This window comes from Saccoglossus kowalevskii, chromosome 6 (genome assembly GCF_978046115.1).
Source record: "Saccoglossus kowalevskii chromosome 6, keSacKowa6.1, whole genome shotgun sequence".
In the NCBI taxonomy this organism is placed as follows: Eukaryota; Metazoa; Hemichordata; class Enteropneusta; family Harrimaniidae; genus Saccoglossus; species Saccoglossus kowalevskii.
Window position 1 is genome coordinate 11,683,380 of NC_140646.1, and position 72,089 is coordinate 11,755,468.

General features: G+C 39.0%; 3 protein-coding genes and 1 long non-coding RNA gene across 4 annotated transcripts; 1 reads left to right on the plus strand and 3 right to left on the minus strand.

Moving 5' to 3' along the window:
- Nucleotides 1-717: 717 nt before the first annotated feature.
- On the minus strand, nt 718-13,119 carry LOC100375513 (uncharacterized). The gene is made up of 8 exons (XM_078007623.2): nt 12,961-13,119; nt 9,400-9,798; nt 8,662-8,766; nt 8,378-8,535; nt 3,075-3,228; nt 2,614-2,985; nt 2,136-2,240; nt 718-1,409 (listed from the first exon to the last, which is right to left on the minus strand). The coding sequence occupies exons 1-8, from the start codon at nt 13,040-13,042 to the stop codon at nt 1,219-1,221; spliced, it is 1,566 nt and encodes a 521-aa protein (XP_077863749.2). The 5' UTR covers nt 13,043-13,119; the 3' UTR covers nt 718-1,218.
- Nucleotides 13,120-24,635: 11,516 nt separating this feature from the next.
- LOC144350905 (uncharacterized) lies at nt 24,636-26,081 on the minus strand. Its single transcript, XM_078008959.2, has 2 exons — nt 25,701-26,081; nt 24,636-25,328 (listed from the first exon to the last, which is right to left on the minus strand). Exons 1-2 carry the CDS (start codon nt 25,815-25,817, stop codon nt 24,636-24,638), a joined length of 810 nt encoding a protein of 269 aa, XP_077865085.2. The 5' UTR covers nt 25,818-26,081.
- Nucleotides 26,082-33,292: 7,211 nt separating this feature from the next.
- On the minus strand, nt 33,293-34,502 carry LOC146741513 (uncharacterized). Its single transcript, XR_014929682.1, has 2 exons — nt 34,432-34,502; nt 33,293-33,568 (listed from the first exon to the last, which is right to left on the minus strand). It is a non-coding gene; the product is annotated as an uncharacterized LOC146741513 (long non-coding RNA).
- A 33,197-nt stretch (nt 34,503-67,699) lies between these two features.
- Nucleotides 67,700-71,826, plus strand: LOC100375360 (cationic amino acid transporter 4-like). Its single transcript, XM_085500565.1, has 3 exons — nt 67,700-69,274; nt 70,596-70,704; nt 71,285-71,826. Exons 1-3 carry the CDS (start codon nt 67,700-67,702, stop codon nt 71,431-71,433), a joined length of 1,833 nt encoding a protein of 610 aa, XP_085356691.1. The 3' UTR covers nt 71,434-71,826.
- Nucleotides 71,827-72,089: the final 263 nt, after the last annotated feature.

A 72,089-nucleotide genomic window follows, 5' to 3' on the forward strand; every position in this document is an offset into this window, starting at 1 on the left:
ACGATTTGTTCCACCCTGACCGATTTCGATGTTTTACCCGTGCCATTGTTCTTCTCAACATCAATATCTATCCCTCTGCGGTGCTCCAAACTCAAGTTAGTGAGGCCTGATGCCGTTCTGCCGGCGAGGGTGCTACTCACGCCAACATTTCTGGCTACATCAATATCGGGATTAGCCTAAACTAATGGCACAGGAAAAAAACGGCTCACTAGTATTCTGTTAGTCGACCATTTTATATTATATAGTATATCAAGCACGGAATATGTGTTACCTTTACTAATAAGAGGTAGAGGAATATAGATGTACCGTACTTATCATGTACGTAAAAGAGTTATTAATACACGAAAAGATATATGCAGAGTTTGTCGTATGGAGAGTTGGAGATTGGATCGAAATTACAGGGAGAGTTGGTGTTGCTCGAAAGTCATATACATACAAACCTACGTGCAAGAAATATGATGACCCTCCCCAGACCAGACGTTGTTAATTATAACAATTGCCGGTATACAGATTATTATTAAAGGGACATAGAGTCCATGACAAAACATTAAAAATAACTCTATCGCAAAACACATAGATCCATACATCAACTCAGTAAACGCCATGTAAATGAACGTTTCCTGATAAAGGTGTCAATGCTGGAGAACTGAGGGTAGCATCCACTGTTTATCCACCCAGTTTACCCAACTGGAACTCAAGATATGTACTCGTTACAAATTATGTTGGTTTTCAATATTAATTGTAATATAAACAACATACAATACTAATATCAGTATTCACCAAGATTACACATACTGTTTGCCATGGGTTGGCACTATCAAGTTCAGTGTGGTAAATTACATATTGACTACTCTAGAATATGTGTTAACGTACTCGCCGTAGAGAGGTTTTCCGCTTCAATTCGGTATCTCTAGCTGACGCATAGTATAAGTAAAATATAGCGGGGAAGTGGCCACCTGCGCATGCGGCAGACGGCCGTAGCGTGAGGTGTTATCGTCGCTTGGGACTCGCGCGTGCGCAGGTGACGATTTCACACTCGCATCGGTACTACTAATTTCTTCCTGGACAACATTTCTAATACAACTACAGCGGTGCATTACGAGAAAAAAAACATCTTGTTATATTTATTTAATATAAACACAGTCCATCTAGAGGGACTATGTTATGAAGTAAGTTGAATAAAAAACTCGCGTTACGGTACTGCAGCCTCATTCACGTCTAATAAGCAGTCTGACCGTGTACCACGTGTACGGGGCGCTGATTACTGCAACTTTTCTTGCAGCACTTGACACAAGCACAGACACATACACAGATGCAGCAGATGACGAGCAAGACGCTAACTACTACAATGACAATAACCACGCCCATGCCGAGAGCCAGTATCCCTCCGACAATTTCTCCGAAATCCCCTGCAAAAGAGAACATAAAGTCAGTCAGTGCCACACCATTTGCACGTAATTGGCAGCTATAACCGACAGAAAGCTCGGCTCAAGCTGATTTAAAACAACGAATGCGTGGAAATTACACTCCTGAAGATTAAATCCAAAACTTGCCCAAATAGGGCGTACAGACGTGCCCATGTCACCTATGAGTAGGTGGCGTAGTCTTGATTCTAAATTTCAATGTGAATATATGAACATAAGTTGTAAACTAATGTAAGCTAACGCACCAGTCATTTATAAAACACCCCCATGCCCATGACTTTGTGGGAACAGAAAATCATGTACAAGAATGTGACAGTGGTCCGGGTGTTGGATAAGAACAATATGATGTAGCTGGCTATCGACCTTATTTCAATGTCCATTTCAGTTCAAACCCTGAAATGTTTGATAGTAAACATCGGAATGAAATGCCGAAGTTTTTAGGTGATGTGCAACTGTGTAGTATACAATTTTCCAGTACAGATTTACCCGAATCATAATTTCTATCTATTGGCTGTGTGGTACATAGCGAAATATCATAACAATACATATTATATGCCAACACATACGTTTGTTGTTTGAGCATGATTATGCACCGCCTTGGGGGCTGAGTCGCTATAATAGTAAGTGTTCTGAAAGGAGAAAAGACTGGTTCGATTGTTTGAGGAAATAATGGTAAACGGACTATACAGAACCGCTCAGAACCGTACTCACCTTCGTCACTGAAATCCCCGCAGTTGTTGATGAAGTCGTCCTGTAACGCCGAATCAATACACCGCTCGTTACTGCACTCAAATTCGCCGTCATCAGAGCATGGCGCTGAAACAAACACAGCTGATTTATTTCTATGGTAACTGATGTACTGTAAAATATGTAAAATTTAGCATAGAACACATTATCTAAATGATAAAACCGTGAATTTAAAACCCACTGAATACTATGCCTGAAATGGTAAATTAGCGAAATTTAAACCCAGTGAAAATTAGTCATTTTACAGTATTACATGTAACCATCGGGTACATTTTATCTCTCCGTTTCTAACTCGCCACATCTACTGGAAGACCTTTATGCGAAACTTTCAACCATGTTCGTCATGGACTTGACAGTCAATGAAATCTTATAAATCGAAATTTCACAGCGAGGAATATAGTACATTTGAAATACACCGTACATTGTGCAGTTATACACTTACCTAAACCGAAACTGGTAGCGTATAACCCAAACCCAAAGTTGTTATCAGTGTTGTCCGTCTTCAGTCTTAGCGTCACGTTGTTACCGGACGTGACCACGTCGGCGGGCAAGCTATTGCCGCACACACCGCTTACCATGTCATACTCGGTGGAGGGGCCGTCGTACACATACAGGTAGTCTGCCGTGCAACCTTCGCTGCTTTGAATCGAGAAAAACGTGAACGTTAACAAGATCTGTCTACCGGGGTTAGCGCTGATGGTAACTACGCAGTCCAGGTTATCGGTGTACATGGTAGCATCTTGTGACTGAAGCTCAATGGCGGAATTCTCGGTTTCCCAGATTACGGCGCCGCAAAATTCATCTAAATAAACCACTGCAAGTGATAACAGCAATTATTAAAAGGAATGAAACATATTAATTTCACTTCTGTGAGAAATTTCACGTGGTTTCCAATATACTTACGCGAGCAGGCTTGTGGTATCCATATGTAAATAAACACGAATTGCAAAAACGCACACAAATGTACACGGTTCATATTTGCTCTCCAGAAAAAAAAAAACTTTGAAGATAGTGTACAAGGCGAAGACTTCCGTCCAGTCGTCTCGATCGATGTGAACTATTATCGTTATGTTAAACCTGCCGTGGCTGTTAGTGTGTCACCAGGACAACGGTATTGGAACTTTGCCTTTAGCCATACTCAGCAAGCACGGGGATGATATGTTATGTTCTCCGGGACGGGCTTACGTGAACTCTAGTTCAAGTGTCCAGAGGGATGTGGTAGTATACAGTTTCCAAGTTTGTGTTCCCATCCCATTACCGACACAAATACACTGTTGTCTATTGTATCGATACTTACGTCATTGTCATCGTATTCTCTCATTCATTTTTTGACAGTTTCTCATTCTCATTTGCTTTCTAGTTTGTGTTTGCCTCCAAGTTGCCGACGAAACTTTGCTATGACGTCATATTATAATATCAGATAACATCGAACAAATTGACTACTGACTGTCGATTAAGCTACTCGTATTCACAACAACAATTTGCTTGCCCCGAACCGACCCCAATTCACGCTAACGGTGATAACCCCCGTAGTTTCTACACCGGAAGCATAAAATAAACATTATTTAACCTGTACATATGTTATTATTTACAACATAAGGCGAGCAAGGAGCTCGACAGTGACATAATGTCTCGGAGCCATTCTCCCAACAAATAGTATTAATATGTTATTGGTTAGAACATACCGACAACAAACGTTTTATCTCAGGATGAATTCCTAAATGACGTCATTATTATAGTGGGCTATACAATACTGAGACCCACCTTCAAAATGACTAATCTGCATGCATGTTTACTATGAACAGTTTTCAGGTCACTGGTAAGTGTTTTTTGAGTTGCAGATCGGTATCTACACATGGACCATCTTATTATTATTGTTCATCTCCCAGTAAGCCCTGCCCCACGTGTAGGTTGGAAGCTGGTGATATTGGTTACAGTTGCCATACCTGCTACACACAGTCAAGCTGTTACAATAAATAAAAGTTTTTTTTTTTAAAACAGTCGTTGATTTTTACATCTCACGCCATTCGCATTAAAACATTCCAAAATTGTATTTTGAAAATAAATGTGTGCTAGTGCATTTTAAAACAAATATACCCCAAATTGCAATTTCAAATTGCACCCCTAATTCAGGGAGGAGCAGGGCACGTTCATTTGTAGAAACAAAATACCCATCAATTAGCGAAATGAAATGTACGTGTCTGCTATTATCTGCCCACTTTGAATGAAATTGACCTATACATTGCGAGACACAAGACCATAAGTACGAATAGAGATGTGTATTCATTCTGAATCGAGTTGGACAAAGGTTTAAAATGACCCAAGATTAGTTGCCAGATTGTCTAATCATAATTAGTATAAGTGATTGTTTACATATTGTAGGTAGCGCCGTAGCGGTAACGTTGTATTGCAGGCACGAGACAGTTCAACACATTCTACAAGTATGCACCGAGTTTGTGGTTTTGCGAGAACGCCACCAACGGCAAACTTATGAATAATCGCCAAATAAGGAACACCCTGTTTCAGAAAAGGGCCCAGTCGTATATATGTATAAGTACACACTACACACTGTATGTCAATGCTAAATTGAAGCGTAAAGCTAAATGTTAACTGCCTTCCCACTGACGGGTAAGGCCAGTGACTTCTCACCGTGTCGAGGGACGGTGTCGTGACGCAGGGAAATATTAGTCACTGTACAGTATGGTTCAAGTATTCATTTACACGTCGTGCCACGCATGTCCAAGGTTTGTGTTGATCCGAAACAGGTCTCATGCCACTAATTAACCAATGGCTGTCAATTTAAATGCCTTGCAAGAACTAATGAATTTTTTTAAATATTTTTTTTTCAGGTGCTCCCTGTTTGAGGGCGTAATCACCTGGGTCAAAGGTGAGACCAACATGTGGTCTTTTGTTTACTACTTAGCGGCTGTGTACCTGTGGGTTTATTCTGTGTGTATTTGGATGTTCTAATCTTGGTGTTTTTCCAGTGATTTCTCTTGGTGCAATTCAAATACAGTGGGTGTGTCTTGTTTACCTTAGATTTGCAAGAGTTTGAGCCAACATGTTTTTTTCATATGGTTGATTACTGGCATGTCGATTTCCAATTTTTGAGCCATGTTTTCAACTTTCTTCATCATTTTCATATAGCAATCTCGTCAATCTCAACATTGTCGTCTATGGAAATTCAATTAGTGGTATGAGCCCGAAACAGTGACTCCCCAACAACTCAATGTGCGTTCCTAGTGTAAAGCAGGAATGGAAGTTAGGGTCAGGCCCCGGGGTCAGGCCGCGATGTGTTCATTACATGCCGACTTTGATTTTTTTGGCGCTCCAATCTAGTCTTAAAACAGGGACTTGTGGGTTAGTCTCCATGCGCACTTGCATGTGTGCGTGTGTGCGGTCGGAGCTGCCACAGTGTATCTCAGCTGTACATACCTAGTTCACAGTCCCTCAAACTTTATACTCAGACAATTCATATTAAACAATTTTAGTTGTTAAAACACTAAAACCAAGTGTTTTGACATGTACGAAACTAGATACCCGGACCGATTCTTTAAAATTTTACACATATCTAGTATCTTACTTACCTGGTACGTGCATCGATTTTGTGATCCCATTTATTTTTAATACACTAAAATGGACTTCTTCCGGACACACTTAGGCCTGTTTGTTTCAAACTTTGTGGGACGGTTTTACGTGTAGGGTGCCGGAGGTATTTTCAGTTTTCGTAGATTTCAATTAAAAATGATCGAGTGCGGTCATTTTTTAAAATGGACCGATTTTTTTTTTCAAATTTGGTATGATGGTTTTACATGTCCTGTATTTGTTCTGAATTTTGACTTAAAATGGCCGACTGGTGGCCACGGTGTTGCGGTGTTGCGTATCATTTTCAGAAAGGTCAACGGACATACCCCTGTTAACATTTTTTTTCTAATCGGATCATTGTTTCACCAAATTGCGGCCGTTTTCAAACTTGGTATGATGGTTATACATGTCCTGTTTTGTTTCTACATTTTGGCTTAAAATGGCCGACTTGTGACCACGGTGGTCCATATTATTCTCAGACAGGTCAAAGGACATACCCATGTTAACATTTTTTTTTTCTAATCGGGTCGTCAGGTTTTTTTGACCAAATTGCGTTTTAGTCATTAAAAATGTCGAAAAGTCTATTCTTTGCAATTTGGTATGCCGGTTGAACATACAGAGTTACTGACGTACATTCTGTTTTTGTATGTTTTGACTCGATTCTCAGACGTTTTTTTTCTAATCAGATTATTTTTGAAAAAAAATGGCTCAATTTATAATAACAAATAATCATAATTTCAGTGGGCCATCAAAAGTGTTTGGCATGATGTTTGAACATGTGTGGTTGTTTTTTACACGTTTCGATCAAAAATGACAAATTGGAGGCGATATGCACTTCCGTACATGTACATGTACGTGTATGCCAAGGCATAGATATAGACTAGTGCTGTCAGCTTGCGACCAATCAAAGCTCCCTGCTTTCACCATCCTAGTTTTCAAAATGCACAACAATCAGGATTGTTTAAATGTCTGGGACCGTATTTATCACATGTGCAATATCATTTTAAAATTCATGGAAGGTCGGAAATGTCAACACGAGAACTTTGCCATGCATGTTTTATTTTGGTTAAATCTTAGAAGTGTTTACTTGATCTGTGAACATACCATAAACTAGTTGGCGGAGTGCACGTACTTTTCAGTGTCCGAGGTGAATAGTACACTGATCAGTGTGTATATAAATGTGTACAGTAAATGTGTAAAAAAAAATTAAAACACAACAAACGGTGATGGGTTACGTAAATACAGTTTTCATTTTATTCTACGAAAAATATTACAAAATATTTTTTTTTAACAAAACACGTGACAAAATTAGCTGCTTCAAAAAGCCATCGGTGGAAGTGTCATACAAACTATAACGTGACATTTTCAGCGCCACGTTATGTCAATCGACTTCACCGATGTTATCTAATAGTTACGACAGTGTACGTGCGTAGTCAGTCAGGTAAAGTGTACCTTCGTGCGTGGATTTGGCGAAGTATAATGCTTTATTGTCAGTGGTACGGTCAAGTTATGGTACTACATTTGTAGTATATAAACACTGCCCTCAGCGACGACAATGTTGATTGGGCTCGTTTTTAGACACATTTCCAAAGTTGCAACAGGCAAACTAATTCCTCCAACCTTTCTAACCAAATCAAACTCATTTGGGAACATGTCAATACTGTGACGATGTTTTCATTATTTGTAAACTATAGTAATCACATGTTTCCGTTTTCAGTAATTTGAAGTTAGACGTCAATTGCATTGTGCAATTAGCCTTCAGGCGAGTCTAAAAGGTGACATTTTATTCACTGCGAGATCTCGCGTAATGCGTAGAAGATGCTGTTCGCATGTCTGCCGCAAAAATCGAATGATTTGATTTTGAACTCTAATTTCTCTTTTATTTATATAGTTCAATATAGCGTTGAGATATGTTTAAATATTGACGATCATCAAATGTGTATAGCACATTATTAAACGTGGAACCCAAATAATTGTTTTTCGTTTGTTAAATTCCACACGATGCTTTGACGCCTCTGCGACCTTTGTCCTGTCCCTTTACGGCGTCCGAATTCACGCATATCGCGGGATCTCATAGTTAACGAATAATGGTCTATTTGTGAGACCTAAATTATTCTACGTGACATTCAGAGTCGTTATTTGTCACAGGGCTTTTCGCACAACAACGAAGTGTATCGCAATGTCCCATGAGCCAAGGTACGAGACTACTTCACGTGGGTACACGTATCTATCATTATGCGTGTTGCGCCCCCACCGATAGTCGACTTTAAAGCGAGTCCAAGCAGCGCACACCGAGTATGACGCAATAAAACTGGATTGTGTGAATAGATTATTTTGAAGGTCTCACATCACGTATACATTCTCCATAAACGATCTTGGCATGTAGTCTCCGGGACTAACGGAAAGTGATGGTATATCTAACAAACAGTAGTACTATCTCCTCAGTATAATGGAAATAACATGTTCCCCTACATTGCATTTTAGTGATGAATTCGACGTTAATAATACAATTAAAATATACGATGTAAAGCGTTGGCAAAGATTGCTGCGTGGTATGGTAGCTATAAAGGTCACAGTCTCTGTCATGTGTCGTATCTCATGGTCGCTCTTGGTATTCACACGGGACTGACGGCTTTCTTGCAGCAACATTTGGCTATGAAGCACGCAAAGCACACGATGAATATAACGAATGCGATAGCAATGGCCACGACGATACATATCGCCGCTACCATTCCTAGTTCCATCAATTGGTCCCAGAAGTTCAATAATACTGCCGCATCTAAAAATAATAATACAAATTTGTAATTGAGTTGTTTACCATGGATGTATTGTTCTTATCATAATAAGTTTGCTCCAGAATATTGCGTAATTCACGCACAGTAAAAAAATGTTTATTTGTTCTCACCTTCGTCACTCTTATCACCGCAGTTGTCCCGTCCATTGTTTTTTAAACTGGCGTGTACGCATCTTTGATTGTTGCATTCAATTTCACTGTCGTCACACTCCCCTTCTGATTAAAAAAAACACATTTTGAAATAAAAGCTGAAAAGAAAACCTATTTCGATATCACTTCTATTTCTGGTGTATATTTGTTTACACTTTGTTTAAGGTAGAAGCTACGCAAATCGAAAAATATCCAATATTTATTTTGCAACAAATTGTACCCCTGGCCGATATAAGGATGTTCACCAGCCTGTTTTTAGAAAGAAAGAAACATGTTTTTTAGCGATAATTTTAGAAGGCCTTCACTGGTTGATTAATATGGGAAGCAACATTTCGATCTGCTCGCATGTTACACGGGCGTGCCACATTGTATCGTGACTGATGGTGATGTTTTTGTTGTAATGAATCATTTCAAAAGTCTGGGTTTAAAAAGTGATGAAAAATAGTGTTTTGTTTTAACACTGGGTTCTATAGAACTTTTCTAAAAATAGCAATGTTTGGATAATATTTGCCCAATTTTCTCAAAATACGGCACCGCAACACACTAAAGTTTCACTTATGAATGGCTACATATGATTGTATATAATGCACTAAATGAGCATTGTCATCATCCAATTCATGAAAAATTTTCTCAAAAAAAATATGAGATTAGGCTACCACCCAATGATTATACTATGTGTCTGCGATTAAAGCTGCTTACCGAGTTCTTTGTCTTTAACGCTAGTGGCACAAGCCGTGAAGCCTCCCCCGATATTGGTGAGCGCAGTGACGAACTCCATCGTCAGATCGGTCCCACTGCTCAAGTAACCATCAGACTCAGCATCCGTGTTTGTTCCACAAAGCCCAGCGTCGGTCAAATTGGTTCCCGACGTCTCGTCTCCGTCATATATGTTGATATAATCGTCACAGGTCCCGTCTTCATTTTTAGATATGTCTAAGATGGAAAAAGTGATGAGTACGTGCCGATTGTTTTCGGTGGTTAACGTGACGTAACACGGCGAACTTGGATTGTACGAGGCCCCACTTTGCAAATACAAAATGGAATCGGCTGTATCAGAGATAGTGATCGTCGTTGAACAGATGCTGCCTACGTAATATTCTGAAAAATAAAATAAAGATTCAAAATTAAAATTACATTTATCGCAACAACACATTCAATGTATATTTATAAATGTTATGACCACGAATATGGCCAGCGTCTGCGAGGCTATAATTGAATTTACGCGATAACTTACTATTTAGCGACTAATACCGGAGGAAAATGAACAAAATAGGTTTACGCTCTGACATTCGTTCATCGGTTTTCAGTGCCAAGTAACCACATATATTCAAAGGAGTTCTTTAATACGTGTATAGACGTTAATGCCTTACCCCGCAAAAACTCAAAAGTGGCTCTCTCCTTGTGAAGTATGTGATCGTATCTCATCCATTGCCGTGATTTTCAATACTCGAGGAAGAAGTGTCATGCCTCTCAAATTCAAACATTCTTAGCCCGAAACTCAAAAGTAGTAACTAAACTCCCAAATTATTCTATTTTGCGTAAAGTGCCGTTTATAAGATTCCTTTGCACAAAGCGTGCAATTCACGGTGAATGCGCATTGCATAGAGCAAAGAACCTAGTAAAAGTGAACTGTTAAAAACAAAGAGTACTTTCCCAATGAGTGTTGACAAACAATGCTGGACATAGAATGTTCTCTACAAAATAAAATATACACCATGTGTATAAATTCAGCACATAATTGTGGGAACGCAACTTTGCTGACGTCGATACGTAGATTTTTTTCGTTCACATAATATTTTCAAATTACTATCTTTTGTAGAAATAGGAACATAACGACAACGTGTTATGAGCGTTCATTTATATAAAATAATAAGCTGACCTACTACATTCCTGTTCATCACATGACAACAGTGTCGCATGGTGACGTCACGTCCCGCCCAGTGAAGGTGTTTATGCTCCACGATTGCCTAACTGACGCTACCATTAGTACTAGTATGCTTTTTACTGCGGCATTCTCAGCGAATGGGAATCCGTGTCAGGAAGAACGACATCACAAAAAGAAGATCAAACGACTCACACAAGACTGGTGAGAAAATGCTTTGTTGAACAAATATATCAAGACCGAAGCAAATTTATCCCAGTGGTACTTTTTTTGCTCAAAGACGTTTCACTCTTACACTACTATATGTCCATGGGTTGGAAAGAAGAATTACAAAAAAACGTTGTTTGCTAAATTTCGTTAAATATATATTCATATACGCAAAAAAAATGTTCTTCGTGGCGGATCAAAATATCTCGGATTTTGTTTACTGTAATGAGTATATACGTTTTTCACCCTAAGAAGAAACATTTGACATGCGTTTGTTGGAACTCGAATAATCTACGAATTTTTTCATCAATATACGGGTGTCAGGTACTGACTTGGAGACCATATTTCGCCTGCACAATCTCTAAACTTTGTGTGAATTTAAAAAGTAATTGAAGATATTCAACAACTTGTATAAAGATTTAGTAACAGAAATGGGAGTATTTGGGAACCCTGGGCGCTACATAGGGGAAACAACTTAGACAATGTTGCTCGGGTTTTTGCGATACAGACAGTACCTTTTAACGCAGCTTTGTTTGGGTCGTTATATACTTGTTTTTACAACACATATAAATAATTAAATTATTTCTTGATAATCTGTGATACTAGGTTTGCGAGAGAATCAAGACTCGCTATGATTTAAGCAAATTTTCTGTTCTGTAATCTTGCGAAATTACTAATATATATGATTTCTCTAAAATATTCCGTCTGGCTAGCCACGCGCATTCATTCACTACGACTGAGGACTTGTTTTCTGTGTGGCTTTCTGAGTTAGTTATGCCGTGCACTTTGTTTTCGTTTGTCGTGTTCTTTACGTGCAATTTACGTCAGACGGGTGCATACAGTGGATCCTAACTATAAATACAACAAGATTGTTAAATGGGTAGTGATATGGTGTATATTCTCAAGGGCAACCTCAGTTTTATGATGTTCTGGAATAAATCAGTTCATTTAAGATCTTAACATACACATAATATGCAAGCGTTCAACTTTGACATTTGAGCTTCCGTACACAATGTACTGTGATTTCCAAGCTCTAATGCAACTACCAAAGGTAATTTTGGTAAAAAACAAAACAAGTAACATGTGAGCTGATATAACTACGCAATATGTGTACCCGCCGTGGATTGAAAATAAACGTTGGGAAATTTTAAGGGTGTATTGTAAAAGTGAATGAAACATACTTAGTTGGCGGTTTATCCTAGAGCAAATTACGTTTGATCGATCATATAACCACCTCGACGATCGTATAATATTGCCGAATTTGTAGTTATGACCCAAAGTACAGGTGCATTGATTTGCCAGTCGGCGAATAGCTGCATGAACTTGTGACCTCGACACTGGCCACATGACAGCCAACACAAAGTGTACTTCGCTCGAGTGATGATGATACATAATGACTAACCGTCCAGTACGTGGCCCACAATGAATAGATCTGCTATTGACACAGCCAGGTATTATTTTGGATACGGGAACAAAGTCGCGGTAAACACTATTGCCTTTGGGTTTATTTCATGCTACAAGTTGGTTTATAAGATAAATATTTAATTTTCTACTTCCGAAATACTAGTAATTGTCTCCACACTGCCAAAATGATTTTTGTTGTTGCTGATTTTGTATTTTTTTTTATAAGTGAACCTATTTGAGGGTGTGAAAGTTAATACGATACAGTTTACGTGCATGAATGCGGTTGTCATGGCAACGTATTCTACACTGCAGCAGCTGGTTACATTATTGGAAGTGTATGGTGCGGTTAGGTTTATTAAATTAAAATAGAATACGATTAAAACAACTTTCATAAAGTAATAAATGTCACGCGTACACGTACATATACATGGCCTGAACACACTGTTCATATGTATTAATTATTATTTTTTAGTATTTAAATTCAGAAGTTGAATAAATACCGTTTCATTGTACTTAACCCAAGAGACTGATACGATGTCAGCTTAGCATACCATTACATAGTCAAACGGTCACCTATTTTTAGAGTAAACATACTACTGCTTTCTCGCAAATTCGACGACACACAGTTTAGAATTGGAACCCAAATGGTATTTTGCCGTAAAGACGTATGCGTTATCGAGCAAGGGGTACGCGTGCCTCCAACAAACGCCAGACGACATACACACTCAATTACGACATATATTATGTGATATGCCACAGATACTTACCGGACGTCGCACAAACCGTAGTGAAAAATAACACGCTGACTAGCGTGCACAAGACGGCGGCATAGGACTCTCTCAACATCATGATTGTGTGTTTTAGAATTTCTAATGTTATCGGTTATAAACAGCGACGTCGCGAACAGAACGAGAGTTATCGTGACGTCACCGGGCACGACTATAGAGTTATCAAGCAACAACAATGAAACAATTCTGAATCCCGTATTTTTAGTACTATTGACTATTGTCTGCGTTGTTATATGGTAGACAATCCGATTTTGAATTAGGAAAAGAATAATAGTATGCTATTACAATGGCGTACTATTTAAGGCACCGTACGTCATTGTCGCTATTGTCAGGCGTGTGGCGTGATTGCGAAGTTCCCAGTGACTGACAAATCAAAAGTGAACACCTTTTTTTAAAATTTAGGTTGAAGAAATATGGCAATATGCGGTGTATGGATTATTACTGATATGTTAAACCCGGGACATGGACTGCAACTGAACATGACCTGTGACATGACCATACGACGCCTCTCACATCAACCCACCACTGTAAGGGACGACGTCAAAAGATCGATGTCGGATAAAAAACTTAATTCCTTTAGTTTTTTTCCAAACCCCCCTACCCCCCACTGAAACTTAATTGATAAATATTGGTCATGGTGTTAGACTACATTAACCATTAAATACAAATTGATAATCGGACAGTAGTATTGCATAGCAGTTGGTTGTCGGGTGGGTGTAAAAAAATTTACAAATGCACCTCATTTGACGCAGAATTACCCTCGAACCAAACCATTTTTCTGTTTTTTTTCCCATTTCGGTTATTTCTGTCCATGATTGGATAGAAAAAAAACGAACTACAAATACTCCAAGATTTTTTTGACTTCATTAAAAAATAAAATCGTTTTTGTAGGATGGAAACTTTTTGAGGTCAAACCCCCCCCCACCCCCAAACTAAAGGAAATAAGTTTTTCATCCGACATTGATCTTTTGACGTCGTCCCTAAGGCAACTTGCCAGTTATATATATTAGAATACAACTACCTCTAGAGTAGTGACATATAGTTATGTACTATATTTTACAGAATATGGGGGGGGGGGTAACTGGTTGCTTGCATTCGAAATCTTGTCAGGCTGTCAACTATATTAGCCCAGTGTGTTATCTTTGTGGCAGTGCAACGCACATTGTATTGAGTGCCGACACGACATGCGCTCAAATAAACATCAACCAACCCAAAGCAATAATTTCAAATATATTTCCGGGAAAATCCGGAACACAATCTGGACAAAATTGATGAATAAAATCAGCCTAAAACTTGTCGACAAAATTATGCAATTTGTCACGCACGCGGACTGTACTACGTCACATCCTGCGACAGAGACGCACTTTATCGATATTTGGTGGTAGATTTTCACCTAATTCGTCGAAAGAGCAAGGGCAATGAATAAAATATCACCATTTGATGAAAAAATCAGTGTTTTAATGTGGCAGGCGAAACTCTAAATTAACAAAGAAGTCACCAATTGACAAAAGTTACCAAACATAAGAATGATTGTATACAAATACGTTATCATATAGTCATGGCGTCAAAATGTAATACTGAATAGCCACAAGTTTGTAAAGATAACAAGTTGACGTCATTCCAGTTGGCATTGTTATATGTACAGTTTGTTCAGGTCTCGTATAGTGCAGGTTCATATTTTTGGGAGAATTGTGAAATGGCCGGGTAAAACACAGTCACTTGGGGGCTGAAAATCAATAAATACTAATTAAAAAAAAACATCCGCTATACGTATATAAATAAACAAGTTGTGAAACATGGCACCTAGTATAATCGACATCTTGTCGGTTCAAATTTTGATTTCTTACCTTAAAATGCGAAACAAAAAGTTTAGAGGGGATCGGGTGTTACGTTAATAACCATTGTTCATAATCGCTAACTTTGTTATATTCAAAACTGCACAAATCCTGCGTTTTCTGATGATATCCGACGACTTCATGAACGAAAATCGCCAGCAGCCAGAATCAAGGGGGATTCGCACAGAGTTCTGGGTAAATCAAGTGCGCATACTCATTTTCAGCCAATCAGGCGTGCCGTAACAGCGAGTATTTAGTTTTTTCCCCAAACCCCCCACCCCCCACTGAAACTTAATTGATAAATATTGATCATGGCGTCAGACTACATTCACCATTAAATACAAATTGATAATCGGACAGTAGTATGGCATATCAGTTGGTTGTAATAATGAAGCGGAATATACGCATGCGCAAACTACTTTCTGGGTTCTGCGGATGCTCTAGGTCCGCCATGAAATTGACCTCATTTGACGCACATATTTACACTCGGGCCAAACCATTTTCTCGTCTTGGATGTTTTTTTTTTGCACTTTCTGTTATTTTTGTCTATGATTAGTAAAAAACGAACTACAAATACTCCAATTTTGTTTTGACTTCATTAAAAAATAAAATCGTTTTTGTAGGATGGAAACTTTTTGTAGCCAAACCCCCCACCCCCAAACTAAAGCAAATAAGTTTTTTTATTCGACATCGATCTTTTGACGTCGTCCCTAATAATCTCGATTATGAACATTTCCAGAGCCAAAACCATCTGTCTGCGAAATCTGGCCACAAAGATTGCTAGAGAAATAGGCCATACATACATTCAGTCAGTCAATCAATTCTCCACACCTCCAGCTAACAGTCAACAACAAATTTGTTGAAACTACAATAGAGGGCGCTGTACTGATTCATACCAAAATGGCCGCCTCTACCCTTTGTTTTTCCACTGATCATCCTGCGACAATTCATGAAACCCAGTACTACCAGTCCCCAGTGCCTTCGTGCAAAATTACAACCCAACCGCCCAGCAACGAAGATTTACAACACAGTTGTGAAACAAATAATGCAAAATGCAAACGATCACCACAGCAATTTTGAAAGAACTCAAAGCAGAACATGAGATAGTACCATTCAAGAAACCCTCCTTTCCAAATTTTGATTTTTTTTATTTCACCAATAATAACAGTTCTAGTAATCTAATAATAATAATTATTACTATACATCTGTCACCGTAACGGCATAAGTTACAGCGTGCCGTAATTTATCGGTATTTTACGGGGTATTTTCATACTACCATATTAGGAAATGCAAATTCCAAATATGGAATTACGCGCGTAAGCGTCCTCTAATAATAAAAACAAACGTGACTGCCACCAGGATTTGACCGGACTCCACACAAATAAGTTCGCTGATTCTGTTCTAAACTTTTTGGATTTCGGCATTCCCATGATGTATCCTTGGAAGGAAAAGATGTATAATAATAAGGTTATTACGAAGATACCTCAAAGTATGCACTCAGACAGTACGCTGTCGCATCGACCTCCGCTGCGCGTCGGTCCTGCCGCTGTACTGTCTTCGTGTATACTTTGAGGTATCTTCGTAATAACCTTATATTATTTTTTGGTGTGGACCACAGGTAGTTCATCCGAGCTAATCTAGTCTGTGGCCCAATCCTAACCAATATACATTTCTATGCCGGCTATATATATATATATATATATATATATATGGAGCTGTAAATGTGCTACTCTGCACATCATATTATTAGTGGAACAATCGGGGGCAAGTACAAATAAAGTTTAGCTGCAAATAATACTTGTATCATACATATTATTATTATACAACTGTCACCGTAACGCCATACGTCACAGCGTGCCGTAATTTTGCGGTATTTTACAGGGTATTTTCATCCTACTGTCGCCTGGTAAATTTGACACTATTGAGTTGTATTTTTTATTGTGTAATTAGAACATTTTATAGATTGTCAGACGGACATGACATGCAGCGATTTGTGTGGATGTGCTTTTTGCATACACTATACTAACAGGGATAGCCGTAACGGGGCAATGAAACTTATTTTGCTCCTGAGTGAATGCATTTGACATGCGAGTATCACGTGATCACTTCGTGGAAGAGATGACGTCAGCGTAGTGAAGACGGGGAACAATGGCTGCTCATTAAGTGGAACCACGCCGTCCCGAGTTGACTGGTTGAAACGCGGCCTGAACCGATCAGCGCGACCAGAAAAGGCCATCGCCGATGGGACTGTGAGTTGAAGTCCCTGCTGAGTGACAGGTACCCATGGGGCCTGAGTATTTCGAGTCGAACGACTGATAGAAGCAGTTGTGGGCGAGTGAAGTGAACTGGTTTTGTCAAGTTTGTGAAACTACTGTAAGCGCGTGGGGCTACTTGAAAGTCAAAGGGACCTACGCTATGTCGCTACAGTTGTGAGGGTTTCGCCGTTGCTTTGACGTGATCGACGCCAGTACGCCATTGAGGGACTCGCCGCTACCGTAAGGAACTTGAAGATCAGGTTTGATACTCGTTATTGACTAACAAAAGTTAACTTTGTGCAAACTGTCATACGATTTCGAACAGTGATCAGTTCCGTTACTCACATGTACACGCGCGACTGTATGATTTTTGTGTGTTTGAATCTTTGCGCTTGGAGGGACGTTTTTCATTTGGCTTGTTGTTAAAGTTAGCAATTTCGTGTGTTGTGCCCTACAAGACAGCAAAGATTGTGTGTATCTGTGTGATGTTCGTCTGAAGTGAATATTAATTAGAGGTTACATGTAATCAGTTAACTAGGGTTAGGGCTTTTACTGTTGGTACATTCATGACATGTATAGTTTTATTAGGCTGTACGTTGTACTAAAGTTCATGCAGAATTTTATTGAGTTGTTGTACCAGTTAACTGTTGTTGTATTTACCTAACGAGAGATTTTCATAACACTATAGTTATTGTTGTGTTTACGCTACATGTATATTGATGGACATTGTGTATTTAACTATTGAGTCATACAACTTTAGTAATTATTGTGATGAACATTGCTGTTAATTCTGTCAACCGGAAGTGATTATTATTGTGTGTATTACTGCCAATTCATGCATTTGTAGTGTTTATTATCATACTATTGTTAGTTTATACTTCAGTGAGCAAGGTGCCAATTATTGTGTTATGTACAAATAATTATGTGTGCCCACTGTTGACCTTGGTTCACCTTTATGAATATTGACTAGAAGTTGTTGTTTACTTGATCTGTCTGCGTCGTTAATTAATGGTGTGAATGTCTCCCTGATTATAATATTCGATGTACGTCGTTACCTCCGTTTACCACTGGACTGTCTAATTGTCTCGACCGGAGTAAGAGATCCCTGGTTGTTATTGCAGAGATACCAGTTAGTTGCCCTTCATATAAATTTTCCCTATCTGTCCACCTGTGATTTGATCTTATCTAGTTTTAGGCAACTTATGGGTGTGACAGATAAATGGCGCCCAACGTGGGAAATTGACTGGATTTCGATTGTATCCAGTATCCAGTCTGAGTGGTAAACAGTTGTTATTTAATGAGATCATTTTGAGTATTTTTTTCAGGAGCAGACATTTTGCAGTGCTGAGTAGTATTGCTACTATAATGGAGGACAAGGTAGCATGGGGTGATGTGAGCGATGGTGGCGAGAGACACTCCGTAGATACGTCACCAGACAGGACAGACACTGCTGATAGGCCGTTAAGCTTTGCACAAATACGTGAAGAAAGAGAAGTGTTGTGCAGAATTGACCAAGAGAAAATAAAATGGAGACTCGAAGAGGACGAACGTTTAAACAGAGCCAAGAGTCAATGGTTGTTAGATGAACAACAGAAAAGAGAGGCTTGGATGGTGGCCATGCATGCAGAGCAGGATGAGAGACATGAGAAATTTAGGAAAGAGATAGAGAAAAGGTATGAACAGCAAGAAGCTGAACAGTGTGAATGGAGACATAGAGAACAGTCTAGACTCGCTGGTGAAAACTGGGATGTTGATTATGAGCGTGACAACGATAGTTCTGTACGAGGGAGACGTAGCCGAGAGAATACACCCACTCACCGTCCCTCAACACCCGGTTAAGAAACGATCTAACTTCTATTGTCCGTATGCGCGTTTCGATGTTTATCTTTTTAATCCTCCCGCATCGAGTTACCGGAAATATCGGAGCTGCATCTGATGTAACTTAGCATATCGTATGACGTAATTTTACCCACAACTCTTTGCGTAAACAAGACTCCGTATGCGCAGAACCTACTTTGTTTTTGTTGTGATTACGAGTACGTATGCTATCTAGAATCTAAATCGTAGGCCATGTCTTGGAAATTTAATGAGGATTTTGTTGGTTTCGATGACGAAGACATCAATTGGGATAGTATTTTAGAAGAACAACCCAATGACAGTCCAGGCTTACCAGAAGAACGACATACTCCTGTAGATTCTGTCGAATCGCAAGTAACCGCCCACACACAGCCGGACATCGAACACGGACCCAACACGACTGCAAGACGGAAATCTGTATTGCAATTTGTCTATATTTGTCCTTTTTGTCAGAAGCAGTACAAAAGTGCAAGTGGTTTTAGAGGACACGTAAAGGGCGGCCACAAGCAGGATATAAAAGGTAGGAGTCTGAAAATCTTTGAAACATTTGCCTGCCTTTGAAACATTTGTCTGGTTTCCGGCCGAGGCATTTAACGCCGGGGCCAATTCACGGCGTGCACTTGGTAATAAAATATGGCGATCAATTTAAATTTATTATGTATCGTTAAAATGATCGCATTTTATTTGTACGTGTGTACGCCAGCTGACTGTGCCACTTCCTATACCGTTCCTGATTGTTTTTTTGGGGGGGGATTTTGAGAACGAAATTCAGATATAAAATCTCAATGGTGTAAAATTTGTACACCATGTCATACTATTTATTCTTTTCTTGCATTCTTTAGGTATGGCAGGAAGAAAATATCGAATTACCCTTTGATAGAATGTCAAAAACAAGGGTCATACTTTAAGTAAAGTATATGACCAACTCCCGCGAGGAATATTATTGTTGAATGATCTACCATTCGTAAGACAAAAATTACACTTATTTATTAATTTTTTATTTATTTATATCCATAGCGTCTCTTCATAAACATGATAAAAATGGTATGAAAGAACATCCTACCAGTTCAAGCTCTGCGGGTAAGTTATACTGTTAATAATATTAAATAAAAGTGTTAACAAACTATAATATCACATCACAAATTTTGAGTTATTAGTTGTCATCAAAATCACGCCAGTAATTGTGTAAATGCTGCTACATCACTTTAATAATAAAAATACTTTAATGCAAATACTTGTTCTTAAAATGAAACTTATTTTGCCCACAGTTCCAAAAGTTGACAAAAAACATACAGAAACTAATTTAAAAGGAGCATCAAAATCACAAAAAGGTAAGATAACAAAATCATGTATTTCACATCAGAAACTTATTTCATAAGCGCTTAATTTAAAAGTTAGTCGTCTGGTGTCTAATTATGTGCAACCTTCATATTTTACTTAGGTATTTTCAAGCACAACAGGAATTTTAAATACAGACAAGTCAACCTTGAAGAAGACATGCAAGAACTAACAACACAAGCATTCACAGCCTACACAATGATGAAAACTTGAACTTCAGCTCTAGTGTTTTTGGTGCTGATATTTGTAGGCTGGCCTATGAAATTGTAACACAACTGAAGACCAAAAAACTTGATCCAGATTTTGTTCAACTTCTTTGTGATCAAATGTGGAAAGTGATAACGGCTGGTGATGATATTAATCTATTTTCATCATACAATGAGGAAGTGTGGCACACTTTTTACAATGTGTGGATTGATGCATCAGTCACATCAAAAGTTATAACTTTTATTAGTTCTTTGGTGGACAGCGTTATTGATGAAAACACTGTTTTTCTATTATCACGATTTTTTATGTTTAGGTTAGTTAGCCTAATTAGAATCAAGTCAGAAAAACAAGACGACAGAGAGCATGTGCTGAAAGATGTCAGCCTTAGTGAAGATGAGAGACAAGCCTTGAGATGTTTTGCAGGTTATGTGCCCTTCAAGTTACTAAGAAAGCTTGAGAAACAGAAAGTAAAAAATAGTCAATACATTTCTTTACTTCAAAAGTTTAAAGAAAACGAAACTGTAAAAAACACTGGCAGCATGTTGGCCACAAAAGGATGGTTACACACACAAGACAGGGGTGGCCTATTTCACCTATCAGATTCAGCATTTTTATTTTTTCAAGAGATTGAAATTATTTGTAAATACCATCTTAATGTATCACAGGTTCATTGTTCATCTAAGGACATTCAGAGTCCCATTCTAGAGAATATCCACTCAAGTAAACGTGTTAATGCATTATGGTCCTGTGTGACAAGGGAAAGTATAAATGACACCATATCACTGCAACTTGCTGCAATGGTCATCAAGTTGTACGTGCAGGTAAGATGTTTTTCTTTCGCCAAGAATGTCATGGAGTTATTTAAAACAAGAAAAAATATACATGTTGCTGGATCCAAAGGTCCAAGGAAGTCTCTGAAATGAAATGTTGCATGTGAGCAAAGGCAAAAGGGGCCACCCACTCCTTTCTTTATTTCTGTCAACGTTTTGTATGTAAAACTACATAACCATGCCATTTTTTAATATATCGAATCCAGAAACGAGTTTTTAGCCTAAAAAGCAGAATGCATATTTACATTTTCAACAGATTACTTATGTATTTATTAAGTTTGTTCAGTACTACAGTGATGTGAGCATAACGATAAATGTTACAAATATGGTGTTTCTTATTTAGTAATAAAAACATAAACAAAATAAATACTGTTGTCTAATATTATTTCTGATCCTGAACAGAAAGTTTTAGATTGTAAGCATAATCTTCAGTAGTTATTTAATATAATGTAAAATACTTTATTTTAGCTGAAAAGACTTACAGCGTTTTGTAAGGAATTTCTTCTCACTCATTTTTGATGAGGTGCATGTAAAATATAGAAAAATAGTATATCCCTGAATTTTATTTTTACTGAATCCTTCTTTCAGCAAAAATAGCGAAAATTAATTTCAAGCTTAAAAAGTATTTTACAGTAACCTGGGCGAAAAGCTGTCATAAGATGTATCAGAATTAGATAGTGTTTGTATTGTTACATTGAATATATACATGAATTTTATAAAACTACAACTACTACTATTTCATATACATTTTACTTTTTGCCTGGTCTGCTCCGTTTCTGGAGTGGAGTATTGTCAATTACTTCTTCCAATGCTCTTTTGTATCGCCCAGTATTGCCTATAACGCATTGGAGGTGATGAGATCGCTGAAGTCTGATTGAATTTTCCTGATATCCAAACGCCTGTGGGATCATTATTATCACCCCCACGGTGCCTATGCTTGCTGAAATGTGCTTCTAATGGGTCCTGACAAAGCTTTTCACTCAGAAAATATTCCACGCCATGATCCAAAAGATACCTGGTAATCTCCACAAAGGACTTCACTGAAAGAGAATCAGATAGGTTTCCTTTATTGTGGGTGACTAGAATCTAGAAATTGGTTTGGTCAGCAGAACAAATTGTTTGGTATCATATAATCAATCAGTTATGAAAATATTTACACACCTGTCATCTTTAGACCCTCCATTGTTTGGTAGCTGATAAACATGGTATTCCTCTCAGATTTTGTATAATTTCCAGGTCGCCTTGCAATCTGCTGCTCCCAATCAGAAAAATAACCTAAAAAGTCGTGTTCAAGCCACTGAAAGAAAACAGAACAGTTTTATTTTTGACATTTGATTTCATCAATTCTATTAAATAATTAAATTTTTTGTATAAAAAATACTCGCAAAAGCTTGCATGTAACAGAACTACCATAATCAAGCTGACATATTACCTGAAGTCGAGGATCATTTACATCTGTATACGGAGCAAGGTTTGGCTTTCTTTTTCGGATACATTCTTCTTTACATCTAACATTCAGACAATCAAAAAAATTGTCCATTAATCTGACAAATCTGGCCGTCTCACTTGCCTCTGGTGGTCCAAATGTCGCAATTGCATTGGAAACTGTTTCACTCAGAACCTGTAAATACATGTATGTGAAAATTTACTGATGCAGGTCAGTTTATTACAGCCTGATAAAAAATTTTCACATGGGTTGAACAGTATTTTTATCTATAGTTTTTTGTTGAAATACAGAAGTCAATGTGCAGATGAATTTGTACTTACCTGGGCTGCAAGATTCACTCTCATAATTGAAAATGAGGTAATATTTATATGGTCATATCCTATTTTATGTAATAAATGAATATCCCTACATCGGTCCTCTACTACCAGTTTGGTCAGATGACTCCACAATATTGGGTTTCCATTCTGTAAACAGAAAATAAATTAAATAAATTAAGTGTTTACCCATCATAGTGCTTTTCCTTATGCAAAATTTCAACTTTCATTTAACCAAGAATTTGTAATCAGGTGTACTTAATCACCAGAAAATGTGAAAATTATGCTTGGCCAAATGTTTCTTAAGTTGGTACATTTCACTGAGACGCTTGGATATCTAACAGTTGCAATAAATAAGGCCAGGAAAAAAATCTGTTTTTCGTTTAATGGAAATTTCGAAATGAGGCGGCGAGGTGATTTTTTTTAAATACTAAACTAAAAATTTGAAACAAGTGCGAGTACAAGCGCATTTTAGAATGCTTTAGAAAAAAAAAACGTCTGAGGCTCATAGTTCAAAATGATGCGCGCGGAAACGAAAAACATAGAAATTTTTGTTCTCAGCCTAAGGCTGAAAGTAAATACTGAATCACATATTATATTAAATTTACTACATACCCACAAACTTCTTGACTTTCTGTGTGCTTCAGAATTAGCCCAACAGTTTCTAGTTGTCTTAACTAGATGGGGCACATCAGAGACAAAGTAGACAGGTCTGTTTTCTCTAGTCCAGATGTTGCAGCACTTGAATACAAGCGTGTCTCTTGGTGCACCCATGACACTGTGCATTTTATAGAATTTCCTATTCCAGGATGCACCGTCACTGGTCGAAACGAGAACCTTCACTCCACAAGATGCTTCAAGAAAGCTGATTGTGTCCCAGGTGATGGGAAATAGATGGTCCACTCTACAGCCATCAGTTGGGTGATATGTGACACTCATCTGGAATTTTGAGGCTAAACCCCGTACCATGAGTACAAGGATATGAGTGGCAAGTTTCAGATCTTTAGAATTTTTTCCACTGCTAATTCGCTCTAGCTCCATCAGTTCGTTGTTTATTTCACCAAGGTTAATAAAACCTACGAGTTCACCAGTGTACTTATCATAAGCCAGATCCTGCTTAATTTTGACTTCATCATGAAGGAGTGCCACATATTTGTAACTGTTGGATTTTCCATGGGAATTTATTTCACTGATCAGTTCTTATAATACAGCTTGGTTAATACCTGGCTTAGGTTTTATGAAGTTAGAATAGTCACTCAATGTTCGCTGACTTGGCAACTTAATAAAACCAGAACTTCGAAGAGCATCATAGGCAGCTGTTGATTTGTACCTAAGAGACAAACACCAACGTATAATTGTTGGATGCCAGCGCATCTGCCTGCTATCAGCACATTTGGCATGCCGTAACTGTTCCTCCCAGAACAAGCGCTGGAAACTGTCTTCTGAATACGCTTTGGTAACATCCTTAGAATGAACTTCCATTATGGTCTTTAAATCAGACTGTAAAGGCTTCTCCACACTAATGCCTTCAGTACTTATGAGTCGCTTCACAATTCTATCCAGTGACTTCTTCACATTTGACTCTCCCTTTGTAAATTTGTTGCTCTTGCATGTAATTGTGTCTTGTCAAGATACCTGAAATTGGCTTTACTGTTAGTGTCTGTACACATGTTTTGTTCTTTGCACTGACTTTTTCTTCTAGATGACAGTGATCTCAGATTGCTGCGATACGATGAACACTTACAGCATCTCTTCCTGTCTGTTATCAGAATGCAATTAACTGATCGAATAGTTGAATTATAAATAGTTCCATCCTCAGCTTTTGCATTGTAATCTTCCTCAATATAGGCAGATACTTCTTTTTCTCCAGCAAATGAAACAGATTTTACAATCTCTCCACCTCGACTCTGAACCAAATCAATGAATGCCTGGTCTGTGTTTCCCATGCATATATTGCACGTATTTACCAAAGTAATAAGTTGGGTGATGACTGACAAGTCTGTTATAGTTTGTGGTACATGTTCAAATATATCATGACCACTTGTGACATCTCTTCCATGGATCAGTACACGCCATGTTAAATTTCCAGCAACCATTACACATCTTGAAACCTTTGAAACATCCCCGATGAACTCTACTTTGCTAAACCGAAATTCTGAGCAGGAGCTAAGCAGTGACCAACTCAAATGTAGTGAGACTTCATTGACATGTTGTTTCAAATATGAAAAAGTGAATGGTTCAGGTTCTCCGATGCAAACATCTTCCTGAGAAACAGAAAAACAGTAAAAAAGGAAGTAATCCAGTTCACACAATTATGACTAGCATTATGAACAACTGAACATAGTGAAAAATAATTATTCATATAATTATTCATATACTAGTAAAATGAAAAATTAAAGCCCAAACATTAAAATGTTGAAAGACATTTTATTTTGCAACATGCGATTCAGAATTCAATTTCTTATACACTACATTCACACTATTAATAAAAACAAATGTATTCAATGTATTCCACACATTGATGTTTTGTGAGTTTCTGCAACTTGGATAATTTCATACTTTTATTCCAAATGATTATATTAACTTTCAGCTACATTTATATACTGAAAAAACATTGTCAGTTTTACTTTGCTTACCTTGTTTTGATGATTTATGATACCATCTTCAGTGCTCAATTTTTCTAGTTTCTTTCTTTCGTGTAACTTCCTGTAATACTTTTTAGGACGGGCCCACTTATTTGTACGAAAGGGCATCTTGACCAGCAACTGTGTAAACACAATAGTGATAGGGCTTCATTAACACGCCATTTTTAGTTTCAATGAGTAAAACGCTTAGTAAAATTGAACAGCAAAAACCAAAAGAAAATATCGCGAAACGCGCTATAAAGCAACAATTGTTTTATTCAATGTAACCAGAACTTTTACAAAAATGCAAAAAAAATACTGATATAGTATCGGATAAAACATAAAAACAGTGACAAAAATACCATGACTCGAGCAAAACAGTCTACGACAGTCAATACATCGACGCCATTTTATTTTACTCACTATACATATCATCGTTCAAAATAGAAAGAACTTTACTACTACAACTTAAAGAAACGATTCTATAAAAACTAAATGATGTATACAACCTGTGTTGTATATTTGTGAGGGGAAATCGGGAAAAACAGCCATAAAACAAAACACCGTTTTCACACAAGTCAATTTTGAACTTTTGTAATTCGCGTCAAAACGAGACTGCCAACAAAATCTGTTTCCTCGTCAATCATGTTCTGTACAGTTGAATTGAACATAATTGTAACTATTTCAATCTGTACACTTTGATATGACCAGACAAAATTGATGATAAGCCAACATATACATCTTGCTAGAAGGTTACAAAATCGTGAGTACCGAGTAGGTATCTCCAACAGCTCAAGACTGAAAGAGGTCACCAATACCACGTAAAATCATCGGTCGATTTTCTTAACCACTCTACACTTAAACGAAATGAAATTACTCACCTTGCCTTCAGACGTATAATAGAAGTGTTCGGTATTAGAAGTTTCTTTAAAGTTGTTGAACGAGACGATAATAAAAGGTCAGATCGCAGACAAGACGTGACGGTAACAAGGTAGAGTTGAAAGTGTACAGTGACGCTGATGACATCACTGTTAGTCGATTTGAGCGAAACGCGCATCTCCTGGTTGATTAAGGAATTAACACCTTTAGACAATAGCGTTTCTTAACCGGGTGTTGAGGGACGGTGACCCACTAGACGAGAGCGACTTGAGTCATCTAGAACTATGGTAGGTACTGGGAAGACTAAACGTTCAGATTTGTTTGGGAATGATATCGATCGCTTAGATCGTGAGTTAGAGAATGAGAAAATGTCATTGGGCCCCTATGGTAGAAGGTGTGGTACCAATGACGCTGTGGTTGATACCCGCACTGATAGAGATGGTAGCTACACTGCAGTATATCTGGGAGACACAAGTTGAGTACATTTTCTGGAGATGTTGGTCGAACATCTGATGTTGACTTCCTGACGTGGGAAGGGGAGGTGAAGACGTACTTACATGGTAATAAAGAGTCCCCCATACCGATGCTGCGAACAATAAGAGCCTCATTGAAAGGAGGCGCGGTTCGGCTCATAGACGGGATGGGACCTGATGTTACGTTTGACCAGTTACTGAGAAAGCTACGCAAGCGCTATGGTGATGTTCAATCCACTGAGACACTTCTGGCGAACTTTTATAGTAAGGGGCTACAGAAAGAAAAAGAAACCATTGCTGACTTTGCTAACAGACTAGAGGAAGAGTTAAACAAAGTAGAGCGGAAAGGTGGTATACTTAAATCAGCCATGGACCAACGCCTGAGAAATACATTTTGGAGAGGTTTGCGAGATGAAGCAGTCAGGGACGCTATCAGACATCGTGTAAACAGAGTGTATGATTTTGATGAGATGGTAGGGCTGGTGAGAGAAGCTCAGGAAGAAGTTAATGAGAGACGCCAACCATGCCAACCCCTGTCGCGGTTGAAACCCGCAATGACCCGACTAATGGCTACTGATGATGCCATGGAGGTACAAGACAACTCTGGTGAGACGCGGTTTCCCGAAACAGATGTTGTAAGTGGAGTAGCTAGAGAATTTGCTGAACAGTTGAAACCAACGCTATCGTCTGTTATTGAACGCTTGGATAGGTTGGAGATGAAAGTCAAATCAACGCTTGAGTATGGCACACAGACAACATGCTTTACACGGGAAAATGATGACCCCGGTTCCAAGAGACAGTATAAAGGTAAGGCCAGAGTGCCTAGACATTGTTATGTGTGTGGTGACCCAGACCACATGGCCAGAGACTGTCCAGACAAGAAAAGGCAGGCACAGAGATGTTTCTATTGTAAAGAGGAGGGACATTACTCAAGGAATTGCCCTCAGAAAAAGGAGAATAATGCTAAACAGACAACATCCACTTCTGGTGAGTCTGATTGCAAGATGCGTGACCAGCCTGCGAGATATGAACAAAGAAGAGTTCGACAGCGGAAACGTAACCGCCCAAGGAAGAGAAATGATAGGACACCCCTGAGTGTAGATGACTCCATCCCCAACCTGCAACTGATGCAAACGGATATTCGTCGCAGAGTCGTAGGACCGGCATATGAGGAAGTAATCACAGTGAGCAGCCATATCGCATGTTGTCTAATGGATACAGGTTCACAAGTAACTACATTGAGTAAGTGGTTTTATGACGCTCATTTCTCTGGTTTTCCCTTAGATATGTCTGCTGCTGATTTGCGAATACTGGGTGCTAGTGACCAAGCTGTGCCAGTATTGGGACTATTGGAAGTACAGTTAGGACTGCCACCGTCAATATATGGTGTAGAACAGACCATGGATGCCCTGGTAGTGGTAGTTCCAGATACAGAGTATGGAAATCGAGTACCAATAACATTGGGTACAAATGTGTTGGAGCCATGTATGCGAGCTGCTGCGGACAGTAGAAAGAAGAATCACAATGAAGTTGGTAAGATATCTACACCTGGGAAAAGGACATATGATAAGTTGAGGTCTAGACATTGCTTTGCTGGTATTGACGGTCGTATGGGATCTGCTCGTGCCTTGATAAAGAAACCTGTTACTATTCGTCCCGAAGACAGTGTTATCATTACTGGTAGGTTACAGCATCCGAAATTGCCAATTGATATCTATCTAGGTTTGGAGCCTAGTGACAAGGACAAAGAGACCTATGAAACATATGTAGAGAGAGTACGCAGAGACTTACAGGCAGCGTATAAGATAGTTGGGAACAAGATGACTAACAGAGCGAGGAAGAACAAATATCTGTATGATAAAAAGGCGAAAGAAGCCGACTTGGAACCTGGCGACCGTGTTTTGATACGCAATGTATCTATCCGAGGTAAACAGAAACTTGCAGACAAGTGGGAACATGAGCCTTACTTGGTAGTCAAGCGAGTGAATCCTGACATCCCTGTTTACGTACTGAAGCCGGAGAGTGGAGGGAAGCGCCGGACAATTCATCGTAATTTGTTGATGCCATGCTATGCCCTGCCAGCAGTTCCACCGGATCGTCCAATGCGTACACCAAACGTACCTAGACGGAATCATTGTAGACGGACTCGCACTCAGCGCACCAATAGAGTGGTCAGAGAGTCTAGCGACACCGAAATAGAGAGTTCTTCTGATGATCTGATATTATTAGAGAGAACACGAGCGAGAGATAGCGAAAGTGGTTTGCCTGTGACAGAGGCGATGTCTAGTAGTAGCAGTGAAGAGACTGACCGGTCACAGGATGAGACAGTTATGCCACCTGTTGATAGTTCAGTTGTGACTGAAATAGATGCATCACCAGCCATCGTAACTGTTAGCCTTGACAATACAGTGAGTGACAACGGCACTATAACCGCTGATACGCCATGTATTGGAAGTGGCACGTTGGATGAGGGTACTGTCGTCCTTGAGAGTGTGGGAAGTTCAGTACATGACCAAGACCGCGTGACTGGGGATGCGAGCCAAGCATCTGGATCTAGCCAAGACGCTGAATTGGCACATACTAATAGTGAGAACATGGAGGGTTCTGCTGATATAATGTCGGAAGAAAGAGTGATGCCATGTGAAACGGCAACTGAGGCACCGACAGATGATGTAACGACAGGGAGGAGATACCCAATGAGAAATAGACGAAGAACACAGTATTATGGCTTTAGTGACATGAATCACACCGTGGATTTTAGGTTGAATGCAGCCACACCAACGTTCATGCCGAACGATCGAATGGTTGATGATGAGCCGCTTGGGGCGCAACTCTATCCTTTAACGCAGGAGAAGACCGGTGTGTGCCCGTGGGAATTACCCGGGTGTTCACGGAAGATAGCTTTAGCCAGGGTAGCGAACAAACAAGCATCTAATCATCTCCCATTCACTAGTCTGTGGACCACGAGAGAAGATAAGTTGAGTAAGCCAGATGATGCTAAGAGCTGCAGGAGATATGGAATTCAATTTGCAACATTCCCTGACAGGTCTACCTGCGTTGGATAGTAATTCAGCAGTATCTGATTGGAGAGGAATACTATTACCGACGGTTAGTGATAGACAACCGATGAGGTGTTACTAATTGTAATCTGGATGCGATTGGAACATGCCTACCTGCTACGGGTATATGTACGTCGCCAGATTGTCGTATAGTGAGGTTGTCGAGGATGAGGATTTGGTTGAGCAACTCCGAATGACAACACCCACCTGAGAGGAGAGTGGGACTTCGCATATGTGGTATTATCTCCGACCACGTTGTAGTTCAGCGTATTGTGAGGTTTCGAGTTGGTATTATCCTTCCCATATGGCTCAACAAGTTGGGAGATGGACCACAATATAGTGAAGAGGTGACGACTGGTGCAATGTACATGTACCTGGGGAGCAGGCTAGTGTGACAATGAACATTGTATTTATTTGCAGAGTCATTGGTATGTGGAGACACTCTGAAGACACTTATTGGGATCGCCCTTGGTGAACCCTTGGTCATATCTGTGGACATGTGTGATTGTGTAACTGTACAACTGCATGTATTTGCGCCTCGCTCCTGAGGGAGTATACCTGGTACACTTTTGTTTGCTAGGGTGGTTACTTGCAGGTTGGACTCCCAGATTGCCAGGGAAGAGCAGATGCACTCTTATTGGGCCATGATGTAACAGACCTGTATTAAGATGAAGTTCAGCTATTACTTAAAGCCACGACGAAGAGTACAGTAGTACCTCTACCATGAGAAGACGGCCCTGGTGAGGGTTAGTTAGTTACATGTCCACCCTTGCTCTCTCTCCCATTAACTGTTTTATGGTTAGCTATGGGAGTGGGGGAGAGGGGATGACATGTTTTGGGGAGGGAGGGTGTCGCCTGGTAAATTTGACACTATTGAGTTGTATTTTTTATTGTGTAATTAGAAAATTTTATAGATTGTCAGACGGACATGACATGCAGCGATTTGTGTGGATGTGCTTTTTGCATACACTATACTAACAGGGATAGCCGTAACGGGGCAATGAAACTTATTTTGCTCCTGAGTGAATGCATTTGACATGCGAGTATCACGTGATCACTTCGTGGAAGAGATGACGTCAGCGTAGTCAATGGCAACGAAAATCAGCTCAGGCGTGTCGAGGAGGAAACTATATTCCGCCTTGGTACTAAAGAACCCCGTGGTATTACAAACAGTTCAACTCATTTGTTGAGCTCACTACCTGAGGCGCGTTATTTGTTCTATTGTGGAATTTTTTGTGATTCTAACTTATAGTTCATGCGCGTTCTTACGTTCCTATGTTCTACCTGTACGTTATCACACTTGCTTCTATGCTATCGATAAAGAGCCATTGCTCGAAACGTCTAGCTATTTTTAATAGTTATTTAGGACTACGATTACCAAATATTATCTTCAATATATCATACTTATCAGTCCGAGCAGCGTTTATTTATTTATAAACTACTATTATGCTTAGTGTTTTATCTGCTAGTAGGCATTAAGCCAGGCATTTTATTTGTACTTATTTGTACACTGGACAGGAGGTTCTTTCACTGCTAGTATGGGGTAGACAACACAATAGTACTGGAAATGAAATACACATACACTGAAATATCAAGGTAAGCTCTTGGCTTTAATACCTCTCAAAACGACAGTCAATGGCTCCTGCAATACAACAACGAAGAAATACAGGAGTCGTGCTTGCAGAGGAACGCTGGTATTCTGGAGGGCACCGCTGAAAGCAGATCGCAGAGCAGTTCATACAATTCTGAAAGAATGATGGTTGAAGCCTGTATCACTTGTCTCACAATATCGCAGCAGTAACAACACACAGTTGAAACGAAGGATCCCAAACTGTCCTCAGTGTAGCCTATTTGTAGTCATAAATGGCTCAGATTCAGGGACACCACCTTGGTTTCCACATGAGCAAATCAGAATGTGATCTTGCTAGCAGCTGTGTCACGTAGGCAACTCAGTAGATCATAAACATCTGTTATAACAATAACAAATAACAGCACACCTGGTAGATTCCAATTGTTTTTCCAAAATTGTAAACACCCTTTGTTATGTAAATCACAAGCACACCTGGTGGATTCCAACTGTCCTTCCAGAGTTGAAAACACGTATGACCTATCAATCACCTTTATGACAGTTATCACACGGCAATGCATACTATTTCTACCCATGATTCCATGCACACTTCTATTTGCAGATTTTGAGGTAATATGACTAAAACATAGAATAAAGTATGCTGACAGTGTATTTATTACTTTTGTAGATTCCGGCTTTGAATATGATGTCCGAAAAAAGGTATTAATTGTAATATATGGATATGGATTGAAATCATAAAGATGAAATAGTGTTGAACAAAATAATTTGTTTATGGTAATAGTCAGGTATGATTGATACTCATGATTAGAAGTAATTGCAATGGATTTATCCGATAGTGTATTTTGTGGTCATTTGCCAAGTGACTGCCATGTCCTCTCTTCCCTCTTTCTATACTATTGTTACTTGTCTACCCCTTACTTGTTGTATCAATGCACATTGGTGAATTTATGAATTAATTACATCTGTAATTGATAGTTTCTACACTTCTAGGAGTTTCAGTATGGCTGTGAACTGTGAAAGTAGAAAACATAAACTCCAAGTGCAACATTTTGTCCTGATTTTCTCATTCTTAAATTGTGTTCTACAAACTTGGGAAAGATTATGATAATCCAAGCCATTTGGTAGCCACTGAGTAGTAACTGAGCTAAGTAGGCGAGTTGTAACAAGTGGCCCATGTTTTATTCTGCTCATTTTTCAAATTCAATACCTATTAAATCACGTCCACTGGGCAAACTACTGTGTTTGTAAGTTGAAGGTTCTCTAAGATGAACACACAAAGATTGATCACAATGTTGATATTTTTTTAACGCATGAGAAGCAACAGTTATTATATTTTGTTCGCAGATCACAGATATAAATGTGAAAACAGGTAGTTGTTGTTACAGATGTAAGACATACTAATAAGTAATTATGATGTTATGATTAGTATACTAAAAATACCTGAGATACTGTCATAACTTTTTTCTGCGCCCCTCTTGTCAAGAACCGTCCAGACTTACTGCATCTGCCTAGGTTTATTATAAGCTAAGGAATAATCACAGCCATAAATGTATACAAATAAAATATTATGATGAAACTGGGGTCTTACACCTTTTGCTTAGCTCATCTTTTTCAATAGTAATTGCTTTATTGCACGAATATTCTCAGATAGAATCTCTCGCATCTTCAGTGTTTTGGAACTAATAGAGGGCTCTCCACGCCCAGAATGAATCATTATCGTGGACAAATAAATTAAAATAATCTGCATTTCTTTTCCCATTAAGTACGGCATTCAATATCTGACAGCTGATGTTACTACACTGTAATAATACATACACAAGGTAGTTCAGACACTGGTGGCATGTTCACAATCACGCCCTAATCTTGTCCAATATTTCACGGCTGTGTAAGAAAAACACAGATGTGACCACGTGTATATTAGCGCACGCAAGTCATATGAAAACGCGTATATGAAAGCCTGAAAAACCACCACGAATATGTTAACGTTTCTCTCCTATTTGATATGTATCATCTTGGTGATTTATGTTTTTACACTTTCATAATAGACCATGTATGTCGGTATCTTACCGAAATTAGACGAACGTCACAGAAGTACAACGCCGCATTTAAAGAATTTGCTGAAAGACATGATATTTGGTTTGCAGTGTTTTTCACAATCCAAAATAGCTGGTGGGCGGTCTAATTAGCATAAAATTGCATATTAATTTGCATATCATTTACATACAAATTCTAGCATTTATGTCATGAACTGCAATAAACACTAATTTATTTACTATTTTTTTTTTTTGAGTTTAATTGAAACATGTTACAATCAATATTTACGAAATGCAAAGTTTGAAATCGGTGATTTATACATTCTTAAATTCTACGTTAATGAAATTCAATTCGAGTAACGAAGAGCAAGTACAAAACATAATTGAGTTATGATGTAGAAAATATACGAGGTGATAATTCCCCGAAGCCAAAACGGGCGACTTGTCAAAATAAAATCCATAACATTTTTATTTGTGGCATCAGTACTCATCCGTGTCGACGGATAGTACGATACATTTACAAATGTACTGTCAGCTACGACACGTTGCGTTTTCACACGGAGTTGTTTTAGAATTCAAGAAAAAATGCTAGCAATCTGCAAAATAAAATAATCTGCCATGTTCTCGAAAGGTTCGACATAAAAAATCGATAAATTGAAAAAAGTACGTGGGAAAGATAACTAAAGTATGTATTGAAATACAAATACTCACGGTAAACTAATACGGCAGCCATGTTTGATGTTTTTACCGCTTTCCGAATTCAGTACACGAACACCCAGAATGCGCTGTTTCCCTATGCAACTTAGATACTAAATCGTTACAGCGCCAATAGCGGTGGGTGGCCAACGGTCGCTGAATGGGGTAGGCCAAAAGGTCATCAGTTCGCCTTCTCCATGCTGTTTTCACGATGAAAATCGAGCGAATGTTGTAAATACGGCTACAATTTTAATTTTTGTTCGAGTTTACATCCAATCTGCTAATATAGTTGTTTATTTTCTGTGCATATACATTTCGTTCGTATTTTCTTCCTTCTTTCGTGATCGGAAATTGAAACCACTGTAGTTGCGTATTGTGAGCAATAAGTGGCAACAATGTCTGGCGACCATGAATACACTTGATAACTGCTTGCAGACTTCCAGTGGTCATTGTTTATGTTTGGATTCTTGAAACAATGGCAAAATGAAGGTTTGGGCAACTACTCTTTTGTTTAGGCTTGGGAAGAACAATGCAAGCTTTTTACAAATACTTTGAGCTGGATGTACGTTGGTGGGCGGGTGTTGATGGGCACACCTAAAACCCCTCGTGGAAGAATAGTTTGAATATTATTAATATTGCGCTGCAGACACCAAGAACCGCACAACGCAACATAAAAACGAGATCATAAATACCATCTTTAAATGCAAAGCTTTTGTCAAGTTCACATAATAAGTGTAAAATCACAACACTGTACAAAGTATGTAGATACTAGCAATAGTAAACCAATGAAAGATCACTTGACGGTGACAACTCCAATCTAACACGCGTTAACAACTATTTAACCTATTAACATAAATTAATAAATGAACTATAGTAAACAAAGTACCCCTCCTCAGTAACAATAAGAACAACTTGCACAATGACGGCATATGTTGTGCTCAGGGGTGAACAAGTTAAAAACGTTTTAATTTTGTTTTCGCGTCTATATTCATACAAGAAGCGTAAATATGGCCATTACTTGGTAACATTCAGTTGACCATGTATTTCTTTCGTGTGTGCACGTCCACAAATAATGTTGATTATGGCATTCGGGTGCAGTTTAGGGCCCAGATCACTTACAAAACCATATATTACCTGCACTGTATTGTTTTTTGTGGGTTAAGTAAACACAGCGCATTTGATTTGGTTGCGGTGTTTGAACCGAAATAGTGTCAATGCTTCATCATCCGAAATGTAATACGTTCAGGTTGTGATACAATTTCTAAATATTAACTACTTTACTTTAATTACGACCTAATTACTTTAATGTGAGAGAGTTTGATCTGTTCATAAACATCTACTATGATCCGTGGGGCATTCTTTCAAACAATTCTGAAATCATTCATTGGTACATTAAGAAAAAAGTGAAAGTGGTGGGTGATGATGCCTCGGGAGAATTTGAACAAAATCATGGTATAGCAGCAGGGATAAACTCTAGGTAGAGACCTCGCGAAACAAATCATTTAGCAAATGGCAGGGGCGGAAACAGAACTGTAAAACTGTCACTGTAAAGAAGAACCGCATATGTGAGCGAGATATTTTCATTTTCATTTTTTCCATTAAAAATGTGCGAGTCTCAAAAAATTGTAAGTGAGATCATTGATCGGAGAGAAGAAATGAAAAAAAAATATTCCATGTTTGGCAATGTCGCCAATGGTGGCACAATTTTCAGCATTAATGATGGATGTCTCGCTTTTTGACGACAGAGTTTCACGGCGTGTCACCACAAACCACGCCGCCGCCATGTTCGCCAAGTAGTCTCAAGCAGCACCGAGATTCACTGTCAACCAACGCACATAAAGTATTGATCTATCTGCGCGAGACTATCGCTACTTTGATCATGATACTCCCATGAACATGCAACATGGATTTGTTAGGCGGCGTGCGGAAAAACATGAAGATAAAAATAATTTAAAATATAAAATTTTATATTTATTTCATTTTCGGCTCCTGTTCATTCGGCGGGTTCGTGAAACAAGGGATAATAAAAGTATGGCCTAAGACTTCTTTTACTAGCTTGATGTTTAGTAAAATAACGCAACATTCCCTATAGCCAATAACTCTTTGTTGCCTGTATTCCCAATTGCTTTATGCTGAGGGTTGTTGCACTTTGCAAGTACACTTAAGTCAAAATTGATTATCATTAGTTTCGACATGAGGAAATAAAACGAGTATCGTACAGCTCGTTATATATTTGCGCTCATTTTCTACGAACGTACACATATTGCGTATCCTTGGGAAACTATTTGTTTCTAAACGAAATTTAGTTAGTGTGTTTGGCTTGACATAAAAGAGAAGATATTCGTATCTAACCTCCACGTACAACCTTAGCATTACTGGAAACAAATGTTTACCTGTTGCGCATCATAGGAATTTTTAGGATAATTAAGTATTATGAATTCAACGAGATATCACGCAGGGCCCTTCCCTGCCAAAACAGGCTTCAAAGTAAAACCACAACGGATGTGTTCATATGATGACATCCTTTGGTGAACATATTCGATACATTCATATTATCGCATATTTCAGCCTGTAAATCATCCAAAACTATTTGGTTACGTTTCATAGTATCAACATGTTATAGAGACTCAATGGTAAAATTGTACATGGGAGAGGGGATAGTTTTGTCGCTAAATAATTATAAATAGGTTGATAGTGACCGTAATACCCAATACTATTTTCAGGTTCACCTTTTATATCTACAAGCCAATAGTAATTTAGTCGTGAAAAATGTTTTACCTGACATGGTAGGACCCGCAATTAGACAGGTAATGGGGCGTTGCAATCGTGGGTCCATAATGTATAGTTATTGCTTCATACTAGTTTTCTTGTATTTTATACAGGAACACAAAAACACGCACAATTATGGAACATATTTGGATTCAAATGATGTATAATATAGAAATATATGTTTAATTTTTAATAATAAATAATTTATATATACATATTTACACTTACATAATAAGATCAGTTATAATATACATATATATATATATATATATATATATATATATATATATATATATATATATATATATATATATATATATATATATATATATATATATATATATATTAATATATATATATATATATATATATATATATTAATATTAACTAATTTTCTAGATCTATTATATATCCATAGTATATCCATAGGGCAATGTTTTATAATCATGGTAAACAACCCTTTTATTATTAACTATACGCCATATCTTGCTTCTGCCGTATAGATATGACGGATATTGTTATTATTTTAAAGAGGTTGTTCACCACAATAATCTCCGGACCACTACCATTTACCATAGCTATAAGACTATTATAGTTCCCAATTTGCGATGCTCTGAAATTAAGGGTGAGACCCTTCACCTTACAACACGTTATAATTACCTCCTCCTTGGTAACGGACTCGTACGCATAATTGTTTGGACCGCCAACAACATACGATGTCATTCGGCCACCTTAAAATTCATCGGTCTAGTCACAGAGATAGTAACCGAGAGGGGGTTCACATGTTGCGTCAACCATGATTCATAGATAACGCTGTCTGTATCAAAATATAACACATTATCACTTAAGGTAGCGAGAAGGGAATTTTTCACTTTTTTCTTGAATTTTCAAATATTTATAAAACGGTTACTTTAGACCTTGATACATTATCCCAGGTTTACAAAGGATCGGAATTGCGAAATAACGTTGCTCAAATTAGTGTTTTAAAACGCTAGCAGAAAAGACTACAACTGCCGTTTCGTCGATATTTGCATAATGTGTATCTTTGAAAGGGTTTAAATGATAACATCTTATCTGTATACTCTGTTGTTGACGATTCTGATATAACGGGTGATAAGCTTCCCGTCGCAAACAATGCGTGTTTATCTAACGTCCATTGTCAGCATTATTGTCAGTCGAGACTTCGTCGGAGAAACATACAGTACTCATTTCGCCCAACCTTCCGCTTTTACATCGACCGCTCATCGCTTAATTTCCGACCACGCGGTCTTGTCCGACCGAAACCGACCGCATTTTAATCGCGTTATTTTGCTCGCTCGCTCATTGAAAACACCGACCGCTCGCCCAAACACTGATCACTGGCACACGAGTGGTCGAAATGGTGGTTTTGATAGAAAAGTGTGAACATACAACTAGTATTAACTATTATTAAGTTTTGAACGACACTTTAAATCCAATAGTTGTATGACACTTGTATCGTGAAAGCAACTGAACTGGGACCTGTTATGTGTTTTGGGCGCTTGTTCTAGATGTAATATTTTATTTTAATGCGACAGTTACCTAAAAAAAGCATAGGTAATTCCTTTTGACGGAGCAGAGAAACGAGGAAATCTTCATGATTAATTCCAAAAATAACGATACCAAATCCACGTCGGTCGGTCTGGTAAAATTTGACATTAAATTTTCAAAATTAAGTCGCGATCATTGAATGAGTTCGGTCTATACCGTATACGTACCGTAAAAGTGTTCCCACAAACAAATTGTTTCGACTAAAAACGGCCACATGCCCTGACAAAATCGAACAGAGCTTGACATGTATGAATAATTTATTGGGCTTAAAAAAAAAAGTTTTAAAATTTATTTATAGCCATAAATATTTGGTGGCCAGTCGATGAACAATTCGAAACTTAGGATTCACACGGAAGTCCTTCAGGGCTGAAAATCATCGACCCTACTCTGGTTTACTTTATTTCATAACTTGCAGAGAAAACTGATTCGCCGTGGACTCTAATGTATCTCAGCCTAGTATTTTCTTTTTGAAATGACGTCAAATTCCATCCGTTTGTCAAAATATACCGATGTTTTTTCAGCGAATAATTTTGAAGCCTGACACAGCACAACGCCGGAGATTGGGTGGTACGACGACCCTTCAATTAGTGTCAAATACTAGTATGCTTTGTTACAACATCATTGATTGGCTGAAAGTCACATGATCGGAGCACGACCTGGGTCACAGAACCATATTAGTCCGTATTATCAACAGGACCTCGCAAAAGAACCACACCCATATTTTCAATTTTTTTAGCGCCGAAGTTGTCAACAAATGTAAAAAAACTCATGAATTTCATGGATTCGAATAAAATAAAGCAAGCGATTGATAAGAATGATTATTAATATTTTCGCCGATGCTCTTTGAATTTTTTTTTTTTTTTGATTTCAAGGTAAGAAATTGCTAGTTGAAGTTGCATCGTCTTCAAGGCGTCTGTTTCACCACGAACAACTCTAGCTCTGTTGTAGTTTTGCGATGTAAAATAAAATATATATTATAATAACAATACTTGTTTAATTATTTAGGGTTCCAGCCCACAAATTACGGACATGATCCCCAATGTTTGTCCTGTTTCGGCTGATTGTGTTGATCAACGCCCTTCCTAAACTCAGTTCAAGTGCTTCGTACAATTTCAGGCGAGCATAGCAGGTCGTGAACGCGGCAACCACATTGACATTCCCTGTCATTTTAGACGAGCATAGCAGGTTGTGAACGCGGCAACCACATTGGCATTCCCTGTCATTTCAGGCGAGCATAGCAGGTCGTGAACGCGGCAACCACATTGACACTCCCTGTCATTTCAGGCGAGCATAGCAGGTCGTGAACGCGGCAACCACATTGACATTCCCTGTCATTTCAGGCGAGCATAGCAGGTCGTGAACGCAGCAACCACATTGACATTCCCTGTCATTTCAGGCGAGCATAGCAGGTCGTGAACGCGGCAACCACATTGACATTCCCTGTCATTTCAGGCGAGCATAGCAGGTCGTGAACGCGGCAACCACGTTGACATTCCCTGTCATTTCAGGCGAGCATAGCAGGTCGTGAACGCGGCAACCACATTGACATTCCCTGTCATTTCGTCGAAATGTTTAGCTGTCTGCGTTTGTAATTGTCTCACTTCATAGTTGATGATATGAATGTCACAAAATTCTTTCTTGTCACTCATCATAGTCCTGTAAAAGGATTCTCTTGTCGATATATATTCGGTTCGGTAAATTGGTTCGTTGGGCGAATTACCCCCAGAACGAGTTCAACATCAACTTCGATAAACTGTGATGAATTTGTTTGCACGTATCTGTTGATCGACTTATTTAGCTGATTACTAGCGAATGGCTGTGTTATATCTGTCATCGTTTAGGCTCATGCAAGGTCCTGGATGGAACTCGACTCAGTGATTTGGAACTAATTACGATATAACCGTCGCTATTCGGACTACTATTTCTGACAGTTGGTATTCGCAGTTACTAATATAGTGAACGATTAATCAAAAGATATGTTCAGTACTTAGTGTGATTGGCTGTATGTGTGAAGGCCACGCCTTATAGTCTTTATACTGCTATGTAATTGGTTAAGGTTTTGAAAATGAATAAAGTTGTTTTAGTTTGTCTTGGCGAGTACACGAGTCTTGACGCAGTCTTGGAGAGTCTTGGGTCAGCCTTGCGATAGTCTTGGGGACTTTTCCCCAGGGCGCTGTGTCTTATAGAGTGCTCGACTGACCGACTAAAGACGAGAGTTGAAACGTATTTTGTTGTGTGCGTCTATTTGACTGTAAAGTTTAAGTGACATTCCCGATCCCGTACCTCAAGGGGCGAGATATATAGAGAGAGACGAGATTCCCCTCTGACACGTGTGGAGAACCCCAGGGAGAAGAAATTCCCACGTGATAAAACACCTCAACCTCGGATTGTGTTCGATCTTCTCGGCTTCAAGTTGAATTCCTTCGTGTTGAAATAAGTTGTCGATGTACTTAGTCTACAATCGTCGCTCGTATACCATTTCGGCTCGTATACCATTTGATGAGACCGTCGTACTGAGATATATCTCCGAGTATAATTATAGGATGATCGATTGGGTAGGGGCTGTATTTATTGACCCACGGGTAATATCTCTGTACGAAATCTTTTCATCGGAATCGCACTCGTATAGTGATATTGAAGCGTTATATCTCCCACCAAAGAAAGCATCCCTAGGGGATATGGGGTCCTGGATATCTATTTTTTTAATGTAGGACCTTGTATAACTATCCCGCCTCAACAAATTTGTATATTCGCAAGCCCAGATTTCGATATATTTATAACCTAAAGAAATTAAATCGTTTTTCGATGTTTTGCGTACAATTCCCCCATTGCTATATTACTAAGAGGGTGTTTCACATCGGGACCATTACACTGGAATGCCCGTGGTAAATGCATCCGTTCATTTTATACAGTGTTTGACTATGGGTGAAAAAAGTCTACGTAATAAGAACCGATTTTTACTTCACCACCCGCACTGTGGTAATGTTGTATTTGTAAACCTTCCTTGTGAAGGTACATTAATTATTCCAAACTGTTGATAGCATATTTGACTTTAGGTTTGAAGCCTTGCGATGGTGTTACCGGTATAGTATACGGTGTCAAGAAATTTCTACGGAAGATTTTACAAATAGGTTTTAGAAATTCTTTGCAGGCCTTACTATCATTCAGTCAGGATCATAGAATTCTTTATCTGGTATAGGGTCTTCATTCTCGAAATTTTCTGGCTTGTTGAACTTATGAGGAAAAAAGTCTTTCCGAGACTTGGTAAGTTTAAAAAGCATCGGGTAGTTTTTTTAAGCTCATTTGTAGGAAATTCAAACTGTCAAATCGGGTTCGTGTGTACTCAACTTTTATAGTGAGAATTTTCGTTTCGTTAACAGTTACTGTGGGCAGAATAGTATTTTTATGTAAATATTGCATAATAAAATGTGAATCGTACACTCTTATGTACGAGCACAGTAGAATACATATTTTCAGACGAAAACAAATATTTTCAAAATTTATCGCTAGTGTCGGGGCCATAACAAATAAATCACTACAAAACTCCCACAATTTGTGCGCGACGCATAAATTTGGTATATGCAGCATGTTTTGATCGGTATAGGTTTCAAAATGAAGAAAAAAATATTTAGGTGTTTTACTTTTCAAATCCTCACCCTCTTTCGCAGTATGATCCAACTCGTGAGGTTCGTGAAGATCGGTTATAAAGTCGTCATCGCCGTCAACCATCTTTTACGTTTTCTTATGAGAAACAGTTCTCACGTAACAACGATGACCGGGTGGGACGACGATTCGACGTACGTTATAATAGTAAATTTACATCTAAAATATTTCGTACAATCGCTGTTACCTTTGTAATTCTTTCTTTTATGGTTTGTAAAACATACCTTAGACCGAAAATGACGATTACAATCAGGACATGGTATTGACATGGTTTGTCATGCATTTTGCCGGGACATTTTGTTAGAGAGGAGTGACAATAGGAACATGTTTTGTGACATTTGTGAACTGACGCATTGCTATGACCAATCTTACATGTATGACAGAAATAATTTACATTAAAACACCTCTCATAGATGTTATAAAATGGTAATGTTCGTCCACATGATATAAATAAATACTTTTTTGGGAAGACGAGCCAGAATAAATAAGTGAGTTGAAGTTTTTAGCTGAAACTATATTTAATTGGAAAGAGTACTTTTCCGAACTGGAACTTCACCGTCTCTTCCAAACCACAATTTTTTTCTCGGTGTAATTCTAAAGCACGGCCACTCTGTATGAAACAGCCTGTACGGAATGAATTCCATTTTGGATCGTTCTCGATCTTGTCTTTGACTGTCGCAATTGACCTGGTCATACAGAGAAAGTCATTGTTTTTGATTCCGATAATTGATTTTTATTTTTAGTGAAACGTTTCTAACCGAGTGGGAGATTTTGCAACCACGTCCACCTACTTGTAAGTGTTAGACGATAATATTAAACTGCAGAGCCTCATATTTGCAAAATTCTTCGAAACTCTGCAATACTCTTTGAATCTCACTATGAACGGTCATCTCACTAACATGTGTAATCTTTATCTTTACTACATAAGAGAGGCTAGGATTTGAGAGAATAACACACACTACACTCATACCGGTAAGACCGTCAGTGACACAGGATACTTTCAACAACTTGATATATGATTAATAATACATCATCAATATCTTTGGTTTCCATTTCCCAAAACGAAATCCGCACCTTGTACACGGAATTTTCGAATATTTCCACTCGAAACCTATTCTATAATATAAAACTGTTCAGGCGGGATAATTTTTTAGGTGTTTCACTAACAACATTACGTTGAACGAGTGCGTTTCCGACGAGTAGACAAACCCTTCACTTGTACCTTCCCCAGGATCATATTGACCACCATTATGTTCAAAAGACCCGCAATAATTTGGAATCCGGTTCATCGCTGGCTAGTAATAGTTCAGTCATTCGTACGACGCAAAGGCTGTGTAGGTGTTCTTTATCTTTACCGGTATGGTGGGAATCATTTACCGTAGCTTGGATGAGAGTTAGCGTCCATATTCCTGACCGATCTGACCACAATAGCGTAGAACTGGAAACATGTGGCTGCAGGTATAAAGACATCTTTCGTATTTAAATACTTTTATATTTTCTTAGACCGTCCAAGTGATTTTTAACTGTAACAAGGGACATGTAATTTATTCATAGCGTCATGAGTGACGTTATTTTAGAAAACCTTAATTAAAAGTAATTTCACCCTCTCTATGCATCGTAATTATTCAACTAACTATTATAACTATTAATTTATAATATATGCAACTACGTTATCTACATTAACATTAATAATTATTATTAATAATTAATATTCTATAAAATATGACTTATAAATATATTAATAATTTTGTAATATATGCACACACGATAATAATATGCATAACTCAATATTAAAAATATAAAATTATGCATTTTAAACGGTAATATATGCAAACGATAACATTAATTTTCATTAGTCATTTGTATGCAAATTTACGTAAATTCATCTATACTAACCTGGTAACTACTATTATTCTGTAAAGCTTCCCACTCCCCAAGAAATCCTTCTCATGCCACTGAAATAAATGTTATGCCTACTTCTAACCTTCGATCATTAACTGTGCGATAGGGAAAAGGGCTGTTTATTATTTTTGAGCTTCATGACTGAGAAAATCGAAGAATGTATCAATCATGGATATACACTTATCTGTAGCTTTTCTCTGCTATTCAAAAAATACCTTTCAAAATACTACTGCTCAGTACGTGTGTATCATGATAATAAATAAATAAATAAATAAATAAATAAATAAATAAGACAGATTGTGGCAAATGTAAAGGAATTATTTAACTCAAAATAAACATAAACAAATAGTATATCAAGTGATGCTGTAGCAGGTTAACTGATACTAACTCCTGTAAAAAATCTAATCCAGAATTTCAATCTGGAATTCAGCTAGAGATAAAGCGCATTTGAATGGGTTCAACCGATTAGATTTAATTAGTGTAATTACACATTCACAAAGTGCTGTGTGTCGTCCTTTTCTTAACTCACTATTAGTATCTAGATTTATGTATGTGCTAAGTTACTCTAAACAAACAAAAAATTGTAATTTTGAGGTGCAGTCCGTTCACAGCTTCTATTTGGTTTTGACAGGGCTAATTAATAAATGGACAATGTCTGTGATATCGGTATTAACACTGCAACACAACTGACAATGTCAGCGGTGCTTGCACAAACTTGTAACAATGTCAATAATACTGGCGTAGATTAATCAAAGTACATACAATGTCTGTACACTTTGTGCAAGTACGAAATACAGCGACACATGGCTCTGTCCACAAGCGTGCCTTATTGTCTCACACGATCTCGAAATATCCTTCAGTGACCTCGAACACAGGCTAAATATTAAATATTTAATACACGATAGGAAATACAATTCACTTTATTTCTGACATATGTAACCCATGCTTACGCTATACTTTGGGCCCTGCACGAGCTTGTATTCCCACAGTCCGTGTGCATTCACGCGTACATGCGATTGGTTAAGCTGTATGACACCCTCACCGTTGGTGGTGTCATTTACTTCTGTTGGCTCAGTGCCAGCCTCATTCAGGGAACCTTTTTTGTGATTGTAATGGGATATCGCTATTGCCGTACTTACAGTGTTAGGCCATGAAGAACAAATCCGAGGTCTGAAAGACAAGGGGCTTTCTTGGTCAGGGACAATCAGGGACAAGGTTTGAAGGGGGAAGGGTGTAACCAATGCTTACGCTATACTTTGGGGCCCCGCTCACACAAGCTTGTATTCCCACAGTCTGTGTGCATTCACTCATAGACGTAATTGTTAGAGCTATATGGCACCCTCGCCATTGGTGGTGTCATTTACTTCTGTTGGCTCTGTGCCAACATCATTCACGGGAACCTTTGTTGTGGTTGTACTGCTGTGTGGTATACTCTTTTTAAACATGTAATCATTCAGAGGTTTATTTAGTGAGTCTTTTTTGTAACATTTAATGAACATTTTGTGCTGTAGTTCACTGTATATCACGGGATGAGGCAGTCGTTTTTGGGATGCCCAGGACTGAAAGTGAAAGGAATCTTTCTCTTCATTTCCTTGGGCCAAGTTATCGACATCGTCCTGTGCTTGTGGCCATGGAGAGCTACACAATCGTAGAATAGAATAGGATCTGAAACAAATCGTGAGTTGGAGACTAGGGCGTTAGCAGAAAAAGCGGTTCGGTTGGACTGCAAGTTCAACCGGTGTTGAAATTCCATCATGACTGGTAGGTGAACTGTATGTTAACGGAAAGCTCAGGCAGTCTTTACGTTGCTTGGTTCGTGATTTTTACATCGATCGCCCCTAGAACCAAACGTTATACACTCCTGTAATTAAAGATATAGACAAGGTAAGAAAGCTTTGTTCATTAAAATAAATCAATTAAATTTAAATTTTTTTCCCATAAATCATTACCATTCAAACCCGCAACGAATGACAACAAATTCATTTCTAGTCGATCGATCAATCTTTATTTATCTTTGCTTATCTTTACCCTGTGTTAGGTTACGGTGCAAGCAATATTTCTTTTGGAGATACTTGAACAACAATACCCGACTGGCTGCGTTTTTCTTTCATGTTAGATGTTTTTCTTCATTGTCTTTTTCTTTTTTTGGTGCTCTCTCAAACTCTGCTGTTTTATTTCTTCGATGACAATTTTTCTTGCCTTTAATTTAACACCTTTGCGTCAGCACTACCAATCTTTTAGCTGTACTATCTGTGTTGGCTCAATTCTTGGGTTGACTGACTCATTCCTTGACTGTATTTATATACCAACTTCTTTACTCCGGACTTCCAAGCCTGTCTTTGGTATGTGAGGCAGCAAGTTTGACTGTGAAGAGGAAGACAATTGTTGATGTCCTATTGAGACTATTTAGATTGGTGAACAGAAGTTTCATCATCTGCCTTGCCTCATTAACGCCGTAGGCGGGGGTGACAGATTGGCACTCAAACTTGTTGGCTCGATTTGTAATTGGACAATAAACGTGAATGACGCTATCGCAGGATGGGTGGTTCACATGAAATTCTGAGGGAAAGTATGGTTAGCCGCCCCGGTGTGGAAAACACCAAAAAAGCGCCAATACACCTGTGAATGGCACTAAGGGGAGAATGTAATTGATATGTCGTTGGCCCTGGTGCATATGCAAGACCTCACGTCGCGTGCCTACATTCTTCTTCAACGATCAACGCACAGGAGTATGCTATGGCAGTATGCTATTGATTGTCTGAGGAAAGACAAGACTTTGTCGCCAATCATGCGGAATACTGCCATAAAGGCAGCCTTGATGAAGTGATGAAGTGGAATCGAGAGAAAGACGATGATGACGCAGATAGGACTGATGAAGGAAATATTAATGGTCAAAGACACAACAGTGCTAGCATCTGGCGTTTTTGAACCTGCACCACGTGACAAAACCATGAAACAGGCTCCAGGTCAGTGTTATTTCTCCAGTGAGTTGGGTCACATGGCCAGGGAGTGCCCAGCCAGATCGAAGGAGGTTACTTGCTACACCTGTGGCAAACCAGGACACATTTCACCCAAGTGTCATATGTATGCTGTTGAAGGCAGGAATCCAGCAATAATGGTTTGTCAAAGTCTGGAAATCGGCATCACATAGTTAAACGTCGCCAACATAGGTGTGCGTGAAAGAAACCACAAGTTCCAAAACACACCAAGGGCAGCAGACAATCTTTTGTTGTCACAGGAGCTAGCGGTGGGAGGTTGCCCTATGTAGTGTATATCAAGGTCCCTCTGTCTTTCCCTTGCTCAATGTTTGATGACGAGGAAGAACATCACAGGGTGGTATTGGTGTCAGCTGATAATAACTAACTACCCTGTTTGACTTGTACGTGTGGATGTCACAACTGGGGAGACAAACTTGTTGTGCGCTCAGAGACAAGTTCGTAGGTCAGATTGGTGAGGTGAAAGCCATGTGTAAGACACCACTTACTGTGGGACCAAATGCTGATCGGATCATCTGAGGCATGGTGCGTGTGGAACTCGGTGTGACAAGTACGTTATCGGGGTGGAGCGCATATGCGATGTGGTGACAAGTCCAACGGCCTGCGTTTTGAGTTACCATGAACAGATCAAATATCTTGGCCATGTTGTATCAAAGGACGCATGCAGACTGACCCGGGGAAGACAGAAGCCCTTAGGGCCTGGCCTGTGCCTACCAACGCCAAGGAGATGTGTCTTGGGGTAGCAGGATATTATCACTGCTTTGTTGAGGGTTATTCAAAAATTGCTCAATGAGTTAACCACGGGGTTGTATGAGGGAACAGGTAGAGGAAGCAAGATGAGACTAGTGCCAGAAAGTCAGTTGTTTGAATGGACTCCAGAATGCAGACTAGTGTTCAAAACTTTGGTTAGACGGCTGATGACCCCACCGGTCCTGGCAAATCCTGACTACAGAAAGCGCTTTGAGCTTCACACAGATGCGAGTTTGTTGGGCCTGGGTGAAGGTTTGTATCAGAAAGAGGGAGAGCAGATGATGGTTGTAGCATACTTGAGTCAACAAGAGTTAGAGGAACTATCCAGCTGGTGATGAAGTGGTCTGTCACAGAAAAGTTTAGTGACCACATATACGGCAACAAGTTTGTTGTTGTAACAAACAACCCACTCATGTAACTTATGATGAGTGCGAAATTGGATGCGACTGAACACCGATGGCTTGCAGCATTATCGCAGTACCACTTTAAACAGAAGTATAGACCTGGTAAATGAAATGGAGAAATGCAGAATGTTCCCATGAGCCACAACAAGGGTATATATTATGGACTGCGCTGTTCGTGGTCACTGGCTTGATTGGATCCGGCCTGATGCAAAGGAGATGTTGTAGCTATAAGCAGTGCTCAAAACACCTCAGCCATGCCTGCTGTGGAACTACTGGGAGTAACTGCAGAAGCTGTTGACGATCAGCTGGAAGAACCCGGGAATTGGGTGCATGGTCCAGTGCTTTCTACTGTCACCATGGCTTAATGGAGGGAGCTACAGCGGAAAGATTGTGCTGGTATGTCGGAAAATCCTGTTGACAGGAAAGAAACAGTGAGTTTGCCGAGGTTAGATTGGCATGGGAATGGACAGTAAAAGAGAGACAACAAGACCCTCATTGACTTGTTGGGGACGCTGAGTGAGGATCAGAAAGCTGACTTGAAGAAGTATGTTAGCTCGATGGTGCACACGTACAGCTGTGTGGGAGACGATCATGATGAGCATGTGTCGCGCCTGAGGGACAAATTGAAGGTTCCATATGACTTGGCATTGAAGGAGACTGTAACTGTTATGGATTGAAGGCGAAGGAAGCGGTCTTACATCCTGGTGATAGAGTGCTCGTCCGTAATGTTAACATACAAGGAAAACACAAGATTGTTGTTTGTTGATGGGAAAAGAAACCCTGTGTTGTGGTTTTTCGCATGAATCCTAATGTGCTTGTTCAGGAATTGAGATGCGAGACCGGAGATGGAGATGGGTGGAGTGTTGCACAGGAATCTACTACTTCTATGCAGCACGTTACCTGAAGTTTATGATGATAACCTAAGTAAGCATTACAGTGGTTTGACAGGTGATGCAGATCTCCATCGTAGTCCTGGAGTAATTGGTGAGCATCAGGAAATGTGAGAGGTCGCTGATGCATGTGCCTCAGGAGGTGCACCAGAAGTGTCAGGGGTTAGGAGATTTGCATACGAATGTAGACCCCAGGTAAGGTATGGCAACGATTGTTCAAGTAGATTTCCGTCAAACCTGTGCAACCCCGGTGAAAAAGGCAGCTTGAGCTGAAGCCTTGTGAGGCAGATGCCATCGAGTTAAGATGAACCGACTTAGGGAGATCTCCAACAATCAACTGTTAGACCCCATAGACCCCCCGCTTTGCGAGCTGGCTGTGTTGTGATGGATATTGTTTTGCTTGGTTGGTTGTTGTTCCTACTAGGTAAATTAGTGCAGAATGTGGGTTAGGATATTGTGTTGCTTTCTTGTTTTATGCAGGCTGTCATTAATGGGGTTCCTCCTTATGCTTTTTTTCTTAGTTGTGGCACGTTATGAACAGACACAAGCCTGTCAGGATGGGTGACAAACCGAGGGTGTAGGCTTCTGTGGACGCGTCCGTCCAGGGTTGGTAAAGCTGTACCTCCTTTTGGTAAAGCACAGCTGCCAGTGTGCCACAAAAGCCATCTTTGATGAGTTGAGAATAGAGCTGAATGATCTAGATTTTAAGATTCAGGCTGAAAGGATATAGTTGGCCAACGCAGCTGAGATCGCTGCCACCTACCAAAGGAGATGGTTGAAGCACTAATAGCTAAAATGAGATTATGGATTAAAGTTTTGAGAGCTACGACAAGAGAAAGAGGCTGTCTACAACACTTGATAGCGAAATGACTGAGGAAGAGAAGGAGGAGGAAATGAAAGCGGCTGGACCCATGCAAGATGTTTTATGGTTGGCTAAGTGTAGATGCATGTTCGTCCCTGTAAACATTGCTGGTTCCAGGGGACTCCTCTTGGTGGATACTGCCATTTCTACTACTATGTTGAATGATATGGTGCTACATTTTAGGCCAACTCTTCAATCCATTACATCACGTTGTTGTGTTTAGGCGGCTAACTCCGCCCAAATAAAGATTAATGGGTCTGGTAATTTCTCAATGACACTTGGCGGACGCACTATTTCCACCTTTGCCATAGTGGCGGACATACCTATCTTTTTATGCATCAGGAAGACCTACGTTCGGAGGTAGATGAGAATGGCCAGCAGGCAACGTCAATACACTGAAGCTGGCTGGAGTAGTCTTCAGCAATGGGGGAGAATTTTAGTCTTTTAATATTCCTTTTTATATGCATCCCTCAACTGCAAGTTCGTTGCTTTCAGGAAGAGGTGTACCTCCGGCTGTGTTTTCCTCTGCCATAGTTGGGAACGCCCTTTACGCACCCTCTGGAAAAAGTAGCATTATTGTAACTTGAGTACTGTACTCCGGACCCTCAAGTGCCCTGAATGACAAACAATTCTTATGTCCACAGTCACTCAACAAACTGTATCATGTCTTTGCACATACTTGATTTTTTAGGACAAATGGGTTATTTACCTGACAAGATCCCGGAATTATTGGCACATTGGGTGTAACTATTCAATTGGTTGATTATTAATAAAAAAAACATTGATTATATCCGACATACATCTAAGCATGTACAAAAACAGTTTTGATTATTAGCTCATGTACAAAATTTAAGAGAATATGTAAAATATGAAATACAAATAATAACTTGAGAAAATTGAGATGATTAGAAATAAATAAATATAAAAATATAATTTAACTAGTTAGGTTTTTTCTCAAGCCCTTTTGCATAGTATTTGTCCGGGCGTTTCCAGAACAGTCATAACAACACTTTTTGGGCACCTTAATATTAATTTATTAAAACAAGTCGGAAAAGTGTGTTTAGGGAGTTGTTATGATCAGATACTCTCACTACCACCACCTACCCAAATATGATGACTGATCGTTTTGGATTTAGGAACGCGTTTTCACATGGTGAAAATTTGTTGTACAGCCTCACCATAACAGGTCACCATGCAATGAACAGTGCTGTGACGGTTTGAAATTGAAATTTTGTTAATTCAATGATTATATCTTTTAAATTAAATTTTAAATTGCCTTTACGAACAAATATGCGCTCGTAACTCAGAAAATTTTCGAAATTAGATCTATAAAATGGCCTAGGTTTCACAGGTGCAGAACGCAGAAGACATTTCAAATCCAGGAAAACGCCATGATGCTATGACGTCATCTGTTTCATTCCAGAACAAGGCGTTTATCATCCAGTTGTTGAGAAACTGTGCTTGAGTGGACATCTGAGAATATTGTCATCATATAAACTAATCTGACGATTCTCTATTTTTGGCCAATATTGTTGTCATTTCTGATCAAAACTGCCATTTTCAACTTCTTCTTGAGAACTACCAGCCTGATTGCTTTAATATTTAATATTTAAGTGCCTTTTTTGTTTACAATTCCCAACTTGGCTTCCCCAATTTCTTTGTATGACAACCAAGCTTTTTCGACCACCAGGTAGCATGTTTTTAAAGTTTGATGGGTTATGACCGCAACCTAAAGTAGGAAGAAAAGACATTTATTTGACTTTCCCGGAATCCTGCATATATCATAGCTATATATAAAAAAAAGAATGCAACATGATGTAAATGGACAGTATAGGTTCAATTCATTAATTTAAAGTTGTATTTTTGAGGCAAATAAAGTTAATCTTATACATCCAGAGCAACCTCAATGACAACAAATCGCATATATTTTATTCCGTGTCACTGAGAATGTTCTAGAACCGTACTGTGTCTGGGTGGAATATTCTAGATTTTTTTTAGAAACTGGTTGAATAGGTAATAGAACACTGTAGGAGGCAATATAAGGTAATGGAACATTCTAGAAATTGGTAGTAAGTTCCAGACTCATTATCTAAGCTGATGTAATGGTCTATTTATAGACAGTGGGGGTATATATAGGGGAGTTGTTCAGCACTGAGTTCAGATCGGAGATCTCGTTGAATTGTATTGGAGTTTAAGTATCTAGTTATTGGAGTAGTGGAGTTTTACCGCATTATTGTACTTGGTGTTTGCAGAGTATAATAATACCAGTACCAGTTGAAACCTCATCTGTTGGCTCCGTGTTCGTATGTTATCATCGCCGCCAGGGAAGTCTTTCTGTTACTGTTGGTATTTGAACCATCACACCTGTACTATACCAATTACGGTAATATTACGTTGCGTGTGACAAGGTTATTCTGTAAAAGCAAGTACAATATATGTCAGCATCTTTCATTCTACGTTTTTTGTTTATGTTACTCCAAACCTTGCAAATAGAAGTGTGCATGGAATCATGGGCAGAATCAGTGTGTATTGCTGTGTGATAACTGTCATACATGTTTACAACTCTGGAAGAACAATTGGAATCTCACATGAGACAGCAACAATCAAGACCACATTCTGATTGGTTTCTGTTGAAACCCAGGTGGTGTACCTGAATCTTGTCCGTTTATGCCTTATAAATATGAGACTTGTATGAACTGCTCTGCAATCTTCTGCTATCAGCGGTGTCCTCCTTAATAACAACGTTCCTCTGCGAGCAAGACTTGCATTTGGAATTCTACATGAACATCTAATTTATGTAATAGCCACTATACTAAGACTATTAAAATATAGAACTTAATTAATAATAGCGACTTGTATTTAAATACATGTCTACTGTTGGTGATCATGTAGTTTCCCTGTCCTCACAGTATCAACAGTATTCCAAACACTCAGCAAAAACTAACAACTCAACGATACATTGTCCGGTTTTCTAAGCGCTAGTAGTCTCCCTCGTGACGTCAACATTTTCACTGGTAGAGGTATTCAACAATGAAAACAAGGAATATGAATAGTTATGGTCGTCTAAACAATAACTATTTGAAAAAGGGCCACCGATTCGTGTCTTTAGCACAACTTGACAGTCCATAAAGGCGGCGCACCCGTCCGCGAAAGACCTGACCGGCGCCTACCTGTGGCGAGGGCCAGTAGGAAGACTGTTTTCCACGTCAAAAAGTTGAGTGGTGCTGATCAGAGGGGCTCAAAGGGCAGTCTGCTTAGACCGGACAACACAAGTGACAGATCCCAATTAGGCGGGTCCCTTGGTCGGGTTCTCAGCCTCTGATTATGGAAAGCAGTAAACAGTCTCATAATAATAGGACAATAGCCTAGACTTGACCCCAAAATGTTCTCTTTGGCGGGGTACAAGGCTGACCTGTAGCCAACGATCGCTGTGTAGGACAAACCTACTTCATTAAACAGGTGGACAACAAAGTCTGCTACCTGGTCGATAGAGGGATGGCATGGATCAATCTCCCTTCCACTACACCAATTAGTGGCCTGGCTAGGACGTTGGCAGCCCGCGTAAATAGACCTTTCGTCTGTGCGAGTCTACTGAGAGCCTTCATGCATGTAAGTGGTACACTGCTGGGCTCGTTGGTAGTGCGCCGTCTGGTTGGGACAACAAATCCAGTAGATCCGGAAGCACTACTGGTGTTTCGACTAGCAGAAGCCGAAACCAGGCCATGGTTGGCCAATTGGGTACCACTAGAGTCAATATGCAGGCGGGCTCCTGTCGAAGTTTCTCCAGTACCCGGTGAATTAGCGAGAAGGGAGGAAAGGCGTACGCATCCATGTGGGTCAATGGGATCGATAAGGCGTCCATGGCCCAGGCCCCTGGTGTTGGTAGGTGTGTTACGTACGTCGGGAGCTCGGCGTTCCGGGGTGTGGCAAACAGGTCTATCTTTGGACCGTCCCACAGCCGAAACAGCCCGGAGGATACATACTGGGGTATTTGCCACTCCGAGTTCTGGAGACGGAAAGGGCGTCTGCCAGACTTTTCCTCACACCTGGAAGGTAGCGTGTGGTTAGCTCCACATTGTATTCCAGGCACCAAAGGAGAATTTTCTCTGCTAGAACTGACAACGATGGGGAATGCGTCCCCCTCCTTGTTGATGTAGTGTTGTCTGTGCGGAGCAGGACTCGAACTTCGGGTAGAAAGCATAGTAGTGCTAGGTGCACCGCTTTCAGCTAGAGCCAGTTGATATGACGGCCCGAACCCAATGCGGGGGCCATATTCCTTGGGGACCCCCTGTCTGAGGTTTGCCAGTGAGGACCACCAGGGCAGTGGTTCCTTTGCTTGGTCCGAGATCAATACTCGCCTATCTAGTTCCCGTAGGTGAGCTCGGCATTCCAATAACAAGTGTTGGACTGGGCGGCTGCGCAACACGGCCTGGGAAACTATCCTTTGAACCCAGGTCACCATTGCGATAATCCACATTAGTTCTCGGAGGGACACAGAGGGAATGCTGACTAGGCGTTCAGCTAGGTTGCTTAGCGCTAGGCAACGGGCCTGAAATTGACGAACCAGGCCTACCTTGGTGTTGAACTCCATGCCCAGAAACACCAACTGTTGCGTTGGGTCGGGATGTGACATTTTCTAATTTATTAAAAAGCCCAACTGGTGAAGTAAATCCTGCGTTAGCTTTAATTGTCAGGCTAATAAACCTTGTCTGGGTTGTTTAGTAACCAGTCGTCTAGGTATGGATTGATGTGTACCGACATTTGGTGAAGCAGCAGCACTACGTGTTTCATCACTCCGGTGAACACGTAGGGCGCTGTGCATAACCCGAAGGGGAGCACCCGAAATTCGAATACTTGGCCCAGGTGGGCGAATCAAAGGCAATTATTGATTTTTTTGCTGAAAATAATTACTCGTATACAAGTAAATTTGAGATATTTCCCGTGCTGTAGCCACACCTACCTATCCTGAAACGGTCGACTGTTTCCAGATTTCCGACTCTCGCCGAAAGTGCGCCACCAAATGCTAAAATATGAGAGGAAGCCATCCCCCTGGGTCGTACTTTTATATCACTGTGTCATTCAACATACTTTTAAACGATATACATTTTTTGGTCGGCGTTTCTTTTTTTTTGTCTATTTTATTTTATTTTATTTTTGAGAGAGCGAATTTTTAGAAGTTGTTTTCATAACAAACATTAATGATGGTTAAACGTTGTTTTGTGGGCTGTTGCAGTAATGCGTATAGTCATAGTGTAAGTATTTACACGTATCAATCGATCCGAAGGTGCGAAATCGGTGGACGAAATCCGTGAGAATAACGAGAAAATGTTGGGGTGGACTTCCTCCTTACAGCGTCATATGTAGTTTCCACTTCACCTCAGATTCTTTTTTTCGAAAAACTGTCCTTGTCCATGACAAAACAACTATGTTTTAACGAGAAACGCTGACAACTTAAACCTGGCGCAATACAAACGTTAAAAAAAATAGATTCCGGACCAGCCCATGATCACTGAGGCGGATTTCAGAAGAAAGACGGGACGTCGGGTAAGTGTTGCAAATGATTTGATTTTTTTGCGATCCTGATTATCGCTTTATAGAGACCACCCGTGTTATGTAAAAGGTGGCAGTAATTTTGATAATGACACAAAACGAAGCTTCGAACAAACAGGAAATTAAGCAGTTTCATTTTCGCAGGCTAAAATAGTCTGAATTGTTTGGTGATTGGTCACACTTTTGTTGCCTTTACTTGCAGCTTGATCTGCGTGATAATTTATGGAATAAGAATCCGAGCTCGGGCTGTCAATGTATTTTTTTAATATGATGTCATAATTATGAAAATCACGCCAAATTCACTCTAAATTTGACTGTATGTGAGTCGCTCTCAATTAGTTTTGTTATCCAATTAAACGCCACCTTTCACGCACTTGTCCCCGTCATGACCCGGCGCGTTCACCAATTACAACAATTTTATTTCCATGCGGCAGTCATTTATTTAGTAACTGTGTTTTGTCGTTTTTTTGAATTATTTCTCTATTTTATTGATTACTATAATTTAATGTTTAGAATGTCAAAATATGTTCTCTTTTTATTTTAACTTTGAATGTGTTTTTTTACTCAGACGATCGATGAAATAAAACAGTGTAGTGACATGCCTAGTAACCTGCTAAATAACAAGACGAATCAGGCGTCAAATTTAATTTTGTCAAGTGCCGGAGTCCAGCGACAGTGTACAAACGTGCGCCAGTGACTGTGACGACCACAGAGACTAGCTACACCAGACCGGACATATTTCACATCTGACTCAACCCCATGCAACAAACTTGATACTATGTGTTCATTATGGTCCATTCTTCCTCGAAGAACAAGTACATAAGTGACAATTTAGTCAAAGGCGAGAAAAGAGCACAACAAATTCGCCTTATTTATATGTATCGGCAATGCAAGCTACCCAGCAACTTCCCCTTCTGACGTCACAGGGGGAATTTCTGTATGCAAATGAGAAGCTAATGGAGCCTCGTTTTAAAATACACAAAAATAAAGTTGCCGTAGACTAAGTTTTTTCACTTAAAAAAATAATTTATGCTTAGAAGCATAAAAATTAATAATATTTATGTATCAATGGATAATTTTAGGTGTGAAAATAGCAGCCATTTCACATGCACTTTAAGTCTAGAGAGGCTAGCCAGTCAAACCGGTGGATGGAGTGAAGAACGCTGAATGGTGTCTCCGTGCGGGACCGATTGAGAAGTACATACTGATTTAGTCTGCTTAAGTCCAGAACCGGACGCTAGCTGCCTGTAGATTTTGGTACTAGGAATACATTTGAGTAGAAGCCTGGACTTAGTGCCGACAGAACTACCTTATGTATGGCGCCCTTCTTCAGCAAACTGTCTACTTCCTGTCTGATTGCTTCCGCCTTGTGGGGATCTTCTGGCAGTGCCCCCAACGGGAGTACACTGACAGGGGAGGTGGAGATGTCAGTGGTATTCTGTAGCCGAGTGTCACTACCTGAAGCACCCAGGGATTGATCACCCGCTGTCTCCAAGCCGGGATACACCATTGCAATCTGTGTGCGACAGGGATATGTGGCCATGGGTTTGGCGGTTGCAAGGGGTGGGGGTTATCTTCTCCCATGAGGTGAGCTTCCCCGGGGCCTACTGAAGTCACTAAGTTGTAACCTGGCCCCTTGCCGAACATATGCCCCCATTGCAGAGGTAAGCGTCAAACATGCTTTCCCCGCTGCGGGGTGGACGACCACCCAAGGAGGATGAGGAGCCACCATTTGGTCCCTTCTTTCCCGGTGGTGCTCTACTACTCCCGCGGAGGTGTATGAGCGCTTGCCTCCTGGCTGACTCTGGCTAGAGGACACTGTCTTAGGGCATTGGGGGGTTTTGGGTACAATGTGTGCCCTGCCCCGAAAGCCCTGCCTCAAAATCGGAGCCTTGGCTGCATCCCCGTTGGTGTTCCGTGCCCGAGGTCCCCAGAGTCCCCAAAATCAGCGGGGGGTCGTGGCTGGGAACAGGGGGTTCCCCAGAAGAGACGTGTCCAGAATGTGAGTGGTGCTTCTTGTGTTTCTTCCTGCTTGCCGACTGAGGGTTGCAGTGGAGAGAGCTCGCTCCGACTGCATCTGATCTACCCGGCCTGCCAGGGACGCAATATGCACCGATAGTCCATCAACCATCCACATTGGGACCCGCAATGGGCCTCACAGGAGGAATGACCTCCAGGAGCACAGCTTCGCCGTTGCCGGTAAACTCGGGTAAAACACCGTTTGAAAAAGCAGACTGTGAGGATGCCCTCTGTTCAGTGGGGGGAGACAGAAAAATATCAGAATCTCCACCGCCGGGCCTCTTACTTGACGTAGGTAGCCGAGCGTGAGGACTTCCCACTCATGCCAACACACAACCCACTCTTATCGGTTCTACTAGACATGCTACCTTTACGTGAACGATTGACATGGTCAGTCTCAGCAATTTTTATACTGCACTGGAAACTATCCCAGGCCCAAGAACTCCATAGATTGCATATGCCCTCTGAGAAAAAACCCGAGACATAAGTAACATTTAGCATGTGGGTTCCAATCTGGTAAATTCTGTGCACAACCAATACAAACCTGCCTCACAACTTGAGGGGACAAAACCGGCGGCAAGCCTCTGGTGCTGTCAATGCATCTATCTATTTCTAAATACATTGGTAAATAAAATGAAGATGACATGCATGAGGGAAGCGAATTACAGTTGTAAAAGGTGACGCCACGAAACCTACAAGTGGTTAAGTTGCGACGCTCGTTTTTTTCTTTGTTGTAAAAAATGCTACACACAAAGGGGAAAATGACACGAGGGTAAAAATGACAAGGACAACTTATCCTACTGCAGTGTAGGATGCCGCGGCAGTGGCAACAACCCAAGCTAGAAACCAGGACAGAAAAAAGCAGGCGATCCAGGCAGAGCCGCTAAACTTCATCACCGCTCGAAGCGGAGAAAAGGAAGAGTGAATACCCAGCCGTAATGGCGCCGTCATGCGGTCTCGGTCACGTGGTTCGTGGCGTAAGGGAAAAGAATATTGGGGTCATGGGGCTTCCCCTGACCTAGATTCAATCTGTCCGTCATTGGCAGAATCACTTATTAATGCCTACAGTTCAAAATAGTCATTTTGACTGACCAGAGTCTATGGTGGGTTATCGAACGTAGTGAATTTATGTAATTATTGCAATGCCTTATTTAGTTAATTCACTGGTTATTTTTTAATGATGATTTTGTAGCTAATTTTGATTTGTTCGTTTCGTTTGGATAGTTTCTGGACCATTTGGCACCCTTTTAGCTAGTTTTGGAGCTATTTGGCCAGTTTTGGGGGTAGTTTGGCTAGTTTTGATTCATTTGGCTTATGTTGTCAATGGCCTCACTGCAGCCAACAACATCGGTAAAGATGGCTGCCACTAAAATTTTTCACATGTTCAAAAATCGAACCGGCTATTTGTACGCAAAATATCGACAAATTAATCATACAGTCCTAATCTACAATCTCAGCATTGTTTCCTTGTTCAACAGGTTAGCATAAATTAAAGCAAATAAAAAAAGTTATCGGAACACTTCAAAATGGGCTGGCTCTAATCGATGTTCTGTTCAACCTGCTTGTCTTTCGAAGTTGTTGGCGCTATACATCAAAGATTCACAACAAATCTTTCACAATGAAATAGTTGGTGCGATTAAAATGTGAATAAAAAGTATATTGTACATACAATCCATATCATCTTCTTTGGCAGTATCATTTAACTGATTTGAATAAAATACTCTGTGGCATAAATTGGTCATTGAAATTACACATTGAAATTTTGCACTATTCGATCAGCTAATGTTGCCTCCTTTTTCTGATTCAGACTAATGATGTTGCCTGGGAAGGATTTACAGGTGCTACAACTTCTATTTCAAAAAATCTATCGCCATCAACAGAAAGAGCTTCTCATGAGCTTTGTATTGCTGTTTACCTTTCCATTTGCATTTGTATTGCGTAGTAAAGCTTTAAATGCACACACCCTACCTTGGTTTGCATCTGGTAAAGCTGCTGGTAGGGATTATATATAGGAATGATATTTTATATCTTAAAATAAGCATTTGCTTGAATAGAATGTTGTAACTTTTGGTCTCTATTAGTTTTGCGGATATATTATGTTAGTAAACGTATACAATAGAACTGTCTTAGCAAACACATGGGGTATTTTAATGCATTGTATACCATATTCTGACACAGTCTTTTTAAGGACTTGCAGAGGTATAAAGATAACAATTTGATCGCAGAATTTATACTAATTTTTTAATTTTCAAACAATTCATTTCTTTCCTTGAGCTAGTCAGATGGATCAAATTATATACATTGACTCGAACCGGACAGGCTAGGTTTGGTCTTGGTTATTGTATGAAATGTTAAAACTGCAGCGAAAAATTTTACATGTTCAGTGATCAACCTGGTACTTTGAAATATTGCAAAATGTTTGTGTAAGCTGCCTTCTATGCTGTGTATTCGTTTTCACCCTTTCAGTTACAGCTATAGTTCATTAATAGGGAATGTGTATGCCGCAGTCCCACCTTGTTCGGATAAGCTGCAAGCATGGTATTAGCTGGATTATATCTGGATTCACTGGGCGGATTTTGCAGATACAAGTGCTTATAAAAGGAAAAAAAAACATGGCGGCATCTTTGAGTGTATGCTGGTTTAACAGAATCATTTTACACAAATTATTTATTCGCTCGATGTCATAGTAATTCCAGCTGGCAAGTACATTATCTTATTATACATCTGTCACTGTAACGCCGTAAGTTACAGCGTGCCATAAATTTGCGGTATTTTACGGGGTATTTTCATCCTACCATATATGGAAATGCAAATTCCAAATATGGAATGATTACACGCGAAAGCGTCCTCAAAAACAAACATGGCTGCCACCAGGGTTTGACCAGACTACACAAAGAAGCTCGCTGATTCTGTTCTGAACTTTTTGGATTTTGGCATTCCCATGATGTATCTTTGGTACAAAAAGAAGCATAATAATAAGGTTATTACGAGAATACATTAAAATATGCACTCATTACAGCTGGAGGTCGATGCGTAGCGTACTGTCTGTCATCGTGCATACTTTGAGGTATTTTCGTAATTATAACCTTATATTAACGTCATGACAACGTCCATGTAAATACCATTTTACCTGCTTTCCAGAAACTACCTAAAGCATGCAAATTCTTGCAGTTGGTGTGTATGCTTGATATCGCAATTCTACATTAGTAGTATATTTATAATATCAGCCTTTGGCGTCAGTCGTTATTATGGATATTGCCTCATTCACTGTTTGTTTCTATTGCATAAATCAGTAGGCCCACATTTGTGTATGCGACATGGCCAGTACCCAATTGCAACTCTTGTTACAGAAGTGAACATCTGCTCAAGGGAGTTTTTCACAGTGACAGCATCTTGAATTTTCAAGGTGAATGTTCCGGCGAAGCACTCCACTATCACCTTGAAGTATTTCATAGGACTACGTGTATGTGACAATGCCCTCACAGTTTAGAATCAGTTTACCAACAGCCAATCATATTGCTTCTTTCTTCAACGCCCTTGGCCAAGCTATCAAAATCTTCGAGGCGGAGCTAAGTCACGAGACGCTCCACGTTGCTATTTAAGACGCGCACCACTCTACCATGTCTTTCTATAGGCTCTGCGCGAGCTGCTGTGAAACACCGGTCGAAAAGCCGGTGAAAATAGCTAAAATCAAGAAAACAACACAAACTTAAAGCGCGGTGGTCGTCGCGCAGCGCGTGTTCGAATTTCATGTAAATAAACAATGTATTTTACACGCGCCTTTCAACTTTGAAGAAATCCTAAACAACCAAATTTAAATATGTTGCATATGTAATCTTGTTACACTGTTCAGCGGGTGTTAACAACCATCCCAAAATACCGTTTTCTGAAAATTTATTGTCCTTTGTTGTCAGGTGTGTTTAAACCGAAGAACGAAAAACAAAGAACGAAGACAGAATATTCATACTGTTTAATCATGACAGTTTAATACATTTACATGCAGTCATCGTTCATACTGTTTAATCACAACATATATATATATTCTTCGTTCTTCGGTTTAAACACATTCTTTGTTTTCACCATGATGGTTGCCAGGCGGTGAAAATGCCTGACCCGAGATTAAATGTCGCTGCGCACAACGGAAGCTGTGTTGACTTGGATGTCGACACAGTCAGCCGGCGCACACGTGATAATAAACTAAATGCGATATTTACTATATGGGGGCCGCCATCTTGAATGACGCATAAAACTAAAAAAAGAGACAAGTTGTGAAACGCGTTTTTCAGATTCCTACAAATCGGGACAAAAATACCAATCTTTCACAAAAATACGGTCTGTTGGGGTTATATTAAGCCAACCGATAACAACATTTGGCTGAATTCGTCGTTTTTGTGTGGAAAAAACCCTTACATACGAACACCTAATTACGCGATGAACCTAGAACACTTTCCTGGGATATTTGAAACTAAAAATTGGCATTCCAGTTCAGCAGCCAATCAGCGACGGCCTTACGCTTAGATGACAATTTCGGTTTCAAGTACCCCGGCTTAGGAGGAGATGGCGATTCTTTTTTTGATCATGTTAAATCAACATTGATGAATGGTGAAAATACAACGAAGGGTCTTGTTAGACGCAGGCTTTACAAGGTAGGTAAGATAGTCGATGTGAGGGCTTTAGTTATTAAGGGACATCAGTTAAGGGACATTAAAACCCAATAATACACCCTGTTATGACCTTACTGAGTTACACGTACTATCACTTTACCCATTGTATATTAATTGTAATTCCCCCCCCCCGTTTTTTTTACTACTTTAACAAATCTGTTTGTGGCGCAACAAAGTTTGAATATTGTTGTCATAATTTGTAACAAATTTATATTTTAATTTATTTTAGAAGCTTTATCAACCTGATTGTTTCGAATATATATATTTTGTGAGCTAGAGTGTTAAATATTGTGGTATATTATTGAAATGTATTGCCGTTATAAAAGACTAACACAAGGTATTGCTATGATGATTGGCCCCTGAGCACTCTGTATATCAAATTATGTATATTGGTCCCCCTCTCAAACGCTATTTTAAACCCTCAAGAGTTGTATAAAAAAAGAAAGACAAATTTATAATTGTAAATGGTGAACCATGAACGTACCATTAACTAGTTAGTTTAAGATTCTGCTCACACCTCATCATATCGCACTTTTAGTGGCAGCCATGTTTGCTTTTATTGTTAAAAAACGCTTACGCGAGTAATCATTCCATATTTGGAATTCGCATTTCCTAATATGGTCGGATTAAAATACCTCGTAAAATACCGCAAATTTACGGCACGTGGTAATTTATGGCGTTACGGCGACAGATGCATAATAATATAATGTACTTGACAGCTGAAATTACTATGACATCGAGCGAATAAATAATTTGTGTAAAATGATTCTGTTAAACCAGCATACACTCAAAGATGTCGGCATGTTTTTTTTTCTTTTTATTAGCACCTGTATCTGAAATTCCGCCCAGTGAATCCAGATATAATCCAGCTAATACCATACTTGTAGCTCATCCGAACAAGGTGGGACTGCGGCCTACACATTCCCTATTAATAAACTATAGCTGTAACTGACAATCGCTACAGTCGTTGGCGCGATCACGTGATTACCAGGGATATGTATCAGGGTCAAAGTCTCTGAATAAACAAACCATGCATGGCACAGTCCCATTTAGTTATTGAATTTAAGGTTTATAGTTTTGTTTATAGTAAAATAGCTGGAATATAACCATGTCAGGAATATGATTATGACGATTGTCTAACATTAAAACGATTGACATTTGTATCTGATTGCCCCCTCCGGGCTTGCGAAGTTGCCACTACTAAATACAATAAGCAAACAATCTATTCGTCGAATTCCTAAAATATATCTTTATAACCCCCATCCTAAACATGCAATTTGTTGATTCTAAACAATAGTGCAACGGTGCGTGAACCGAATGTGCAAACGAAAAATCGCTATCATAACAGACCACGCTTGTGTATTAAATGTAGAGTAGGCGTACCGTGATGGAAAGGTGGACAGGCCGTTGCTGTTTCCAGTCAACACAAATACGTGGCAATATTGCAAATGCTTATTATAGGGTCGGCAGAGGTATTTTCGTAAGCAATTATTTTTATTTTCGTAATAATGTAAATTTGTAGACATGGGCAAGGTATAAAAATGTAATCAGCTATTTTATTCGTTCGTTATTTGTAGAAATATCTTTTTTTGTAAGCGTATAAAGCATTTCCTACATTAAATTCTAACTTTAATTCTTAAATACACATTACCAAATATATTATAAAAATGTAATTAGGAATTTGCTTTATCTGAAAAGTGTAAAAACCTATTTTTTACTGTAAATGGAACATGTGCGCATTGAACTACAGTTTTGCAAGATGGCCATCAAATTTGCTACCTAATTAGCAAACTAGCTAACTGATTTGCGAAAACCTTGGCACGTACGCTTGAAACTAGACTGGCACAGTTTGGGCAATTTATTTCTTTTTAAATTTAAAATTAAATAAAAAAAAGTAGCAAAATGGAGGTTTTAACGCGAAATCCCCTGTAACTGCGAAATCATGTGGTGGCTTTGCGTCCACCCCACCTTTCGCAAAACTATTTTCCAATTTTTTAAAAAAAAATCACCACAGCTGGGCCAGTCTAGCTTGGAACGAACAGTTTGGGTGTTCGCACGATTTAGATCGTAATATTATCTGAGTAACCTGTAGAATGCTGTGCGGGTGTTATATTTTATAATGATTTTTGTTGCATTTGCAGCAAATAGTTACCAAACAATGAGAAATATATAAGATTGATATATACTTCGGAACTGGTATAGTTCAAGCCTGCAATACCAGTGCTTATACTAGTATTTAGTTACAGCTTTATGTTCCAAGTAATCGCAAGAAATTACCATTACAATAGAAAACAAAAGACTAGCACTCCCATGTTAATAAAGAGTAAGTGCAATTCCTGGGATTGAAACATTTCATTAACACAGATTTGAAGTCACTGATGTAGGCAATGGATAACTTGGAATAAAGACAAGGCGTTGTCATATAATTTGTTTATTTTAATTTCTCTTGAAGTTACATAGAATGTTTTGGGGTATGATGTATATGGTGGGTAGAAGTTGGTGTCATGTAATTCGTTCATTTCAATTTCTCATGAAGTCACATAGAATTTCACTTAATTTATTTTCGCTGAAAAAGTTCCAGGCATTATATGTGTCAAGTCTCAAAATAGAATATAGAGGAAATGTCATTTTAACTTTAATTTATTTTAGCGGAAAATGTTTTCAGTGTAAGTGATGTATTCCACAGTACTAGTGCGGGCGTTTCAGGGTCAATAAATATGTTTGGGTATCAACATGAGAAATGTTAGTTTACATTAGTAATCGCATATACAAATACCATTAATTAATAAAGATCTTTAAATGTAACATTTCATTTGCATGTAGAAAAATATTTGTTTTATAGTAATGATTAACACCGACAGTTTGCAAAGTATTTGTAACTGACAAAATATTAAATAAAAATATGACTTCAAACTGAAAATAAAAATGAGTGAATCTTATGTAAATTCAGTGTTTGTATAAAAAACAATAATATCTTGTTCAAAATACAATATACGTATTATCCTACAACAGATATGAATAATATTTAGGGTTCACATGTGCTTCTATTGGAGGTACAAGTCTGTGGCCGAAATCATAAAATACAAATTCCTGATTCACGGCAAAATATTTGTAAATCGTGAAGATGTGAGAGTCACAATTTAGGGCTACAATATGCTCCTACTAACACAATGATTAAATGTCAATCGTTCGCCAGAACACTCGCAAATAATTCATTACTACAACATTAATGTGCAGTTTTACGGTCTAGCTTAGACGCTTGTGATGATGAAAATAAATAAGAACTATACCAGCTTGACGAATGATCTGCCTACGTTGACATAATCTTGTGACATTGGACAGTTTATAATTAATTAAATTAGAAGAGCATTTCGTTATTCACCTAATAATATAATACTGCAGCAATGCTGTGTCTTCCAGGAGAACGCTACATATTGCACGTTTAGTACAAACCCTCTCTATGACACAGTTCACCGACCCGCTAAAATGAAATCGGTGAATAGATTATCCCTTTTTGAGAAAATATATCACTGCTTTCACCATTGTATTCAAACGAATCACGTAGTGTGATGTGACATTCTCCCACGGAAAATGAAATATGGGAAGTAGGCCTACATTACACTTCCTTGAGTCAAACCGGGGATTCAACCATTAGAAACGTGTCGGTGAAACAACACATTGCACAGCATACAAATTCAACATTTGCAAACCAGTATACTAAAACAGAAATGCTCAGCGATGCAAAAAAAGGATAGATATTACTTTTCAGTATACACATCTCTTTTGACACAATCCCTCACATATTCCACTCCCAATTATTCCTGTGTAAAATGGAATAGCCTCAATCCACATAAATATTCTGAGTAAAACCACGTGACGGGCTGTTATAATTGGCTGTTACACACTTTTCTGCCGGTCTGGAAAATGTGTTTAATTAGCTCACATTCAAGCAAGAATGCAGATGTCCCAGTAGGAGTGAAACTGGTGTGACTTTTAAATTAGGGGTGTTTTCTACAAATATCCCTGGAGTGCATACACTAAACAGAATTTCAGAACAAATCTCGCATTAGTTACAGTATCAGAATAGCACAGCAATATCAGACGAAACATTAAATCACTACATATTGCATTTCACCCTGAACCCTCTATTGCAATTCTAGGAATCACCACATCTAGGTATTAACCACCCCTGAAAACAAACTCCTAATACCACGCTGAAGCATAGGGTGATAAATGCACAATGTGACGTAGTAATGTACGCAATCAACGTAGTAATTCACAAAATAAACTATTTATTTGAAATGAGAAGAATGTGTATGCCAAAATGTTGTTAAAATACATATAATCGATTTTCATAAACCTGTGCTCCCCGTGGAAATGAAACAAGTTCACTATCCCAAGACAGATTGGTTTGGGGAAACCCCGGAATTAAAAAGATAAATTTGTATTCAGGAGTTCTACTAGTGGGCAGGCTCCGAATGCGAATAGAGGTTGGCACGCAACGTTAGGGTCCGTCCTGTACAGTGACGTGACTGTTTCTACGGTCAGACGAAGCCCTACAAGGACCAAATTTAGCATGCTTCCCTTTCTTGATATTTCACTATAAACCGAATCATGGCTAATAATTTCTTAAATGCTGAAACCAAATGCATATTCATTTAACTTGTCTAGAAAATGGCGCAAAATACTGCTGTGTTTCTGAAGTGCGTTTATGTTTCGCACTGTACAGAGAATCTAGACTGGGCATGCGTAGCATAGAAGATGCAATTGCATATGAATATGAGAATTACTTTTGCTTGCACTTGATGCCAAAGTTATTAATAAATGTCGTCTTAGATAAAATTTAAGTACATTTTGTCTTACATTTGTTTGATAAATATAAACTTTAAAGCGATATTTTTGGCAAGCCCAATGTGAAGGGTTGGATGAATTCCTACCCAAAATGGCACCCCCTAAGTTCTTTAGATTAACGTCTTAGTTGGCCACGCCTCTGTATTTCCGTTGCTTGGGTGTCTGTTAGCTGTTTTGCATTTTAAGTAGCGAATTTGATAGCCATCTTGCAAAACTGCAGTTCCATGCACATGTGCCCAACCAGTAATAATAATATATAACTCACATTACAAGTGACTCTGAATCTCTGTGTAGGTAACATGCATTATTATTCAATCAAGAACATTTATATTATTTAGTTACAGGTTTGCCGAAACAACATTTTGACCCTTTGACAACTCGGACGAATTACACAATGCCGGAGCATAGTCACAGTTACATTAGTACAATATCTCGTTTGAAAACACTTAATTTGAATCCTTCAGAGACACCCCTGAAAAGATGCATTTCCATAGGGGAACTGATATTGCTCGGCATTGGTGGTATCCTCGGCTCTGGTGTATACGTACTGACTGGTAGTGTCGCTAAAGACGTAGCTGGGCCAGCTGTTTCCATTTCGTATTTGATCGCATGTTTCCCGACGCTTCTAGCTGCAATCTGTTTTGCTGAATTCGGCGCCAGGATACCCCGGACAGGATCGGCATATATATACACATACGTGACATTAGGTGAGATGTGGGCTTTTATAGTGGGATGGAATTTTGTTCTAGAAATTTGCGTTGGCAATGCGGCTTCAGCACGCACCGTAAGTGGTTACTTGGACATGCTGACAAGATTCAAAATACGCAATTTTACAATTGATTACATCACAGGTAGATCAATTGACCACCCCCCGCTTTCGCAATATCCGGATTTGGTAGCATTATTTTTGATAATAATTGTCACACTTGTATTATCAATGGGAATCAATATTTCCGTCAAAGTCGCCTCCATTTTTACATGTATTAGTATTGGTGTCATGCTGTTTATTGTATGCATGGGGTTTTACCTCATGGATAAAACGAATTGGGAGGCACAGGGTGGCTTTGCACCTTACGGATTTTCTGGAATTGCTGCTGGCGCGGCATCGTGTGTGTACGCTTACACTGGCTTTGAAATAATTACTACAGCTAGTGAAGAATCTTTGAATCCAACGAAAAGTATACCGATTGCTATATGTGCATCCCTTACCTTTGCAGTGGTGGTGTATGTAACTGTTTCTGCTGCGTTGACTCTCATGATACCTTACTACAACATTAATCCGGATGCATCTTTTGCCGATGCATTCCAACAACATGGCCTTCTTTGGGCGAAGTATGCTGCGGGAATTGGTGCTGTTTGTGGAGTTAGTATCACACTGTTCATTAGTACAATTTGTATTTCTAAAATTATATATGCCATGGCTGCGGATGGTCTTCTATTCACTGCATTGGCCAGGATTGAGCAGTGTAACCAGGTCCCAGTGTTTGCCACAATAACGTGCGGAGCTTTCACTGCAATTCTAGCCATTTTCGTTGACACGGATTTCCTAGTGCAATGTAGATCAATTGGTGGTTTATTTGGTTATGTAATGATATCAACAAGCGTCATAATTCTGCGATATAGACCTATAGGAAACATCACATATGAGAACGGCAATACACCATCTAATAAAGACATTCCACAGCTAGAACATAACACTTCTCTCAACGTGGCTAACATAACACAAAACGACACGTTTTCAGTTGGTATTTTTAGAAATTTGAAACCTGGCATGCTTCCTGGAATGGCCACTATCCTGATGACTATGGGTATGTTTATTTTAGCAGCGATTATTAATTTTGGCACAGATTCCTTTAAAGTGTGGAAGCCATGGCTCATCCTTACTTTAATAGTACTAGGACTATTTGTGGTTCTCTGCTTTGCTGTGATCTGCAAGCATAAACAAGAAGAAACCAGGCTGAAATTTAAGGTAGGTTCATGTGTTGATAAAACTACACACTAGCGATAAAGCCCTGATAGATATGTCACATTTTCACAATAACTAGTCATATTTAGCTTCGTCTCTGACGAAAACTGGAATTTATTAATTGACACACATGCGTATCCTCATCTGTATCTTAAATATCCTTCAGTAGTTCACATTCAGACTTCACGCACATATCAATCCTCTTGGGAAATATATGCATGCCATGCTGTTTCACGATCAAATTTAAGATGCTTGAATAGCGGCCATTACTATGCATATAATTCAACAAAATCGAGAAGTTTGCTATCCCAAAAGTAGATTGCGTTTACGTATGAATATATTTCGTGACATAAAATAACAGCCAGACTGACCGACACGAATGGCGTTTTAGGTCCCTATCTCCGACATGCCCTGACCAATCACGTAACTTTGTACATACATTTTATCCCACACATCTGCACATATATTCATTGAAAACCAGACCAGGTCAAAATAGCTAAAATTAGGAAATTCTTCGATGTCGAGACCTGGATTTTCGTCATACAATGAACAAAAGTAGACCCTATTTTTTGTATAAGATCGGATTAAAAAGCGTTGGCGGACAGAAATGTCGTTCAAGAGATATGCCTTGACTGATCGTAATTGTAAAGCTTGAGTACATTGTACATTATGTTACACTCACTAACAAGCATTTGTTTAAAGTTGTGATTCAAAATGGCTTATCAATTTCAGTGTTATACACTATTGAATAACCGGAACTCAGTCATGACGTTATATATTTTATTTATTCCTAATTTCACCATTGTATCATTTAACAAGGAGATATTAAATATTTAAAGATATTAAAATTAGTGATGTCATTGAAAGCTCATTAATATTAATAGCAAAGGGACCTTTGCAAAGGTCACGACTCTTGTTTTTTTCGCCACATATACACTCCTATATTTTATTAAAAATAACACAAAAAAAATTTGTTTGAAAAATGAACTGTATGCAAGTATATTATGAGGCATGAATTATGATACATTTAAGTTCGTGTTTGACATCTTCCTAGCAAGGTCTTACATGCAGTAGTATTATTTAAACATTTTGTAATTTGACTTTCCAACATTCTTTTAATGTAATATCTTAAGCAACCACCTACCGATGATATAGAGTCATTTTACAAATTGGCTATCACGACTTAAATCAAACATACGTTCCTATCCCCCTTGTCCGATCATTTGTATATGTTACAGAAATGCTTATTGAAACATTGGATTGTATCACAAATTAGTTAACACACACACTTACTGATGGGTTTATATTACGTTTGTCTTTCAAGGTTCCGTGCGTTCCTTTTCTACCATCTCTGAGTATATTATGCAATACTTATTTAATGACGAATACAGCATATGTGGCATGGATACAATTCTTGTGCTGGATTGGCTTAGGTAAGTATTACATCACATGACAGGGAAGGAGGGCACCAAGATTACATTTTACAGAACAAATTTGCATAATACAATAGAATTCATGTTTATAATTTGTGAATCTAGTTGTTAAATAATGACAGGTTGGTTTCCAGGTTAGTAACATTATTTTAATCACGAAATAATACAATGTAATTCAATTGAAATTTACGTACCTATTGTCACATTGAAGGACTTTGTCCATACTTCGAAATGACGTCATAGGTCTGACAGAAAATACCATTCTATTTCACTGACAAGATGTGCATTCTGAGAGGGAGGGACAGCACTCGCAAAACATCGTGTGCAGATCTTTGAGAATTTAAGTGCTTTGTCATTTTGAAATGTATCATCTGATGCTTAGAATACCAGTATAGAGTGTAATGTGCTATTTAGATGTGAATTATTTTGTATGCTGGTTTGAAGTGCGTGTTTAACATTATGGTACGAGTAACTAAATGTGAACATTATCTGTGCAGCCTCAATAATACACAATTTCTCATTCAAAACGTATTATTAATAATATTATTGTGTTCCTAAAGATTGTTCTACTTTTCCCCAGGTCTGGTCATATATTTTTTGTATGGTATGCGACACAGTAATGAGGCACGGCGCAGTGAACAGGAGTATGCCACCAACATCAGATATTGTACAGTCCCTGACCTAACACTAACAACGACTGAACACTATGTAGAGATGCAGAAATTTTAACAGAAATATTAATGTGCATAGAGATCAAATATCCAACCAATCTGTCATTATGCTTTGCGAGGTTCTTTTTTTTTATTGTGTTATAGCATGTGTGACGGGCATTAGTCAGACTTGTCACGGTTCTGTGAGTTTTATTTGGTAAGTTTATTACAAGCTGTGTAGCTGAGCATTCTACAGCTTCCTGCTTACAATGTGTCTTCTGTGATCTAAAATGTGATCACCACAGTGATGATGTTTACAGAGCACAAGTTATTGAATTCTACATAAACTTCGATGAAAAAGATATTTCAATCTTTACTGCATCAGTGAGGGCCGCCAAATTTTGAACGTTGTATTGTCATCGGCCGAAAAATTGGGATGGATGTATATATACAAAGAAAATGTATTCAAGGTGGTCGTTAGTATTGCATATGTTATTGTTTATATAATGTGTAACTACAGTAGGAAGGTCGTTTGATATGACTGGAATACCAGTCCAAAATCTCGTTGATTTAATTTTCCAACAGTGACTTAGCCTCAACAAGCTTATCTCTACCAACATTCATGTACGTCACTTCTGGCTAGTCAACATTTTATGAAGTGTGCCATGATATAAACAAGTTTACACGCCACAATATGATTGTTTGAACACGTGCGAACGAATTTGTGTTTGACCC

Coding starts and splice junctions, on each gene's coding strand:
- LOC100375513 (XM_078007623.2), bottom strand. CDS start 13,042: ATGATGTTGAGAGAGTCCTATGCCGCCGTCTTGTGCACGCTAGTCAGC. Junction 8,767..9,399: donor CGTTAAAGACAAAGAACTCG/GTAAGCAGCTTT, acceptor TTTTTTAATCAG/AAGGGGAGTGTGACGACAGT. Junction 1,410..2,135: donor CGGGGATTTCAGTGACGAAG/GTGAGTACGGTT, acceptor TCTCTTTTGCAG/GGGATTTCGGAGAAATTGTC.
- LOC144350905 (XM_078008959.2), bottom strand. CDS start 25,817: ATGCCCTTTCGTACAAATAAGTGGGCCCGTCCTAAAAAGTATTACAGG. Junction 25,329..25,700: donor TCATAAATCATCAAAACAAG/GTAAGCAAAGTA, acceptor TCTGTTTCTCAG/GAAGATGTTTGCATCGGAGA.
- LOC100375360 (XM_085500565.1), top strand. CDS start 67,700: ATGCCGGAGCATAGTCACAGTTACATTAGTACAATATCTCGTTTGAAA. Junction 69,275..70,595: donor AAACCAGGCTGAAATTTAAG/GTAGGTTCATGT, acceptor TTGTCTTTCAAG/GTTCCGTGCGTTCCTTTTCT. Junction 70,705..71,284: donor CTTGTGCTGGATTGGCTTAG/GTAAGTATTACA, acceptor ACTTTTCCCCAG/GTCTGGTCATATATTTTTTG.